We start from the raw sequence: 62,328 nt of genomic DNA on the forward strand, positions 1-62,328 counted from the left end.
AAAAAGTGTGGGAGAGCTATAGTGATAGGGGATTCTATTGTAAGGGGAATAGATAGGTGTTTCTGCGGCCGCAAACGAGACTCCAGGATGGTATGTTGCCTCCCTGGTGCAAGGGTCAAGGATGTCTCGGAGCGGCTACAGAGCATTTTGGAAGAGGAGGGTGAACAGCCAGTTGTCGTGGTGCATATAGGTACCAACGACATACGTAAAAACTGGGATGAGGTCTAAAAGCTGAATATACGGAGTTAGGAGGCAAATTTAAAAATAGGACCTCAAACGTAGTAATCTCAGGATTGCTACTAGTGCCACGTGCTAGTCAGAGTAGAAATAGAAGGATATTTCAGATGAATACGTGGCTAGAGGAATGGTGCAAGGGGGAGGGATTCAAATTCCTGGGACATTGGAACCGGTTGTGGGGGAGGTGGGACCAGTACAAACTGGACGGTTTGCACCTGGGCAGAACCGGGACCGATGTCCTAGAGGGAGTGTTTGCTAGTGCTCTGGGGGAGGGTTTATACTAAAATAGCAGGGGGTTGGGAACCTGTGCAGGGAGACAGAGGAAAGGGAAACAAGGATAGAAGCAAAAGACAGGAAGGAGAAAAGCAAAAGTGGCAGTCAGAGAAATCAACGGTTTAAATCAAACATGGCCACAGTAAATAATAATTCTAAAAGGTCTAAGAATGTTAAAAAAAAAAAGCCTGAAGGCTTTGTGTCTTAATGCGAGGAGCATTCATAATAAGGTGGATGAATTAGCTGCACAAATAGATGTAAACGGATATGATATGATTGGGATTACGGAAACATGGCTGCAGGGTGACCAAGGCTGGGAACTCAACATCCAGGGGTATTCAATATTCAGGAAAGACAGGCAAAAAGGAAAAGGAGGTGGGGTAGCATTGCTGGTTAAAGAGATTAACACAATTGTAAGGAAGGATATTAGCTCTGATGATCTGGAATCTGTATGGGTAGAGTTGAGAAATACCATGGGGCAGAAAACGTTAGTGGGAGTTGTATACAGACCCCCAAACAGTAATGCGGAGGTTGGGGACGGCATTAAACGGGAAATTAGAGACGCGTGCAATAAAGGCACAGCAGTTATCATGGGTGACTTTATTCTACATATAGATTGGGCTAACCAAATTAGTAACAATACTGTGGAGGAGGAATTCCTGGAGTGTATACGGGATGGTTTCCTGGACCAATATTTCGAGGAACCAACTAGAGATCAGGCCATCTTAGACTGGGTATTATGTAATGAGAAAGGAATAATTAGCAATCTTGTTGTGCGAGGCCCCTTGGGGCGGAGCGATCATAATATGCTCGAATTCTTCATTAAGACGCAGAGTGAAGTAGTTGACTCAGAGACTCGGGTCCTGAATTTAAATAAAGGAAACTACGATGGTATGAGGTGTGAGTTGGGTAGGATTGACTGGGGAATGTTACTCAACGGGTTGACGGTGGATAGGCAATGGCAAACATTTAATGATTGCATAGATGAACTACAGAATTTGTTCATCCCTTTTTGGCATAAAAATAAAAAAAAGGTAACTCAACCGTGGCTAACAAGGGAAATTAGGGCTAGCAAAAGATCCAAGGAGAGGACATATAAATTGGCCAGAAAAAGCAGTAAACCTGAGAATTGGGAGCAGTTTAGGATTCAGCAAAGGAGGACAAAGGGATTAATTAAGAGTGGGAAAACAGAGTATGAGAGTAATCTTGCAGGCAACATAAAAACTGACAGTAAAAGCTTCTAAAAATATGTGAAGAGAAAAAGATTGGTGAAGTCAAGCGTAGGTCCCTTGCAGTCAAAATCAGGGGAATTTATAATGGGGAACAAAGAAATGGCAGACCAATTAAATACATACTTTGGTTCTGTCTTCACAAAGGAGGACACAAATAACCTCCCAGAGATGTCAGGGAACATAGGGTCTAATGAGAGGGAGGAACTGAAAGAAATCAGTATTTGTAGGGAAATGGTGTTAGGGAAATTGACGGGATTGAAGGCCGATAAATCCCCAGGGCCTGATAATCTACATCCTAGGGTACTTAAGGAAGTGGCCCTAGAAATAGTAGATGCATTGCTGGTCATCTTCCAAAATTCTATAGATTCTAGCAGTTCCCATGGATTGGAGGGTAGCTAATGTTACCCCACTATTCAAAAAAGGTGGTAGAGAGAAAATGGGGAATTATAGACCAGTAAGCCTGACATCGGCAGTGGGGAAAATGCTAGAGTCCATTATAAAAGATGTAATAGCAGAGCACTTGGAAAACAGTGACAGGATCGGACAAAGTCAACATGGATTTACAAAAGGTAAATTGTACTCGACTAATCTACTGGAATTTTTTGAGGATGTAACTGGTAAAATAGATAAGGGAGAACCAGTGGATGTGGTGTATTTGGACTTTCAGAAGGCTTTCGATAAGGTCCCGCATAAGAGATTAGCATGTAAAGTTAAGGCACATGGGATTGGGGGCAAGGTACTGACTTGGAGAACTAGTTGGTAGACAGGAAGCAAAGAGTTGGAATAAACGGGTCTTTTTCCGAGTGGCAGGCAGTGACTAGTGGGGTACCGCAATGATCGGTCCTAGGACCCCAGCTATTCACAAAATATATTAATGATCTAGATGAAGGAATTAGATGTAATATCTCCAAGTTTGCAGATGACACAAAGCTGGGTGGGCGTGTGTGCTGTGAGGAGGATGCTGAGAAACTCCAGTATGATTTGGACAGGTTGGGTGATTGGGCAGATGCATGGCAGATGCAGTATAATGTGGATAAATGCGAGGTTATCAACTTTGGTGGCAAAAAAAGGAAGGCAGATTATCTGAATGGCAATAGATTGGGAGAAGGGGAAGTGCAGCGAGACCTGGGTGTCCTTGTGCACCAGTCGCTGAAGGTAAGCATGCAGGTGCAGCAGGCGGTTAAGAATGCAAATGGTATGTTGGCTTTCGTAGCGAGAGGGTTCAAGTACAGGAACAAGGATGTCTTGCTGCAGTTGTACAGGGCCTTGGTGAGACCACATCTTGAGTATTGTGTGCAGTTTTGGTCACCTTATCTGAGGAAGGATGTTCTTGCCACGGAGGGAGTGCTGCGAAGATTCACCGGACTGATACCTGGGATGGCAGGATATGAGGAGAGATTGGGTCGATTGGGCTTATACTTGCTGGAGTTTAGGGCTTATACTTGCTGGAGTTTAGAAGAATGAGAGGGGATCTCATTGAAACGTATAAAATTCCAACAGGACTAGACAGACTAGATGCAGGAAGGATGTTCCCGATGGTGGGGGAGTCCAGAACCAGGGGTCACAGTCTAAGGATAAGGGGTAAGCCATTTAGGACAGAGATGAGAAGGAATTTCTTCACCCAGAGAGTGGTGAACCTGTGAATTCTCTACCACGGAAGGCAGTTGAGGCCAATTCATTAAATATATTCAAGAAGGAGTTAGATATATTTCTTAAGGCTAAAGGGATCAAGGGAAATGGGGAGAAGGCAGGGACAGGGTATTGAGTTTGGATGTTCAGCCATGATCTCATTGAATGGCGGAGCAGGCTCGAGGGGCCGACTGGCCTACTCTGCTCCTATCTTCTATGTTTCCTGCTTTCTGTCTCCCTCGTTCTCCAATATCATGGCCAATTGTCATCCCTCAACCAACATTCACCAAAAATAGATTAACTGGTCCTTTACCTCATTACTCTTTGTGGGATCTTGCTGTGTGCAGATTGGTTAGCATGTTTTCCTACGTAACATCAGTGACTACGCTTCAAAAGTAATTAATTGGCTGTGAAGCACTTTGAGAATGTGAAAGGCGCAATATATCTTTCTTTTACACCTGACCTGGAAGTTAGTATTCTAACACTGGGTGCTAAAAATTGGATTGTGTTTCATTCCCCCGCACTAACTTGATGAGCACAGCATTCATAGAGGAAAAAAAATCACAGTTTCTGAGCAGCTGAACAGAGTTAGGAAGGCCCAGTCCTCAGTTAGGACTTATGGATAACTCAAAAAGCCTTACTATTTGACATAGTGATTTTAAATCAGTTGACTGATTTGGGTTTCAAGTAATTGGAAGGAGGAACTAGTTGTCCTTTTATTACACAGGTCATCACTCTGTGAAGATGTGTTGCGCATGCTGAAAAAAAAAGTGACAATTTTGGATAGTCCCTTACATAGAAACATAGACCAGTTAGCCTAACATCTGTCGTTGGGAAAAGGGAGAACCAGTGGATGTGGTGTATTTGGACTTTCAGAAGGATTTCGATAAGGTCCCACATAAGAGATTAGCGTGCAAAATTAAGGCACATGGGATTGGGGGCAAGGTATTGACTTGGATAGAGAACTGGTTGGCAGACAGAAAGCAAAGAGTTGGAATAAACGGGTCGTTTTCCGAGTGGCAGGCAGTGACTAGTGGGGTACCGCAAGGATCGGTCCTAGGACCTCAGCTGTTCACAATATATATTAATGATCTGGACGAGGGAATTGGATGTAATATCTCCAAGTTTGCAGATGACACAAAGCTGGGTGGGAGGGTAAGCTGCGAGGAGGATGTCGGGAAACTCCAGTACGATTTGGACAGGTTGGGTGATTGGGCAGAAACATGGCAAATGCACTATAATGTGGATAAATGTGAGGTTATCCACTTTGGTGGCAAAAACAGGAAGGCAGATTATTATTTGAATGTCAATAGATTGGGAGAAGGGGAAGTGCAACGAGACCTGGGTGTTCTTGTGCACCAGTCGCTGAAGGTAAGCATGCAGGTGCAGCAGGCGGTTAAGGCGGCAAATGGTATGTTGGCCTTCGTGGCAAGAGGGTTCGAGTACAGGAACAAGGATGTCTTGCTACAGTTGTACAGGGCCTTGGTGAGACCACACCTTGAGTATTGTGTGCAGTTTTGGTCACCTTACCTGAGGAAGGACATTCTTGCCATGGAGGGAGTGCAGCTAAGATTCACCAAGCTGATACCTGGGATGGCAGGAATGACGTATGAGGAGAGATTGTGTCGATTGGGCTTATACTCACTGGAGTTTAGAAGATTGAGAGGGGATCTCATCGAAACCTATAAAATTCTGTCAGGTCTGGACAGACTAGATGCAGGAAGGATGTTCCCGATGGCGGGGGAGTCCAGAACCAGGGGACATAGTCTAAGGATAAGGGGTAAGCCATTTAGGACTGAAATGAGGAGGAATTTCTTCACCCAGAGAGTGGTGAACCTGTGGAATTCTCTGCCACAGAGGGCGGTGGAGGCCAGTTCATTAAATATATTCAAGAAAGAGTTGGATATATTTCTTGAGGCTAAAGGGATCAAGGGATATGGGGAGAAGGCAGGGACAGGGTACTGAATTTGGATGATCAGCCATGATCTCATTGAATGGCGGAGCAGGCTCGAGGGGCCGAATGGCCTACTCCTGCTCCTATCTTCTATGTTTCTATAAGGAAGCAGTAGCAGGGCATTTGGAAAATCATAATGCAGTCAAGCAGAGTCAGCATGGTTTTATGAAAGGGAAATCATGTTTAACAAATTTGAGGATGTCATGAGCAGGGTAGATAATGGTGAGCCAGTGGATGTGGTCTATTTAGATTTTCAGAAGACATTCGATAAGGTGCCACATAAAAGGTTACTGCATAAGATAAGAGCTCACGGATAGAGAATTGGCTAACTAACAGAAAGCAAAGAGTCGGGATAAATGGGTCATTTTCCAGTTAGCAAACGGTAACTAGTGGGATGCCACAGGGATCGGTGCTGGGGCCTCAACTATTTACAATCTACATTAATGACTTGGATGAAGGGACCGAGTGTAATGTAGTCAAGTTTGCAGATGATACAAAGGTGGGTGGGAAAGCAAGTTGTGCAGAGGACTCAAACAATCTGCAAAGGGATATAGACAGGCTAAGTGAGTGGGCAAACATTTGGCAGATGGAGTATAATGTGGGAAAATGCGAGGTTATCCACTTTGGCAGGAAAAATAAAAAAGCAAATTATTATTTAAATGGAGAGAGATTACAAAATGCTACAGTACAGAGGGAATGGGGGTCCTTCTGCATGAAACACAAAAAGTTAGCATGCAGGTACAGCAAGTAATCAAAAAGGCAAATGGAATGGTGGCCTTTATTGCAAGGGAGTTGGAGTATAAAAGCAGGGAAGTCCTGCTACAACTGTACAGGGTATTGGTGAGACCACACCTTGGTCTACAGTTTTGGTCTCCTTATTTAAGGAAGGATATACTTGCATTGGAGGCAGTTCAGAGATAATTCACTAGGTTGATTCCAGAGATGAGGGGGTTGACTTATGAAGAAAGGTTGAGCAGGTTGGGCCTATACTCATTGGAATTTAGAAGAATGAGAGGTGATCTTATTGAAACATAAGATACTGAGGGGGCTCGACAAGGTAGATGCTGAGAGGATGTTTCCCCTTGTGGGGAAATCTAGAACTCGGGGGCATAGTTTCAGAATAAAGGGTCGCCCTTTTAGAACTGAGATGAGGAGGAATTTACAGGTTGTAAATCTGTGGAATTCTCTGCCACAGAGAGCTGTGGAGGCTGGGTCATTAAATACATTTAAGGTGGAGATAGACAGATTTTTGCAAGATAAGGGAATGAAGGGTTATGGGGAGTGGGCAAGGAAGTGGCTTTGAGCCCAAGATCAGCCATGATCTTATTGAATGGCGGAGCAGGCTCGAGGGGCCAAGTGGCCTATTCCTGCTCCTATTTCTTATGTGTTTATGTTAACTCTCGGGATCTTTTGCATCCAACAAGCATACAGAGCCTTAATTTAACATCCCATCCTAAAGGTGAATGTAGCATGTGTAAATGCAGTGTTAATCTCCCCATCTCTGCCCAACAATATGCTTAGAAACTGTGATTTGAATGTAACTTAGAGTGAAGAAATGAACAAAACAAAAACAGCCTCAGAAACATGGTTTGTTCTTAAACAAAATAGGATACATCAAGTTACAGAAACTGTATTAATGATCACAAAATTGAGATTCACCACCCATCCTGCCATTGTGTTAGGAATGTATAGCACCCCCCCCCAACAAATTATAGACTGCTGTACTCACCTGACAGAAGTAGAACCTCTGATCCTACATGGTACTTTTGACTCCAGAATAAAAGCATAATACTGTGGAAGCTGGAAATCTGAAATAAAAACAGAAAATACTAGAAACACTCCACAGGTCGGGCAGCATCTGCGGAGTAATAGATTTAACATTTCAGGTCGAGGGCCTTTCATCAGAACTGGAAGATGTTAGAAATGAACAGCTTTTAAGCAAGTGGAAACCCAGAGTGGGGGGGGGGGGGGGGCGGTGCAGGAAAATAATAAAAGGGAGCGGTCTGTGATAGGATGAAAGTGATTAAATGACATCTTTCAGTTCTGATGAAAGGTCATCGACCTGAAACGTTAACTCTGCTTCTCTCTCCACAGATGCTGCCTGACCAGCTTAGTGTTTCCAGCATTTTCTGTTTTATTGCTACTTTGACTGCTAGTCTTGTACAGCACTACTTTTGGAGAGACGTATAAAAAGACAGTAATATATGTTGAAGTTAAAATTATTTTAGGTTGGGAGGGTTGAATCAAGAGCACTCTTCGTATTATTTTGAACATTTGGGCTGGCTCCTTAAAATACAGAACTTATTCTTGAATATACATTGACATTTCTCGAGTTTGCTATAAGACATGATCATGGACCTGATCTCAAATAATTTTGGACACTTAGTACAAAGCAGAAGCTGTAAGAATATTGTAGTCATGGTATTACTGTAAACACTATTTTAATGTCAGAAAATGGGTATAAAAGTGCTGCCTTTAGTGAAAGACAAAAAATGGTCAATCACCAGTCTACATGGAGGCTTCAGCCTGAGCTAAGGAAAGTCAATTATTATGCACTGCTTTTTCATATTTTCCTTGTTTGTATTTGGTTAAAGTATACTTTTTTGGTTTTGTGTTACTGCTGTTCCCTTTTGATTTGTAAATTTGGAATGAAGCAATGAAAAGAAAGTTATGCCTTTACCTTATTGCTGACTAATCCAATGGGTATCCTGAAAGCTGCCTGATGTCTTTGAAGGGCGCTGCAATTTGAGGATACTCATCCATGACAGCTTATAACTCCCACCACTTAACATCCTCTACAGCATTGATAATGGTGTAGACCCCTACACATGCAGGACAGAAACTCAAAAGTGCATGTACACAGTTAAATCCTGTTTAGTCTGAATTACTGTTGCATGACAAACTTATGACAGACAAGATCAATAGCTTTTTTTTATATCCACCTATGACCATCAGATCAGCAACTGGAATCCTGAAATATTATGAAATTAGAATCTGGAACTATCTTCATTAATACCAAATTCCTGCCCATCAACATCTATTTCTCACACATTCCACCAGAGGGAGCTTCATACCTGATTACTGACAAAATTAAATCAAAAGTATAACACCAGAGGGAGCAGATGCACACACCTCATAAACAAAGCCACGAATCTGCTGTCCCACCAGAGGGAATGCCACAGCAAGCACAGTTCATTCCTTTTCATTATTAATTTACAGTTTTCTCCGTAAACTTGAGCTCATCCAAAACTCTACTGACCATATCCTAACTCGCACCAAGTCCCATTCACCCATCACCCCTGTGCTCGCTGACTAACCCAGCCCAGCAATGACTCAATTTTAAAATTCTCATCCTTGTTTTCAAATCCCTCCATGGCCTCGCCCCGCCCCATCTCTGTAATCTCCTCCAGCCCTACAACTCTCTGAGTTCTCTGGGCTCCTTAAATGCTGGCCTCTTGTGTATCCACGATTTTAATCACTCCACCATTGGCAGCATGCCTTCAGCTGCCTAGGCCCTAAGCACTAGAATTCCCTCCCTAAACCTCTCCGCCTCTCTCTCTTCCTTTAAGACACTCCTTAAAATCTACCTCTTTGACCACCTGTCCTAATATCACCTTATGTGGCTCGGTGGCAAATTTTGTTTGATAAGGTTCCTGTGAAGTGCCTTGGGGCCAAAGTTCCCGTTAAACTGCGTGGCCACGTTGCCGCGCAACTGTCTGGAGGTCCCGCGCAGATCGCTTGCCGACTTAACACTGGGGAAAACCATGCATGTGTGGAAAATTGAAGGAGCCACACACCCCAAAAAAATGAGTGGGAACATTGCTTGGGACATTTTACTACATTAAAAGAGCTATATAAATACAAGTTGTTGATGTTTCAAAAAATTTAACAATTCTGAAAATACTGTTATTGTCTCAAGATCAGTAAAGTACTAACATTGTTAACGACAATTACGTCAGAAAATGAATTTCTAAAACCAACAAAATCCAGTTCCTCTAATGGTTCAATTGTGAAAATGAGCCATTCTAAGTCAGGAAGGTGCCAAATTCAATCCTGTTAACTATTTTCAACAGTAGCAGTAGTAGTTTGGGTGTACAATTTGACTTAGCATCTTTAGGTTAGGGGTGGGGGAATCAGCCAGGATTTCTACTCCTAATTGCCCTGTAGTGAGTGATGCCCAGACAGCTTTGCATGAAGCCAGTGTTGTACTGTATCATTTTTAAAATTCCTTCCCCCTAATAATTTAACAGGAAACACTCTTCATACTTAATTAATTTTCACAAGTGCCAAAGGCAGCTAACCAGTAGAGGGAGTGAGATCTTTGTGTGTATGCATTTTCTGGCATGCATTGCTCAAGTCGTGACTCAACTGGGTGAGCTATGAACATGTGGGGGAGGGTGTACCTGAGACCCGGGATGTTCACGAGCCTTGACAGGGTGTGTCAGGGTGTGTAAGGAAAAAGCATTGGAGCAATTGGAAAAACAGGATGCGTGCGGCTGTGATTTTTTTCTCTACTGTTGAATATTTTTTAGATGTATTAGGTGATAAATTTTATTTATAGGTGAATACAGCGAGGTGGATAAGGAACTGACATGTTTGGTCTATCACAGGGATTGAGATGAATTTTTTGTTGTAATCTGACTGGGAAGGGTTTTTTTGGTGGAATGTGATGAGAATTTTTTGGAGCAGAGAAGTTTTTTTGTGCAGTATGATTGGTGAGGTAACAGAAGTTGAAAATTAGAAAACAGAAAACCATAATTAATTGATGAAGTAGAAATTTGACAAATCTTTCTGAAACAAAGCTGGAATAATTAAAAAAAAACAAGAATATTGATCCCTTAATCTCGCTGCACCTCATCAGTTAGAATACATTTTGGTTCGGTTTTGTTAGACAGGAAGCGTGCGCAGCCATAAGTTTTTTAATACATTACTAGTTGTACACAGGGACTCAAAACCAAGTATAGTTTTCAGGGGAATGGTGTTGAAAGGCGGGGGTAATTAGACCAGACATGCTGATGTAATTCAGTTACCATTTTAAAGTCATAAATTCTGTCCTTATTTTTATACTTCCAATATCAATTCTTATGTCCACATTTAAAATGGAAACTAATTACAATGAATCTATATCTGTATATAGATAGACAGATATTACATTTAAGTTAAGTTGTGGTCTCAAGGAGTCAGATTCGCAGAACAGCCACAGCGGTCTGCACAGAGCGGGATTAAACGGAGTGGACTTGAACAGAGTGCTTTGTTTGGGAATTTGGAAAGAGTGGGAATTCGGAGAAGAGGGGGAAGGAGTTGTTGCTTTTTGCCTACGCTACTTGTAGTGCTTTGTGTTACATAGAAACATAGAAGATTGGAGCAGGAGTAGGCCATTCGGCCCTTCGAGCCTGCTCCGCCATTCAATGAGATCATGGCTGATCATCCAAATTCAGTACCCTGTCCCTGCCTTCTCCCCATATCCCTTGATCCCTTTAGCCTCAAGATTTACTTAATTTCAGTACCCATAACCTAATCTAGATCAAGTAAGTAGTCAAGAAACTACACTGTAAACTAAGTTATCTAATTACAAATTTAATTACATTAAATTAAATAAAACAAAGTCATATAGGGATGGCAGTGCAGGCAATGTGCCACACCTGCAGCATGTGGGAGTTTGTGGAGAGCATTGTGATCCCAGACAATCACGTTTGCAGTAAGTGCCTGCATCTTGAGGAACTTCAGCTCAGAGTTGTTGAGCTGGGGTCTGAGGTGCAGACATTGCAGGGCATCAGGGAGAGGGAGAGTTACCTGGACACTTTGATCCAGGAGGCAGTCACACCCCTTAGGTTAGGTAGTGGTACAGGTCTGGTTAGTGGTCAGGGACAGGAGGGTATGACTGCAACTCAGGCAGGTAAGGGGACCCCAGGTGCAGTGCTGGAGGAGCCTCAGCCTTTGCCCTTGTCCAACAGGTATGAGGTTTTTGCTGCCTGTGTGGATGAAGGAAAAGCCTGTAGGATGGATAAGCATGCTAACCATGGCACCATGGTGCAGGAGGCCATTCAAGTGGGGGGACTGAAAGGGAGTGTAGTTGTGGTAGGGGACAGTATAGTCAGGGGTATAGATACTGTTCTCTGTAGCCGTGACCGAGAGTTCCGAAGGTTGTGTTGCCTGCCAGGGTTAAAGACATCTCCTCGCGGCTGGAGAGAACTTGAGTGGGAGGGGGAGGATCCAGTTGTCGTGGTCCATATAGGAACCAACAACATAGTTAGAACTAGGCAGGAGGTTCTGCTGAGGGAGTTTGAGGAACCAGGATCAAAATTAAAAAGCAGGACCTCAAAGGTAATAATCTCTGGATTGTTACCTGAGCCACGCGCAAATTGGCATAGGAACAAACAGATTAGAGGTTTAAATGCGTGGCTCAAAGAGTGGTGTGGGAGGAAGGAGTTTCAGTTCATGGGGCACTGGCACCAGTACTGGGGAAAGAGAGAGCTGTTCCGTTGGGACGGGCTCCACTTAAACCAGGCTGGGACCAGTGTCCTGGCGAACCGAATAACTAGGGCAGTAGACAGGACTTTAAACTAATGAAGGGGGGGGGGGCGGGAGGATTCAGGAAAGAGTAAATTTAAAAGCAGTGAGAGAAATGTCATGGCTCTAGAGCAGAGCAGAGTTTTGGGTAAAAATAAGCAGAGTGGGTCAGGAAGGGAGAGAGGGAGTAACAAAGGTAACAGGGCATCAGTGACTAAGGTGACATCAGGGAAAAAGAGAAATATTTCAAAGCTAAGGGCACTATATCTGAATGTGCAAAGCATTCGCAACAAAATAGATGAATTAATAGCGCAGATAAAAATTAATAGGTTTGGTCTAATAGCCATAACAGAGAAGTGGTTGCAAAATGGCCACGGTTGGAAACTAAATATTCCAGGATACTTAACTTTTGGAAGGGATAGGCAAAAATGGAACCGGGGGAGGGGTAGCCCTGATAATAAAGAGTGGGATAAAGACAGTAGAGAGAAAGGATCTTAGCTCTGAAAATCAAGAAGTAGAATCAGTTTGGGTGGAGCTAAGAAACAGCAAGGGGCAGAAAACATTGGTGGGAGTTGTTCATAGGCCCCCAAACAGTAGTTGTAATGTAGGGCAGAGTATAAATCAGGAAATTAGAGGCGCATGTAACAAGGGTAATACAGTAATCATGGGGGACTTTAATCTACATACAGACTGGACAAACCAAATTTGCAGTAATAGTGTGGAGGACAAATTCATGGAATGTATACAAGATAGTTTTCTCAATCAGTATGTTGAGGAACAAACTAGGGAACAGGCTATGTTAGATCTAGTATTGTGCAACGAGAAAGGGTTAATTAATATTCTTGTAGTACAGGGGCCTTTAGGGAAGAGTGACCATAATATGAATTTTATATTGAGTTTGAAAGTGACATAGTTAAATCCGAAACTAGGGTCTTAAATCTAAACAAAGCAAACTATGTAGGTATGAGGGGCGAGTTAGCTAAGGTAGATTGGGAAACTACATTAAAAGGTATGACAGTGGACAAGCAATGGCTAGCATTTAAAGAATTAATACATAACTTGCAACAAATATACATTCCTTTAAGGCACAAAAACCCCACAGGAAAAGTGGTCCAACCGTGGCTAACAAGAGAAGTTAAAGATAGTATTAGATCAAAGAGGCTTATAATGCTGCCAAAAGAGTAGCAAGCCTGAGGATTGGGAGGATTTTAGAATTCAGCAAAGGAGGACCAAGAATTTGATAAAGAAAGGGAAAACAGAATATGAGCGTAAACTAGCGAGAGACATAAAAAGGCTGTAAAAGCTTCTATAGATATGTAAAAAGTAAAAAATTAGCGAAAGTAAATGTGGGTCCCTTACAGGCTGAGACAGGAGAAGTTATAATGGGGATTAAGGAAATGGCAGAAAAATTAAACAAATACTTCGGCCGAAATTTTGCCGGCGCTCAGCGGGCGGGTTTGAAGAAGGGTCCGCTGTCAAAATAGCAAAGATTGACACCGGGTAGGAAACCCGCTGTCAACCCGCCTCCATGCGAGTCTCAGATGTCGGGTCTGTCTGCGCAGAACTGACCCAACACCAAGCAGCGGGGGAGACAATTGAGCTCATTAAATGGCTTGTTAAGAACCAATTTAATGGTATTTTGAGGCTTCTTTTCAATTTGTCGTGCTCCCCCACGGATTACCCGCTGCTCGGGGAACACACCAGCTCACCCTGGGGTGTGTTGAGTCTGCTCTGATGTATCTGATAAGCTGCCAGCTGCAGAAGTGGTGTAAAGGATGCCATGCTGCAAATGGTCAGTTTCAGAGCGCAGAAACTGTTGGTTACTGTATTTGTAATAAATATAGAGATTTCTTTAGCTTGCAAGTGTATAGAGGCAACCGTATGTCCAGTGGCACCTCTTTGGAACAACCTCTCTCACCATTGACAGATCGCTTCTGTCATCTCACCTGCAGCTGCCATCTATTGCAGCAACATCGGTGGCCTTGAAAAAAATCAGAGCTTGGTCCTCTGACTCCTTCCATGATCAGCACCAACATCAATATCACCAGGCACACCAACATCACCAACAACATCACCAACCTTCTCCGCCATCACCTGATGCTGCACAGGACACAGGGCTTCAGCCCCCGACAACATTGCTGCCCGGTAGGCTATCGATGGCATCATCATGGCCAGATTTATTTCACTTGACCCTGTAAACCCTGGCTGCCACATGATGCGCCAGGTTGACACCATCCCACACCAGCACTGTTAAGCATCTCTTTAATGTCCAAGCCATTCCATGCACACTCATCACTATAACGGGGGGTGGGGGGGGGGAGTTATGTCTCAACATTTACTGGAACTCAGTAAGACACTTCTCAAGGTGCACACAAATCTGTCCAAAAAGGGGCAGTGTTGAAAATATAGATTTCACTGTATGACAACACATTACCAGAAACTTCACATGGACATTGACTAAACCTCTGAAGTGCCTACACTTGTGTGTTGTTAGTTGGTATGCTTGCAGTAGGATGAGGGCGAGTGTGAGGGGTGGCAAGTGAGATGGGGAAGTGATAATGTAGACAGAGAGGGTTGGGTGGAGGTGTAAGGTAAGTTGGTGTGAGTATGGAAGGCAGAGTGATAGGGATGTGTTGCATAGCACAGCAGGGTGAGTTTGAGTGTGGCTTTGCAGTAACGTTTTGTAATCCACTGAGATCATTGAAAGGTTGGCGCCACTGCAGCCAGAGACCCCTGACGATATCCCTGCGTTTGCCCTCCTGTGCAATGTGCAACCAGGCTGCGTTGGTGTCCTGGGGAGGTCTCTTCCACCCTTGGAAGGGAAGAGAACCTCTCTGCGTGCTGTGACTCACTCCATAAGCATATGGAGGGAGTCATTGGAGAGCCTGGGTGCAAGCATCCAACTTTGTGTGGTGCGTGTCAGTGTTTGCAGCACCTCAATGCTGTCAAACACTGACAGAACAACTGTCAAACTCAATGTGGCCATGGTCCCTTTAAGGAAACCAGCTGATGATGCTTCATCAAATGACGTCATCAGACCCGCTTCCTGTTAATTGGCCGCGAAGCCCGCAGGGCAGGCTTAACAAGGCCAATCAAGGGAAAGTCCCTTTGACAGAGCGACTGCAGCTGGGATCGGGGCTGGAAACCAGCTCTCACGCCACCATCCCGACACCGCTGAGAAAATCGTGGCCTCTGTGTCCGTCTTCACGCAAGAAGACGCAAAAAACTTGCCGGAAATAGTGGACAACCAAGGGTGTAGTGAGAATGAGGAACTGAAAGATATTAGTATTAGTAAAAAAGTAGTACTGAAGAAATTAATGGGACTGAAAGCCGATAGATTCCCTGGACCTCATGGCCTATATCCTAGGGTTTTGAAAGAAACATAGAAGATAGGAGCAGGAGTAGGCCATTCGGCCCCTCGAGCCTGCTCTGCCATTTAATGAGATCATGGCTGATCATCCAAACCCTAGCACCCGGTCCCTACACCGACAGCCATCCCACCCAAGCCCTATCCCCGTAACCCCACGTATTTAATCCCCCCTAACACTAAGGGCCAATTTTGATCATGGTCAATCAACCTAACCCGCACATCTTTGGACTGTGGGAGGAAACCGGAGCACCCGGAGGAAACCCACTCAAACACAGGGAGAATGTGCAAACTCCACACAGACAGTCACCCGAGGCCGGATTTGAACCCGGGTCCCTGGCGCTGTGAGGCAACAGTGCTAACCACTAGAGCTGGCTATAGAGATAATGGATTCATTGGTTGTCATTTTCCAAAATTCCATAGATTCTAGAACGTTTCCCACGGATTGGAAGGTAGCAAATGTAAGCCTACTATTTAAGAAAGGAGGGAGAGAGAAAACAGGGAACTACAGACCAGTTAGCCTGACATCAGTAGTAGGGAAAATGCTAGAATCTATTTTTAAGAACGTGGTAACAGGGCACTTAGAAAATAATAATAGGATTGGGCAGAGTCAACACGGATTTATGAAAGGGAGATCGTGCTTGACAAATCTATTAGAGTTTTTTGAGGTTGTAACTAGCAGAATAGATGAGGGGGAACCAGTGGATGTGGTATATTTGGATTTTCAGAAGGCATTCGATAAGGTGCCACACAAGAGGCTATTAAACAAAATTAGGGCTCATGGAATTGGAGGTAATATACTAGTATGGATTGAGGATTGGTTAACGGACAAAAACAGTGAGTAGGAATAAACGGGTCATTTTCAGGCTGTAACTAGTGGGGTACCACAAGGATCAGTGCTTGGGCCTCAGCTATTCACAATCTATATCAATGATTTGGATGAGGGGGACCAAATGTAATATATCCAAGTTTGCAGATGATACAAAGCTGGGTGGGAATGTAAGTTGTGAGGAGGATGCAAGGAAGCTTCAAGGGGATATAGACAGGCTAAGTGAGTGGGTAAGAACATGGCAAATGGAATATAATGTGAAGAAATATGAAGTTATCCACTTTGGTAGGAAAAATAGAAAAGCAGGGTATTTTTTAAATGGTAAGAGATTGGGAAATGTTGGTGTTCAGAGGGACCTGGTTGTCCTTGTACACGAATCACTGAAAGTTAACATGCAGGTACAGCAAGCAATTAGGAAAGCAAATGGTATGTTGGCCTTTATTACAAGAGGATTTGAGTATAAGAGTAAAGCTGTCTTACTGCAATTATATAGGGCCCTGGTGAGACCACACCTGGAGTATTGTGTACAGTTTTGGTCTCCTTACCTAAGGAAGTAATAGTAATACTTGTATTAATACAAGTAATACTTGCCATAGAGGGAGTGCAACGAAGGTTCACCAGACTGGTTCCTGGGATGGGGGATTGTCCTACAAGGACAGATTGAGTAGACTAGACCTATATTCTCTCGAGTTTAGAAGGATGAGAGGTGATCTCATTGAAACAAACAAAATTCTTACAGGGCTTGACAGGGTAGATGCAGGGAGGATGTTTCCCCTGGCTGGGGAGTCTAGAACCAGGGGTCACAGTCTCAGAATAAGGGGCGGCCATTTAGGACCGAGATGAGGAGAAATTTCTTCACTCAGAGGGCGTTGAACCTTTGGAATTCTCTACCCCAGAGGGCTGTGGAGGCTCAGTTGTTGAGTATATTCAAGACAGAGATCGATAGATTTTTGAATATTAAGGGAATCAAGGGATATGGAGATTGTTCAGGAAAGTGGAGATGAGGTAGAAGATCAACCATGATTGTATTCAATGGTGGAGCAGGCTCGAAGGGGCAAATGGCCTACTCCTGCTCCTATTTCTTACGTTCTTATGCTGGGAATGTGGATCATTAAGTCACCAAAGTGTCTATCTAGAATGCCTGAGACAATAAAGGTTTGTAACAATATCCCAGTAAACATTCACACATTAGGGATTGGAATGTCTTATCCTTTTGAGCTCACAGGAGCTAGTTTCAAGGAGCCCACAGCTGAGCATGGGTGATAGCTGGTTTAATTGGCAGCTCCACTGACCAATCACTGGACAGTAAAGAGGTCCAATGTCACTCTTTCAATTTCAGTGATTGAAAAAAGAATGGGGAAACACGAGGGAGTTCAGTTGGTAAGTTTTGCTGAGAGAGTAAGATAAGGGCCTAGTTCAGTCTCCCTCAAGAAGAGAGCCCATAATAAGCCTGTCAATGGATAGGGCTAACCAAAAACAAGTGATACCTAGGCCACTAACAAAGACAGTGTGGCAAGGTTCATGATTTTCTTTATTACAAGGAGGCACTGAGATTAAGTTAAAGTAAGGTGAGATATGCTACCCGTTACTCTTTTTTCACTTACTGACTGTAAAATAAAGCAACTTAATGACTCAAATCTTGTCTTGCCGCACTAAAGTTTTAGTAAGTCCGCCTCCCAGAAGATTGGAGAAGTGAACTACGAATATCCAGTTGATATAACAAGGAGAGCTTATTGTTATTATCCCTGAGTCACACCATTGCAAGACTCTATACTAGACAGTACAAGTGAACTTCCCATCTTAAGGGATAAAACTACCATTTACAGGAAGAACCAGTGACGCTGAACCTTAGAATATGTCTAAGACAGACTTAAAATTTGTAACACCCATATTCACTGGAACACAAAATGAGCATTATTTCCAATCCAATCTGGGAGCAGGTGTTTTAGAAGCTAGAATGCTATATGTATTGTTAAAAGAGCAATGTTATGTTGAAAAACAGAAATTGCATAGGGCCATACTAGAAGTATCAAATGTGACAACACTTACGAAGTGCACCAACATTTCCATTCTTTTTTTCCAAAACAATTTCAACCATATATAGCAAAATTATCACTCCCTGATAATTAAAACCAAACAGCAGAGGAACTAAAAGTATAGGACTGTAGCTGATCCAACATGTTATTCTGATTTTCATGGATTTGCACATTTCACATAGCCTATTTTATCTTTCAGCTCTAACGTAGCCACGATCTGGAGTCTGAGCGCACTAGACTCAGATGAACTACCATTACTGAGCCATGGTTCACTTAGTTGCTCTCAATATCTTTTTCAAGAGACCTTATCCTAGACTTAAGTGAAAAAGGTTGTCGATTTAATTTTGACCAACAGGCGGAAGTACAACACCAAGTACATTGCATCAGTTGCATAGATATTAACCTGCAGTTACACAAGACAAGTGTTGTATAAATTAAGACAATATTACAGCACAATAATATAAGCCAACTATGTGTAAACATTTTTGACTGAATTAAAATTTGACAAGATTGCATCCAAAAGGTTTTCTGACATAACAAAAACAGAAAATACTGGAAATACACAACAGGTCAATCAGCACCTGCAGCGAGAAAATATAAGTTACGTTTTTTGGCAGAACCTTACTTCAGAACTGAAAACTGAAGGATAAACAAGAATTTTAGTAGAATTGGAAAAAAAGAATGGGGTAAAACAACAAATACACTAATCACTGAGAGTTAATTTTAACAATCATTATCTATTCATAATTATATAAGATAGACTCACCTAATTTGTAAATGATGACATAAATTAGAGTCCAAACTGTTCCAGGCACTCGAAGTACTTCTCCCAATATTTCACGGGGATTCAGCACAGGCAACCTAGTTTCTGTTTCAGAGGTTCTTTCAAGTTCAGGAGTGAAACAGGTACAAATTATAGCTACAACATAGACAGTAGAGAACATTATAAAAAGCATTTCCCAGCCTATCTGGTCCATCACTATCAAAAGCCCTGCTCCTGAAACAAGAGAGCCCACTTTATAACCCACAACCTGGATTGTGTTGCCGTAGCCAACTTCCTCATTGCTGAGCAATCGAACTGCTATGCCATCAACAGCAATATCTTGAACTGAAGCGAAGACATTCATTAGCAGCAAGATGATGGCCATAGCTAGGAAATCCGTCTTTGGAGGCAGTCCAGACATTATTAAACAACATAAAAACAGTCCAAACATGCTAGCCAGCAGCCACTTCTGCTTTGTCCCATATTGATCCACCAATGGAGCCCAGAGTATCTTGAGTAGCCATGGAAAATACAATAATTTGGTCAAACTAATTTTGGTAAATGAAAGTCCAACAGTTCTGAGGTAAATTGGTAATAAACTGGACTGTAATCCATAGGGCATTCCCTGTACAAAGTACAACAAGCCAAATAATTTCAGTTTGAAGGGCGCCATTCCAATTGGGTGTCATCTAGGGTAAAACAAACCCTTCCATGTAAATCAGTGATGAATTCACTATCTGCAACAAAAAAAGACATTGATTCTTTAAAAACAGCACTAATATTTTTATATTGTACTCTAAAGTAGCAGTATTTTTATACAAAAGTGTTTTTAGGTGTTAATTTTAGTGGTGTGGGGTTAATATTACAGTAATAAAACAGCCTAGTAATCAGGTAGATTTATTACTGTAATATTGGTATTCATCCTGTGTCATTATGTGTGAACTGTAAAACAACTAGTCAAGTCAGAAAGACCAGTCTCCTTAAACCTGCAGTAGCCTAAGAGTTAACTAAGTAACCTTTCCAGTCAATACCATTGTTCATGTAGATTACATTTTACTAATGAAAATATAATTCCAAGATCCAAATGTGAACTCTTTTTACAATGCAGACTAGGTTAACCAACACCACCAAAACTGGTTAACTGGTCCTTTATCTTATTTGCTGTTTGTGGGACCATACTGTATGAAAATCAGCTGTAATTATAGAGGCAAACACAGCAGTAACTACACTTCAAAAGTAATTAATTTGCTGTGAAGCACTTTGGGTGACATGAAAGGCACTAAATTAATACAAGTTCTTCTCTTTATTCTTTCCTACATATTCACTGTGAGAGTTAAATGTAATACTTGTGAAAGCTGTCAACTTTGGATTTGAGATGTGATCTAAAAAGTGAAAGGTTGAAAGTCATTTAAAGTCCCATTCACTTTTCATTATAATGAAATATATTAAAATAGGTTACATTTGGAAATCAAAAAGAGATTTGACAGATCTGGATTTCATCCCACCCCCACCTCCAGCAATTATACCTACAAACTCAATTTTTTTTTTTTCTGGATTCCCTCCCTCCCAAGTTCTTATTGAGGAACAACAGTCAAATAAATAGACTCCGAGCCAAGGGTAGATTAGGATTATTAAGGCTTAGTTGACGAGATGTGTTTGGATAAAGTTTATAAGATGTTAAGAGAAGTGGAGGGATTTAGAGAGTTCCAAAGATTAGGACCAAGATGCCTTAAAATGCCCCCATCAATGGTTGCACAGAAGACCAGGTGTCAGAGAAACAGAGCATTTGTGTGGGGGTTATTGAGTTGAAGGAGATTGCAAAGATAGGGTGAAGTGAAGGGATGTGTAGACAAGGACAAGGATTTTCAATGTAAAGTTTTGGGGAATGGGGCCACATCGCAGCCAATGTCGGAGCAGTGAATGACTGACAGCAACTTCAGGATTTCCGCGTCAGCATGCGCATGCGCTAGATCCTGAAAGTGCGGTCAGTTTCAAGCAGGTAATAACATTTTACCCACCGCAAATTCCGGCGGAGGTGCCTCCACAAGGCTGTTAACGTAAATCGATGGTCCCCTTTTAACCTGAACAGCAGCTCTTCATTGTACACCCCCGTGAACACGTGCTCCACTCTTTGTCCGTTATTGCTTGGTCTTTTTAAAAACTTTCAAAGCATTCTCTGCAGCGATAACTGAAATACGCAAGACTGCTCTGCTCTGCCCTGCCCGTACTGACTTGTTCAACGATTCCAGAGAGGGTGAAGTTGCTGTGCAGCGCCTCTGTAAGAGTCTGGCTTTTATTTCATCTTTCAGTGTAGTTGCATAAACAAGAGGAGCCGCCGGCTTCCGGTACACACTGGAACGCGCCCCGGGAATGGACAATTGCAGAACATCCCGGGACAATGAAAGGGAAACATTGCAACAATGCTGGCCGGAGAGCGGCCTGTACTGCACACACAGCCGGGAGCCGCTCACAACCCGCCTCCCTTTACCTTGCAGGATGCCGGCCACACTCGCCCTCAGATTGTTACAGTCGTCCGGCTGCCACTCAAACCCGCGCGCGATTATGAGTCACCAAACAGAGCCTTTGAGTCACAACATGGGCGTCACCTGCAAACTGGGAAGTGAAAGCTGTTGCTGGCAGAATGCTCCCGGAGATTGGGGGAAATGTTTTTACATCAAAGTTACAACAGGAAAATTCGGCCCAACCAAGTCGCGCGCTTACCCACCACCTGGGCCCAACCACCTTTACCCGCCCTGTTCCCATATTTCTTCATCCCCTTTTTGAATGAATTGTTCTTCTCCACTTATCAGCTCTCGCCCTTGAGGTCACAGCTGGTACAGTAACTCAGCTGCAGGGATAAGCAGCACATCCAACTCTTTCTCGGGGATAGAGGATTGTGAGGACAGGGTATTCCAATCGTCGGTTTCCCCTCAGGCCATAAGTCTTTATGAAACTCTCCCAGTCTGTGATATCTCACCATAGCCTCAGTGTGGACAGGAGTTGGTTTGCACCTATAGGGTTACTCAGACATGGAGTGTGTTCTGCCTCGTTCTACTGCCCCTACGAAGTGCACTGCCTTGAAAAGGCAAATGCTTTCCTTGGAAAGGCTACATCCACTTTGTGGTAACTGTGCCTCAGTTAGTAGCACTCTTGCCTCGGAGTCAGAAGGTGATGGGTTTCAAGTCCCACTCCAGAGACTGGAGCACAAAAACCTAGGCTGGCACTCCAGTGCAGTACTTAGGGAAGTGCTGCACTGGCAGAGGTGCGCCATCTTTCAGGAGACATTAAACCTGTGAAGGAATAAGCCATATTTCAGAAAAATACACCATCATATGAACAGAATTCTGATTTTATTAATACATGTTATACTGGGTTTAAAAATCTAAAGTCTCAACGACAGAAGCTGTGCAAACAGGCTCCTGAGATGGGATGGTTTGATAACACAAAAGTTGTAAACACCACAAGCTTTTGAAATGGGAATTGGTTAAAAATACTAAAACAATGGCCCTATTGAAATAGCAGTTTGGCACTTCCAGAAGGCCTGGAGTTTAGGAGAAACACAATGGAATGACCCAAGTAAAGTGTTTGAACAGGAACACAGAATTTAAAAAAAACATGTGCCTTTGTAAAAGTAACATCAAATGAAACAGGAAACACAATATAATATGTAAGAAGTCACACAACACCAGGTTATAGTCCAACAGCTTTATTTGAAATCACAAGCTTTCGGAGCGCTGCTCCTTCTTCAGGTGAAGTGGAGAAATGCATAAAGACACAGCTTATATAGTCAGAGAATCATGTCAGATGTTTACAGGTAACCTTTCCAACTGCCATTTATCACACCTCGGCAGAGAGATAATCACAGCAGTCAAAGGTGTGAATGGTGTCCAAACAGGTCAGTCAGGGAAACATTACATCAAAGAACAATGAGGTGAGGTCACAAGGGGTCAAATATTGCAGATGCTGGGGTCTGTATGAAAAACAAAAAGACAAAAAACATTTTTTTTTTTTGGCTGGAAATCAATGTTTTTTGTCTGTTTTTTTGTTTTTCATACAGACCCCAGCATCTGCAATATTTGACCCCTTGTGACCCCACCTCATTGTTCTTTGATGTAATGTTTCCCTGCCTGACCTGTTTGGACACCATTCACTGCTGTGATTATCTCTCTGCCGAGGTGTGATAAATGGCAGTTGGAAAGGTTACCTGTAAACATCTGACATGATTCTCTGACTATATAAGCTGTGTCTTTATGCATTTCTCCACTTCACCTGAAGAAGGAGCAGCGCTCCGAAAGCTTGTGATTTCAAATAAAGCTGTTGGACTATAACCTGGTGTTGTGTGACTTCTTACATTTGTCCACCCCAGTCCAACTCCGGCATCTCCACACCACAATATAATATAACCAACTAAGATGGCTAGGAAAACAAACACCCTAGTTGAAGTGTCTTTAATTTACATGTTGTAAATATGATACCAACAGAACACTTTGAAGTTATGACTTCAATAGGTGACACCAAGCAATCAGATTGTGTTTGTGTTGAACTTGGAACACATAGAAGTCACAATGTCTGCTAATAACCAGTTAAGCCAATATTTAGAATTGACTGGAAGGCCTTTGACAAGAATGGCATCAAATAAATACTACTGTCATATTGTGTTTTATATGTTTTTGAAACACCTAAACAACACAGAAGTCTGCAAGCTAACAGTTGAATTGGCAGTAAGTATAGAGAAAAGTCAACAGGATGATGACTAGAGATAATTAGCTTACATCAGCAGAAAACTTCAAAGGATAAACCACTAAAAAAAGGGATAAAAATAGAGCTTTTCAGATAGACAGTCAGAAGTCGCTGGAAAGGGGCAAAATGATTCTCAACTTCAGAGGCATGCTCTAAGTTTTTAAACTCAGTCTCAGGGATCAAGGTACTTTTAATTTGATTTTGGTGGATATTCTGGATTAGAATTAAGAATAAGAAATGTAAAAAATGTACGAAGATAAAATTTGAGAATAAGGATCTCTGAGAAAAATAAATGCAAGCTATTTGTATTTTGAACTGTTAAAGTTGCGATTGACTCAAGCTGTTAACTGTATGTCGGCTCTTAAATAAATCTATATATTTTTAGAATTGTCAAGAGTATTTCTGTATCAAACTCGCAAACTTAATTTCTGTACACTCTTTTGTAAGGAGTTGCAGAATTCTGGGGGGGGGGGGGGCGCGTTGCCAGACCCTCATAACAGCCAGAAGGTTACAGTCTAGTTAAACTTATTAAAAGTGCTATCCAAAGGACGGTAACATCTTCATGTTGTTCCTTTCCTTTAGGTAGAGATAGTCTGAACCTTTAGACCCATTTAAGCATCTTATAGAATTTGGCTATCTTTAACTTTAGTTGAAGGTGAACATCTGGGGAATACACCTGATCTAGGGTAGCCCAAAAAGGGCTAGGACTAGTAATTATCCCTTCGAAACAGAGGCCCTGTGCTCTCAGGTGGACATAAAAGATCCCATGGCACTATTTCAAAGAGGAGCAGGGGAGTTATGTCCGGTGTCCTGGTCAATATTTATCCCTCAACCAACATCACTAAACAGATTATCTGGCCATTATCACATTGCTGTTTGTGGGAACTTGGTGTGTAAATTGGCTGCTGCGTTTCCTACATTACAACAGTGACTCCACTTCAAAAAATGTACTTCATTGGCTGTAAAGCGCTTTGGGGCATCTGGTGGTCATGAAAGGCACTATATAAATGCAAGTTTTTCCTTTGGAGATTTTCATCGTTCCACCATTGGCAACTATGCCATTAGCTGCCTAGGCCCCCCAAGCTCTGGAATTCCCTCCTCAAGCCTCCGCACCTCTTTCCTCCTTAAAACTTACCTCACCTGTCCTAATATCGCTATGTGGCTCAATGTCAAATTTGGTCAGTTAACGCTCGTGTGAAGCACCTGGAGATGTTTTACATTTATGTAGAGCCTTTAACATAGTAAGTTGTTGAGAGGTAGACATCCACTTTGGACAGATCGGTGGATAGAGGCTTTCAAGGAGTCATTCATCTTCTGCACTCCCGCAGATCAGTGGAAGTAATAAGCCCCAGCCCCATGGAAGTCCTGTAAGCCAGCTGGGCCAGTCTATCCTGGCAGAACCACAGCAGGCTGCAACAGGCCATCTCGGGCTAGAGAACCCAGGAGCCACTGGCCAGTGTCAAGGATTTACGTTGATATGCTATGGAGGCAATATGAATCCACCTGAGCGTACAAATTGTATGAAAGAAAAGAGAACTTGCATTTATATAGTACCTTCTACAACCTCAGGACTTCCCAAAGCACGTTACAGCTAAAAGTACTTTAAAGTGTAGTCACGGTTGTTTTGGAAACGCAGCAGCTTTGGAGTGTCAGTCTGGATTTTCAATTCAAATCTCCTGGAATCGGGTTTGAACCCACAACTTCTGACTCAGGCGAGTGTGCTACAGACTGAGCCACAGTGGAGGGATTTTGCAGCTTTCACAGAAGTTTAGCTACAATTTTTGTTAATTGTACTAAATATTGAAACATGACTAGAGTTGTGCAGTCCAATTTATTCTTCTGCACTTGTATGGCTTTCATGCTGAAACAAAACATTCACTGGCTGTTTGTTTGCAACTGTCTCTGCAGGTCTTCCCTCATTGTAGAGGCACACGTTGGCCTGTAATACTGCTGTTTATTACTTCAGACCCAAGACCCTGCCTTCACAAAATGGTAATCTTGACAGACATTATCAAATTTCATTTCACTCAAATTAATGGCCATTGAGTTTATACCACATATTTTAAGTGCCTTTGATTTGACAATGTCATACATGATTAAGGATTCATGTTGGGGCTGTCACAAGGTTAAGTGCTGCCCCATTGTGAACAATTAGTCATGTCATTTTCACAGTATCATTGGATCTGAGACTACTCACTTCTTTTAAATACACTAAATTTTGCATAGGATGAGGGTTACCAACAGCAGAAAGCCAAAATATCAGTGTTTTGCACATGTTTAGCCAACTGCCTCATCTGAAGGGGTCAACTATTACTGGGGTATGATTTCACAGGCACCAGCAGCTGTCCCGTACCATTGTTCACACGAGCCTATTAGTTGGGACAGAGGGCAAAAGACAATACAGTCAAGTTGAAACAAATGCTTATCAAACATCTAGTCACCTGCATTTTCCCAGCAGAAACCACTCCTACCGCCACCCCCACCCCCCCCAAACCACAGTGAGGCAAATTTTAGCACTCAATTATTAACCCTACTGAGATCAGCTGACTAGAGTAGGAACAGCATCCTTCCAAGAATCAATGAGAAACAAAACTTCATTCTCCACCACACTGCCTTCATTGGCCATCTGTTACTGTTCATGTTCCTGCCTCCACGTTGCATCAGAGAAAGTCTAACCACCTCTCCTTGACATTAAATGGCACTACCATCTTTGAATCACATCAACATCCTGGGTTGGCATTGACCAGAAACCTCAATTGGACCAGCCACATAATGGTGCGCCTACCAGAACAGGTCAGAGGCTGGGTATTGTGGTGGGTGGCAACAATGTTCTAATTTTTTGTGCGCCATGCACCCCCCTGAAGGGGGATGCACAGGCCATTCAAAATACTGTGCATGTGCAGTTTTTACATTGAAAAGCCAGCTGCACAGGATCCCAAAGGAATGTTGGGTGGCACACCTCTTCACTTACACCTACAAAAGCAGTCAGGAGTGATTGAATACACTCCACTTCCCTGGGTGGGTGCAGCTGCAGCAACACCAAGAAACTCATCCAGGACAAAGCAGTCCACTTGATCGGCAGCCCATTCACCACCTTAAAACATCCACTCCCAGCACAGTGATGCAGTATACACTAGCTACAGTTTGCACTGCAGCAACTGACCAATGCTCAAGAGCACCTCCCAAATTCATGATTTCATACTGTATAGAAGGACAAGGCAACAGATGCATGGGACTACCACCTCAGTCACACATCATCCAGACTTATTGCCATTCCTTCAGTCACTGGGTCAAAATCCTGGAACACCGACAAACAATAGAGTACCTTCACTATATGGACTGCAGCTGTTAGACAAGGTGGCTCACCTACACCTTAAAAAAAGGACAACTAGGGATGGGCAATAAATGCTGTCCTTGCTAGTGATACCCACATCCCCAAAATTTGTTTTAAATCACAGCACCCACCAGTATGCCAACAAGCCAGTTCTGCATGTTTGCCACCACCCTTGACTCCATGAGATTGCTTGCTCGGCCTGCTCTGCTAGATTACACTGCACATCGAGTGAGGAATTTCCGACATCCTCAACTCAAAAATCATCTGGCTGGTCTCAAAAAAAAAATCTAATTTTCCTTCTTGGCCAAATCAGATGGTGCAGCCTCAGGAGAGCTTAAAATCTCACCATCAAGGCAAATTACTTTCAACTCATCCTGCCTTCTATCCTTCCCCGTCACTACCCTTCCTTCACTCCACTGAAACCCTGAACTATGCTCAGTTATCAGTCTCAATTTTTTTCAAAGCCAAGAAGGCTTCCCAAGCTCCCACGTACACAATCTCCAACTCATCTGAAGTTTTGCTGCTCACAATGCAACCTCCTACAAGCTCCCATCCCACATGCAAATTCAAAATCCTACAGGCTCCCCATACTGCAACCTCCTCCAATCAGATGTTGGCATCCTGTCCAGTCCTCTCTCCCTCCATGAGTGAGGGCCTACAGGTATTTCTCCATGCCCCCTTCCTAAACACATCTACTGCTCAGTATCAGGTTCTCAAGCACTTAATCATGCCATGATAAATACATTGGCCTGCATTTTCCAATCCCTATGGGTGTACACACACTTGTAGGGACCTCAAATGCTGGTTTTAGGCATGCACTGAAAACCAGTATTTCTGCCCTGGAAAAGGGCCTCTGCGGGTGGGGAGGTCACTTTACAGAACCTCTGCCCGCTGAAAACCTTTAAAAATCTTACGCCTGGTAAAAAGCAGGCGCAAGGCCTGCTTTTGCTAGCATAAAAATTTGAATAAGTGAAACAAAATTCTCCACTCAAAAATTTAGCCCCATATAATTTCAATAAGTGTAATTTAAAAAAAATGTAATGTTCTGATGTGTTTTTTCCATTGATCCACACTTTTGACAGGTCTAAGCCAAGAGACTTTTCAAAAGTATGAAGGGGGATTCCCTTCTCCCATGGCCCACATGATCCCAGGGATGCTTGTGAACTGCATGAGTCCCTGGGATATGTGGGCTCTGTGCATAGTTGTGGAGGCCCAGGGAGTGGAAATGGCCAGACTTCTGGAGCACTCAGGCAAGGGCGTAGATTTTTTTCCAGATCGGAGCCCTCTGCACTCAGGAAGCCTCGGATTGGAAAATACTGGCCAATATATAACAAAGTTATGTACTGAACAGAACTAGGACATTTACAAGTGGTTTATAACAGGAATAACATGGTTAACTTTCATTTCTGAAAGACAGTGAACAGAAAAAGAAATTCAGATCAACATTTTATTTGCACTAGTATGAACTGGATATTCAGTGTTGCACCAATAATTTCATCATGACAGCTTTAAATTTAGCTTCATTGCATTATCATCTTTACATCTTCACTGCAAGTGAACATGCCTACAGACACTTTGGATCAGCAGCATGTGTTAATTACTCCTTGCTTCCACATAGAGCCAGCAGGATTTTCTCATAGTCTCCTTTGGTGTCATCCTGTGTGGAAAGATAAGGAAAAACTAAGTTTGGTGCTAGATGAGTTTTGCTTTTGAATACAGGCTGGACTAAGCTTTGAATAATTTTCCAGCTCATTTAGGAAGCTAGATTTTATTCTTTGTCTCAAATGGACTGATATAGTATTATGGCTAGTGATACTCTTCATTTAAAGAAGTGATTTGTACATAAAAGTTTAAAGGCCTGGCCATGGTTATAGCACTTATTGGCATTGGTTTCAAATCTAGTCAGGATAGTGTAAAACACTGCAAATCTGAAAACAGAAAATGCTGGATACACTCTGCAGGTCAGGCAGCATCTGTGGAGAGGGGATGGGCAGGTTAATGTTTCTGGTCAATGACTGGAAACATGGGGTCTGATGAAGTGGCAGAGGCTCTGACCAGCATTTTCCAATCCTCTGGCTACAGGTGTGGTGGTGCTGGAAGACTGCCAACATTGTACCATTGTTTAAAAAGGGAGAAAGGGATAGATGGAGTAATTGCAGGCCAGTCAGTCTAACCTCAGTGGTGGGTAAGTTATTGGAAAAAATTCTGAGGGACAATATTATCATTTAGAAAGGCACAAAATCAATCAAGGACAGTCAGCATGGATTTGTTAAGGGAAGGTCATGTCTGACTAACTTGGAGGTAACAAGGAGGGTTGATGAGGATAGTACATTTGATGTAGTCTACATGGATTTTAGCAAGACTTTTGACAAGGTCCCACATGGCAGACTAGTCAGAAAAGTAAAAGCCCATGGGAAAGTAGCAAGGAGGGGGAAAATTAAAAAATGTAAATAGATTTTAATGGCAAGACTTAGATACTAGGGAATGCTCAATAAAAAAATTGCCTTCACTTAGTAAATCAGAACTAGACTTGAGTACTCCAAATAAAAGGCATTCTTACCTTGATAGCTTTGTAAAGGGTTGTTCCATATTTAGCTTTGTATTCTATTTCGATGTCCTTCAAATCCACTTCAGAGCGGGAAACTATAATTCTGATCAATATCTTATCTTTGGTACCAAGGCCCTGTTCAAATGTACAAATTAGGGTTTAACAGCTAATTTGAGAGAGGATAAGTCTGAAGCTAGCTGAATTAATATTCATGAATTCTTGCAATAGTTCAGTAAAAAAGATGCATTCCAAGGGTACAGTACTAGTGACCAAGGTTTCAAGTTCAAGACAGAAAACTAATAAGCTGCCACAAACAGTGAAAGCTATTGCATGGTCATAAAAACCCCATTGGTTGACATTGTCAAAGGAACGACACCAGTTAGCCCAACCCACAAGTTCCACATTAAATAGTGGACTGTCATTTGAAGCGACTGGCTAGGCCAGTTATTAAGACATCTCCCCAGCCTGACATCAGAACAGAAGGGAGCTATTTGGCCCATTGAGTCGACGCTGGCTCTTTCAAAGAGCAATCCAGTTAGCCCCATTCCTTACTCATAGTCCAGAAATGTTTTTCTCCAAGTAAATATCCAATTCCCTTTTCAAGGCTACTATTGAATCTGTATCCACCACCCCATCAGGCAGTGTATGTCAAATCCTAACCAACATTTCTCTTCCCCCCCCCCCCCATGTAGTGTAGTTCTTTGGCCAATCACCTTAATCTGTGCCCTCTGGTTATTGACCAGTCAGCCATTATTTACCCTATCTAAACCCTTCTGCGGGCTCTGTGCGTACCAGCAGCTAAGTGTCTTTTGCTGCTTGGTGCGCTCGGCTCGTTAAGGAAAAAGCATTTCACTGACTGGATTTCACTTGTACAGGTAGACTATCCTTTATCCGAAAACCTCGGGACCAGCCGTGTTTCGGTTTTAGGAAAATTTCGGATTTCGGAAGGTGCGCGAAAACACTTCGGTTTTCAGAGGTAATTTGGTTTTCGGGAGTGCGGATAAAGGATACACTATCCCTTATCCGAAAGGGTGGGATAAATAACGACTATAAATACTGTAGTTACAGGGATAAATACTGTAGTACAGTTTATTTGTAAGGAAAACTGTCAGTAAAACTTCAAACATGTACAGGTACAAACTAAGCTAAATACCTGTACATAAACATGCAATAAAGGTACATTACATCTGGCTTGAGGATCTTGGAGAAGATGGTACATCAGTGTTGTCATCATTGTCATCAGGTTGGAGTTGGACATCTGAAGATGGGCCAGGAACAGGATTCTCAAGTGATGAAGCATGACTACGACAGACGGCCTTTTTAAAGACTTCTTCCAGTGTCATCTGTCTCATTAACATTGGTTTCTGTCTAAGCAGTCTCTCTTTAATTGAGTAAACTTGCATAATCTCTTGCTCACTGATAAATGCATGTTTTTCAAGGCCAGCAATTAACTGATCACACATTGTCACCATATCGTCTATGTGAACACAGGTGAAAAAATCCCCAATGTCATCATCATCATCACTACTGTCCTCATGCTTGTCTTTATTTAACACCATTTCAGCAATTTCCCCATCACTCAATGAATTCACAACAGGTGCATCATTGTCAATGTTCAGCACTTCTTCGATGTCAGCTTCCTCTAACGTATTTACACTTTCGGATGATAAACCTTTGGCGTAAGTGAGGAGGTTTGATATCATCATCTTCTCCTGACTGACAGGAAATCCTTCAAACTAGTCATCTGCAGGTCCATCTTCATGAAACATCGTTGAAGGCCAAAGTCTGTGCCAAGCATTTGTTAATGTTGGTTTGTCAACATCGCTCCAAGCATTAGCAACTGCATAAATGGCATCCTTAACATTGAATTCTTTCAGGAAGCTTTGGATTCCTTCGCCTCTGTTGATTGCATCAAGCATAGAGTTCAAAAAAACATCTTTATACTTGCTCTTCATGGAGCGTAAAATTCCTTGGTCACAAGGCTGTATTAAAGATGTCACATTAGGGGGAAAGTTAATGCCGAAAACATAACTTTTCACAAGAAGTTCAGGAGGGGGATGTGCGGAGCAGTTGTCCAGGAACAATAAAATTTTGCAGTTTTCTTCCAGTCCAACTTGCCTGCAATGAGCTCGTGTCGCTGGTACGAAGTGGTTATTGAACCAGTGAGAAAATATTCCTCTGGTTACCCATGCTTTCCTGCTCGCATAATAATGCGCAGGTAAATTGCATACACCTTTCAAACATCTCGGATGTTGGCTTTTTCCAATCACTACCAACTTTAACTTGTGTGTGCCTGCAGCATTGGCACACCCAAGAACAGTCAACCTGTCCTTAGCATCCTTAAAACCTGCTGGTGCACTCTCAGCCGTTGCTAATGTTTTTCTAGGAATGTAGCGCCAGAACAGAGCTGTTTCATCAGCATTGTAAATTTGTTCAGGACCGAGGTTTTCATCAGATATTATTTTTGCAAACTCATCTATGTAATTTTCAGCTGCTTCATGATCAGCAGAAGCTTTTTCACCACAGATTTTCAGATATTTTATACCATGACGCTTCTTAAATTTATGCAGCCAACCTTCTGAATATTCACACTCAACTTCAATGTTCAGTTCTTCATGGTATATTCTAGCTTGCTTCATGACCATCAAACCAGTCAGTGGCACATGTTCACCTCTGCGTTGTCGAATCCACTCAATCAGCACACGGTCAAGATCTTCATTTTTTGCCCTATGCAATGTTTTCCTAATTTTCATTAGTTTATGGTCATCACTCAGTGTAAAATTTCAACAACTTGTCTTTCTGTTTCTTTAAGTCATATACGGTGGTACTTCCTGTGATGAAATCTTCCATTCATCACTGCCTGTGACTGAGATCGGTTTCAGTGTCATTTCCCTTCCCCCAGACCTCATTGTATTGTGTACTGGAATGTGCTGTGTGTAGGGCTCCGCCCATACCTGGCCCTGTTTGTAAGCTAACTCAGTCTGGCCTCAGTCTCCAGAAGGAAGACATCTCTCTCTCTTACGTGTTACGTTCTAAGTTAATAAAAGCCTTGTTTTTGTTCTGCTAACTTCGAGTCTCGGAATTATTGAGGCACATCAATTTTATTAACTTATTTTTCAACACTATGGATCAACTCCTGAAACCCGAACGTTTGGATTTGGATCAACATGCTCCGGACGCATCAGCACGCTTCGGACACTGGTTTGAGTGTATGGAATTCTTCCTGGACAATTCCGCAGCCGTCAAAGACGCTACGGACGCTGCGAGGATGAGACTCGGAATTCTGCGGAATTGGGTAAGCCACCGGGTTTACCCCCTCATCCAAGACGCCGAGACGTACCTGGCAGCCTGCGACATCTTAGGGCGCATTACCAGCAGCCTACGAATGAGGTGTATGCTAGGCACCTGCTCGCTACCCGCGCACAGCGACCTGGGGAATCGGTGGAGGAGTTCCTAAGCACCCTGAAAATGCTTGGCAAAGACTGCAAGTGCCGAGATGTAAAAGCCGCAGTGTACACTGACGAGCTTGTTCGCGATGCCTTCATCACAGGCCTCAGCTCCACTTACATCTGGCAGAGACTGCTGGAAAAAATGGGATTGGACCTGAAACAGGCTGCGGACACCGCGCGATCCCTGGATGTGGCCCAGAGAAACTCGAACGCCTACTCTTCAGCCCGCGCCGTCCACGCCACCATGTGTGCACCGAGGGCGCCGCCATCTTGGAAGGCATCTTCCCCGCCTGACAGCCCGACACCGGCTGGGCCCCGCTCTCCCCCCAGAAGCCCTACGACAGCCGCGACGCGTCAGGGACCCAACTGCTACTTCTGCGGGCAGCCAAAGCACACCAGAAACCTGTGCCCGGCAAAAGGCACCACCTGCTTTAAGTGTGGTAAGAAGGGGCACTTCGGGAAGGTGTGCAGAGGGAACCCCGCCAGAAAACCAACCGCCGGAAAACCCGCCACCGCCGTGTGTGCGCCGTGGGAGCGGCCATCTTGGACGCCATCTTGCCCGACCTCGTGGGGTCCGCCATCTTGTATCGATCAGGGCCCTACAGTGGCATCGGTCACAGTGGACCAGACCAGGCCGCACCCGCTATCCAGATCAATGGTGGACATCGAGGTAAACGGGTGCTGGGTTAAATGCTTAATTGACAGTGGAAGCACGGAGAGCTTTATCCACCCAGAACTGGCACAACAACTCTCCCTAAAGGTGGTCCCTACTCAGGGTACCATCTCTATGGCTGATAAAACCCAGACATCGACCATTCTGGGTTACTGCACGGTACAATTGTGCGTTAACGGAACTGTATATGATAATTTTAAAGTATTAATCATGAAGAACCTATGTGCGAGCGTGATCTTGGGCCTGGATTTCCAGTGCAACCACCAAAGCATCACGCTCAAGTACGGTGGGTCCCAGCCGCCCCTCAGTGTGCGGTCTGGCTACCCTGAAGGTAAAGCCGCCTTCGCTATTTGCGAACCTTACCCCTAACTGCCGGCCAATAGCGACCAAAAGCAGGAGGTACAGCTGGGAGGACAGGCGGTTTATCGCGACCGAGGTAGACAGGCTCCTGAAAGAGCGCATTATTGAACGCAGCAACAGCCCGTGGCGCGCCCAAGTGGTAGTGGTAAGGGGTAGCGAGAAGAAATGGATGGTGATCGACTATAGTCAAACGATCAACAGGTACACCCAACTAGACGCCTACCCGCTACCCCGCATATCAGAAATGGTGAACCAAATCGCCCAATACCGGGTATTCTCCACCATCGACCTCAAGTCAGCGTACCACCAGCTCCCTATCAGACCAGAGGACCGCCCGTACACCGCCTTCGAGGTGAACGGACGCCTCCACCAATTCCTCAGAGTCCCCTTTGGGGTGACGAATGGGGTCTCGGTCTTCCAGAGGGAGATGGACCGCATGGTCGATGACCACCACTTGCAGGCAACCTTCCCCTACCTCGACAACGTCACCATCTGCGGTCACAACCAGCAGGATCACGACTCGAACCTCGAGAGGTTCCTGAAAACCGCACAAAAACTCAACCTCACCTACAACGAGGACAAGTGCGTTTACAACACCACGCGCCTCTGCATACTAGGCAGCGTGGAGAATGGGGAAATCGGACCAGACCCCGACCGATTGCGCCCCCTACGGGAGCTGCCCCTGCCCAACACTCGCAAAGCCCTGAAAAGGTGCCTGGGGTTATTTTCTTATTATTCCCAATGGGTCCCCAACTACTCCAACAAAGCCCGCCCCCTCTTGAAAGCATCCTCTTTCCCGCTCTCTGCTGAGGCCCACGCCGCCTTCAAAAGCATTAAGCAGGATATTGAGCGGGCCACGCTACAGGCAGTGGACGAGAACACTCCATTTCAAGTGGAAAGTGATGCGTCTGACTTCGCCTTGGCGGCCACCCTCAACCAGGCGGGGCGGCCCGTAGCTTTCCTCAAGGACCCTCCAAGGGCCCGAGATCAGACACTCCTCCGTGGAAAAGGAGGCCCAAGCCATCGTGGAGGCAGTGCGCCACTACCTAGCCGGCAAACGCTTCACCCTACTTACCGACCAGCGGTCGGTAGCGTTTATGTTCAATAATAAAGAGGGGGAAGATTAAAAATGATAAGATTCTTAGGTGGCGGATCGAGCTCTCCACCTTCGAGTACGACATCATTTACCGGCCAGGGGCCCTTACCGAATCCCCTGACGCCCTCTCACGAGGGATGTGTGCCAGCACCACCGGGGATCGGCTACAGACCCTCCACAACGACCTCTGCCACCCAGGGGTCACGCGGCTGTTCCACTTCATAAAGTCCCGTAACTTACCCTACTCGATTGAGGAAGTTCGGTCCCTGACCAGGAACTGCCGCACTTGCGCTGAGTGCAAGCCTCGGTGATAGAGCCCACTTAATCAAAGCTACACGGCCCTTTGAGTGGCTCAGCTTAGATTTCAAGGGCCCCCTCCCGTCCGTCGACCGCAATGTTTACTTCCTGAACATTGTGGACGAATACTCCCGGTTCCCATTCGCCTTCCCCTGCCCAGACATGACCAGCGCCACGGTCATTAAATGCCTCAACAGCCTGTTCGGTATGCCGAGCTACATCCATACAGATAGGGGGGCGTCCTTCATGAGTGAAGAGCTACGCCAGTACATGCTGTCCAGGGGGATCGCCACGAGCCGTACCACCAGCTACAACCCCCGGGGTAACGGCCAAGTGGAGCGAGAGAACGGGACAGTATGGAAAGCAGTCACTCTAGCTCTAAGGACCAAGGGCCTCCCTATCTCCCGCTGGCAGGAAGTCCTCTCGGATGTGCTCCATTCGATACGGTCGCTATTGTGTACGGCCACTAATACCACGCCTCATGAACGAATGTTTGTCTTTCCCCGGAAATCCACCTCAGGCATATCCATGCCGTCATGGCTCTCCACCCCAGGTCCGGTACTCGTGCGAAGGCATGTGAGGGGCCACAAGACGGACCCTCTCGTGGAGCCAGTACACCTACTCCACGCCAACCCCCAATACGCATATGTCCGGCACGCCGACGGAAGGGAGGACACCGTGTCCATAAAAGACGTCGCCCCAGCCGGCATCGACAACAACCACGGCAATAGCGGCAACGACGATCACAGCAACTCTTACCCACCCACTACTCTTTCATCACCCCCGGAAGGACACCGACCAACGGCACCCCCACCAACTACCCCTTCAACAACCCTGGCGGCACCCCCGGCAGAGACCCAGGAGGCTACTGGGGACACCCAGCCGACACCCACGGCACCGCAACAGCCACGTTGGTCACAGAGGACTATCAAACCCCCGAACAGACTAAATCTATAGAAGGGGTGAATGTGATGAAATCTTCCATTCATCACTGCCTGTGACTGAGATCGGTTTCAGTGTCATTTCCCTTCCCCCAGACCTCATTGTATTGTGTACTGGAATGTGCTGTATTGTATACTGGAATGTGCTGTGTGTAGGGCTCCGCCCATACCTGGCCCCGTTTGTAAGCTAACTCAGTCTGGCCTCAGTCTCCAGAAGGAAGACATCTCTCTCTCTTACGTGTTACGTTCTAAGTTAATAAAAGCCTTGTTTTTGTTCTGCTAACTTCGAGTCTCGGAATTATTGAGGCACATTACTTCCCACACCATATTCTTCAGTAAGATGTCGCACAGACACACCACGATCAAGCTTCTGCAATAACTCCACTTTCTGCGATATCGATAATGAGCGATGCTTCCTTCTCTGCTTCTCACTGTTACCCATTGGGGTATCTGCAGCTCTTTTTAGCATTTTCACAAATTGTAGAGAGCAGCAAATATCTAAGAGCAGCATAACACCTGCGTGGGTCAAGCATCGGCAGCGTCGGGTCATGCTTTGCGCCACTTTCGGCTTTCAGAGGTTTTCTGGTTTCGGATGTGCGGATAAAGGCTGGTACATATCTCTTATCCGAAATGGGGTGGGGGTCGGCGGGGGTGGGGTACGGCGGGGGGGTCGGGGGTCGGGTTCGGCCGGGGGGGGGGGGTGGGGGGGGGGGGTCGGGGTCGTGCGCATTTCGGTTTTCAGAAGTCATGCTTTGCTCCACTTTCGGCTTTCAGAGGTTTTCTGGTTTCGGATGTGTGGATAAAGGCTGGTACACTTACGCTGAGCGATTTCGGTTTTCAGAAGTGCGGAAAAATGCTACACTATCCCTTATCCGGCTAGGCCTGTAAGTCGTGCGCCACTCTGGTCATGTCGTGCGCACGACTTACGCTGACCGAAAAAACCTTCGGTTTTTAGAGGGTTTCGGTTTTCGGAAGTCCGGATAAAGGGTAGTCTACCTGTATTTGGTTATGTGACAAATAAAATTGAAATTGAATTGATGATTTTAAAACACCCATCAAATCTCAGAGCAACTCCAGCTTCTCCAGTCTATCCATGCAACTGTAATCATTCTAGGAAATCTCTTCTGTACCTTCTCCAAAGTCTTCACGTCCTTCCTAAAGTGTAGTGCCTAAAATTGGACAATACTCTAGCTGGGGCCAAACCAGTATGTTCGATTTAGCATACTCCATCTATCCATGGCTTTTGTATTCTGTGCCTCTATTTGGAAAGCCCAGGATTCCAAATGTTTTATTAACCTGTCCTGCCACCTGCAAAGATTTGTGCAGAAGCAACCCCAGGTCACCTTTAAAATTGTACCATTTAGCATGCATGGCCTCCTCATTCTTCCTACGAAATGTACCTCACTTCTGCGTTGAATTTCATCTGCCATGTATCTGCCCCATTTCACCAGCCTGTCTATGTCCTCTTGGAAGTCTTTACTATCTTCCTCATTGCTTAGTACACTGCCAAGTTGAGTTATTTGCAAATTGAAATTGTGCCCTGCAAACCCCCACCCAGTCCATGTCATTAACATAGATCAAAAACAGTAGTGGTCCTAGTACTGAACCTTGGGAACTCTACTGTATACCTCCCTCCAGTCTGAAAACAAGACAGACATTCACCACAACTCCAGATTAGCCAAATTTGAATCCATGCTGCTACTGCCCCTTTTATCCCATGGGCTTTCGATTTTGCCAACAGCCCAATACAACACCAAAATAACTACTGTGGTACCTATTGCTTCCTCCGTCACATATTCACTGCCTAAGTTTTACCCTGGACAACCACTGCTTTAAGTTTGTGCATCAGCTTCCGAAAGTCTAGGTTGGCAATATAGGACTTACCAATAGACACTTGCTATGGCACTTCTTTTTATATAAAAAAAAAAAAAAAAAAGCACCCCATCCCTCCATGGTCAAACCAGATCATCCCTTCTAAATTAGTCAAATTATGTACAATACACTCACCTTCATTGAATTATACAGCTTCTCAGCAAAGTAGGCTGGTTTGTTTCCTATGCATTTTACTGTGTGCCAAAAGAAAAAAGTAATGAACAGAGTGAAAGAGTTCACTGTAGAATTTCTTAATAAGAGTTGGCAGAATTCTGCTACAGAACAGGAGTGCAAGCCTTCAAGAGGAGTAGTGGTGTTTTGTACCATTTGAGTTCCCAAGTTTACTAATTTAATAGAAACAAATATATGGGAGAGTTGCAGCACAAAAGCTAAAATGGGATCTGGATAAGGTCTCAAATTGGTGAGCAAACCTAGATATTATGCATGTTCTAGTAGGTTTACATAAGATTTTTTGAAATTTGTTGAAACTACATTACTGCATGATGCAATGTGGCAAAATGAGAAAGAATTGGACCCAGAGCAATTCCAAAACAGTCTAAAGTTTTATGTTCTCACATGGATAATAGCACAAAGAATGCCATCAGTTAGAGGGGGAAAAAATGTGCAATTGATTTGTTGCCAGTTTCCAAAACATTTTCCATAAGGTTGTAAAGTAAGCAACAGGAATGTTGTGGAGACTAGTTCATACCACTGACTTTTAGACAACTATTTGTGGTCTAAACTTTTTCCAACAACAGCAGTGCAGTTATAAAGTAAAATATAGCCCAAATCCAGAGTCAGGGCCCAGCTAGTCAATGACACTCCATTTCAGAGCAAGTTCATGCCATGACAATAGGTTAACAGTCCCACTTAGTACTTGTGCAAAGTAATTGGACTTTAAACCCACACTAAACAGTTTGCTCTTTGGATGTGAGCAATGCTGGAAAGGTCACATTTATTGCCCATTCCTAGGTGCGAGCCATTTCAATGAATTGTTGCAGTCATTGTGGGAATGCAGTTCATAGGATCATTTATAGCACAGGAGGAGGCTCTGTAGCCCATTGTGTCTGCTGGCTGAAAAAGCTATCCAGACTAATCCCACTTTCCAGCTCTTGGTCCATAGCTCTGTAGGTTACCATACAGCAAGTGCCTATCCAAGTACTTTTTAAATGCGATGACAGTTTCTGCCTCTACCACCCTTTCAGACAGTGAGTGCCAGACCCCCACCACCCTCTGGGAGAGAATTTCTCAACTCCCCTCTAATCCTTCTACCAATTACTTTAAATCTATGCCCCTGGTTATTGGCCTCCAAGGGGGGAAAAAAATGGTCCTTCATATCCAGGCCCCTCAATTAAATTTCCCCTCAGCAGCCTCTGTTGCAAAGAAAATAACCCTAGCCTATCCAATCTTTCCTCAGCTAAAATTCCAGTCCTGGCAACATCCTTGTTAATTTCCTTTGTACCCTCTCCTTTCCTGTAATGTGATTAATCAGTGCCTTTCTAAATGATTAATGCTGTCCTTCAGAATTTTTTCCAATAATTTGCCCACCACTGAGGTTAGGCTGACTGGCCTGTAAACAGTCCAATGTTAGCAGTCCTCTGGCACCACACCTGTAGCCAGAGAGGATTGGAAAATGGTCATAACCACAACTATTTCCTCTCTTGCTTCTCAACAGCCTGGGATACATTTCATCCAGGCCTGCCGATTTATCTGTCAGAGATGCTAAACCCCTTAATACTGCCTCACTAGGTTGCTCATCTAATATTTTGCACTTGTCCTCAACTACAATGTCTGCATCAGCCCTCTTGAAGACAGATGCAAAGTATTTATTAAGAACCATACCCATGTCTTCTGCCTCAGGTTACCATCGAATAGGCCCCACTTCTTTAGTTATCCGCTTGCTCTCCATGAATTTAACATCTTTGGGTTTTCCATACCAATATTTTCTCATGCCTTTTGCATTCCTAATTTCTTTTAATTTCACTCCTGCACTTTACACTAGGGTTTTTGCAGTATATAGTGCTTGGTATCTGATACAAGCTTCCTTTTTTGCCTCATCCTACCCTGTCTGCTCAACATTCAGGGGGCTCTAGATTTTGGGGTTCCACCCTTTTTCTTTGTGGGAACATTTGCTCTGAACACTCCATCTCCTTGAATGCCTCCCATTGATTTACCTTCAAGTAGCTGTTTCCAGTCAACTTTTGCTAAATCACATCTCAGCTTAGTAAAGTTAGCCTTTCCCCAATTGAGAACTTTTACTCCTGGTCTATTTTTGGTCCTTTTCCAAAACTACACTAAATCTAACTGAATTTTGATCACCACCAAAATGCTTTCCACTTGCCCAGCTTCATTCCCTAAAAATGAAGTCCAGAACCAGTCTCCCCCTTGTTGGGCTTGCTATGTATTGGCTAAAAAGTTCTCCTGAATGCATTTAAGAATTCTGCACCCTCTATACCTTGAACACTGATTCTAACCTAGTTATTTGGGTAGTTGAAATCCCCTATTGTTTTCGCACCTCAGAAATTTACCTACATATTTACTCTTCCATCTCCCTCTGGCTATTTTGAGGGGGGGGGGGGGGGGGGGGGGGGGGGGGAGGGGAGATCTATAGTACACACCCAGCAGAGATTGCCCCCCCCCACCCTTTTTTGTTGTTCAGATCAACCCACATGGCCTCATATGATCCTTCTAATAGCATCCCTCACAGCTGTAATTGTTTCTTGAACCAATACTTTGAAAGAAAAAAGTAAACTTTAAGCACTAATTGAGGGTTGCTTCATTACACTACCTTGATACTACATGTTCTTGATGCATAGCATTCACTTCCATTGATCATGTAAACAAATTGGACAATTTTAAATATGTAAAAACACTATTGAAATATGATAAATCTTCTGGCCACAGATTCTCCTCTTCCCCCTTGAAACCCAGATTGAATTTGTGCTTTCACATGTTCAATTACCAGCAGGCTTAGCTCATACTTCTGGGCATGATCCATTCCAGATTGGCACCTGGCTTCCATAGAGACTAATACCATCTGTGTTTAGCTATAGAGCAAATGGGCAGCTTTGCTACTATAGTGTCAATCTCAGGAACTAGGTGATGGTTTAGGGGAACTAACTGACCAACCCTGCTCTACAGAGATGAGGCATCACCACTATACCAATGTGTTATTTTGTACTTGGATTATCAAAGCTCCTGGATAATATTTCACATACCCAAAGATATTAGAACATTTTCTATGTCCCCACTCAGTTCAAGATCCAAGGCCTTGTTCACATCATGATTACTGTACTTGGTGTACCTCTCAAACACTAGAAAAGAATACAGGGCAATCAATTAGTGACCATGAATCAAAATGACACCAACTAGAAGAGCATACTTAATGATTTAAATTTAGTTTAATTCCAATAGCAGGAAGATTTTTTCTATGTTTATTTTTTGTAAGGTATATTACAAACCCTCAACTAATTTTCAAATTGGGTGTAAAAAACCTCAATCTGGTTTGGATATGTTGGAGAAAGGAGCAGGGTGTTCAGATGACTTTACTTTTAAACACTGTCAGATAGCAACGACGACTTACATGCTCCCTATTGTAATGTTAAAAGTAGAGGTGTACATCACTCATTCTGGACTTACCGGGGGGGGTGGGGGGGGGGGGGGGGGTCCAGTAAAATAGTTACAATTAATTAATTAGTTAGCCAAGCAACTACTTATTTAATCAGTTAAGTTAAAGCTAGGAAATTGAGAAACAGGAAGCAGCAGTTTCCTCCCCCACAACCCCAGAAACAAAAAACCACTTGCTCTTGGTTTCTCTCACTTCACATGTGCTCTAATCTCCTTTCAACAGTCTTGAGCCCATTTATGATATGTTATCCAATAGTCTTTGATTCATTACCTTGTGAAATACTTCTGCCTGGAATTTAACTTTTCTTCCTTCTTCTTCCCCGCCCCCCCCCTTGCTTTTTGTCTTATGATGCAGTCACTCAAGGGCAATATTTCCTTTGTATGGCACAATCACAAGTTATGCTGCTTCAATGATTTTGCATCACAATAATAGTATGTTGCATGACAATTCCTAACCAATAAAAATTAAACTCTGATTTAATGTCTGAAAGCACCCTCAGCTCAGCAAGGTGGCTGTGCTTGTAGCTCCACTGCAAGATACAGTACAGGACTCAAGAGTGCTGCATTATTGGAGAGAGTCATCCTGCAGATAAGGATAAGGGGTAAGCCATTTAGGACTGAGATGAGGAGGAATTCCTTACCATACAAGGCAGTTGAGGCCAATTCAATGGCCCAGAAATTTGGGTCTCCACAGGTGAGTACGCACAGGGTACTCACCCGGAGGCCCAATGGAAGTGCCGGTTTCCTGCATGCGCGGGAAACCGGCACTTCCGTTCCTCTGAACAAAGGGGTTCAGAGGTCAAACGCGTGCACGGGAGGCGCTGCGCGTGCGCATCGAACTTAGTTTCCCCCCCCAGGTTTTCCCGTGAGGGTAAGCCTGCAGAAGTTACAAATGTAGCAGGCGCAAGGCCTGCTTTTTACAAGGTAAGTGGTGAATTAATTAAAATATTTTTTCCACAGGTTTATTATTTTTAGATACTTTAAAGCAAGGTAAGTTTATTTTTAGCCCAGTTAGAATTTAAATTGTTTAAAAGTTATTTCATGTAATTTATAGTATTTAAAAAATGTGATTTTTAAAAAAAAATTGAAGATTGCACTATTTTGGGGCCATAGTATTTATAATCTTGGCAGCACTTCCTGTCAGACTTATGAATGGAGCATTCCCTGCTCCGATTGGCTCCCCATGGCCCACATGATCCCAGGGGACGCATCGAACTAACTGCGCCCCTGGGATATGCAAGCACTGCACGCCGGCAGCTGGACCAGGCCCCGGATCGGAATTCCACAGGGGCCCGGAGCTCAACAGCCGGTGCGCAGATTGGGGGCTTGCACCTGCGGGAAGCCCCCGACCAGAATTTCTGGGCCAATATATTCAAGAAGGAGTTAGATATATTTAAGGCAATCAAGGAATATGGGGAGAAAGCAGGGACATGGTACTGAATTTGGATGATCAGCCATGATCATTAAATGGCAGAACAGGCTAGAGGGGCTGAAAGGCCTACGCCTGCTCCTATCTTCTAGGTTTCTATGACAGTCAAGGCCTAGTGTTTTATTTTTGTGTTAATTAGTCTCAATACTACATATTAGAGAGACATCTTCTCTTTCAAGAGAAGGTTTCCCAACAAGGTTAGAGGAATAGAGTGCAAGATTGCTTGGATAAAGTAGGAATTAGTTTGTCTGAAGATAGAGGACACTCAAATGATAATCATAACCTATAGTTGGATGGATCACTTGACTGACAGCACTTATCTATAGTAAGCAAGGCGGATTTCATACTAAGCAAGGTGGATTTTATACTATGAGCCATATTGATAGGCAACTGAATTCTACACCTAAATTGTTACTGTTGACACTTACAACTAGATTTAAAAGTATTGATATGAAGAATTAGGTTACTTAATCAATTAAGATGCAAAGTGTCAACAGTAGAACTTGGCCATCAGATCATGCAGTTCAGTCAGAAGCATTGGAGTTTTCACACTGCCAGAGTATTTTGATGATTTGGTGAACTCTTACCTGTCTGCAGGTGTACAAAGTTTCTGTTTGTAAGAACATTCATGAAAGAGTCAACATCAGTCCCTTTTCTTTTTTCGCCAGCTTCATACAAAGCCTAGATTAAATACACAAGTGTGGTTGTGCAATTACCAATATGCTTTTTTGCTGAGAATGCACAGGAGCTGAGAACAGTAAAACTCACCCTTGCATCATCATCAGCAAGATCATAATCCACTGTACAACCTTCATCTCTGGATGCCTAGGAATGTACAAGAGGTTTAATATGATGTTCAAGTCATGTTTGAACATTAAGTGGTTCTTGAATGGCACAAACATAATTTACAGTCTAAATGCAGCCCCCCTTCCTGGTTGCCATTATCTACATTACTTAAGTGAAGATAAAAATTGATGACAAGGATTATTTTTAAATATTCCAGGAATAAAGTTAGAAACAAATCTCAATATTCCTTTCACCAACCTTGAGTGCAGCAATGTGCACTGGGGAGCACAGTCAGTTCTAAGGATGCAAGCAACCCTTCAATAGCTAGGTCAAAGCAATGTTGTCATGTTATTTGGTACAAGGCGTGGCAGCCAAGCCAGATTCTACTCATCTGATATAATGCAAGTCCTTTCCCCCCCGCCCTAAAAAAAAAAGGGAAATTTCCTCACACTATTCTATCCTTTATACCTTTTAAGGTTGGCTCCAATTACTGTAGAATACCAATACTTGAGCACACACTGGTCTACCAAAGGGAACTATTTCCCAGAAGCAGTCATTGCAGTGTTTAAGCATGCTTCATCGGCATACCAGGTAAAGTGGTCCTTCAGTAGCAAGTCAGGGAGGCCCTCAGCCTAGTGTGGGGAGTGAAAAAGTTCAATCACTATAAAAAAATGTTGCTGTTGTGAAAATGTAGTTTAGTGTTGCTAAACCACTATACCTTAAGCAGTGCAATTAAAGCTTTTTGGAATGCCCCAGATGTATCAGACTTGATCTGTTCCTCCAGGTCACTGTTGAATTCTACAAAAAAAGAAGTATTTAATAATCTGAGTTGAGTGGTGAACAGTGTGCTTTTCCACAATCCCTTAATAGATTAATACAGATCATGAATGCATTACCTTCTTTGTAAGCTTTAATAATCTCCTTTATTTCTTTGTTGCTCCTAGATACTAGTATCTCTACCAGACAGTCTTCATCTGTACCTAAACCCTATCGATATAAAAAGTTGAAAATTAATACAATAACCTATATTATACATCAGTCCAAATGAACAATTATGCAGACATGTTGGGTGGGGAATCTATAGAAACTGGAATCTAGGGCATACTATATGCATGGTGTGTGATTCCATCCCCCCTACTATTTCTGGCTGAACCAGACAGTTTGCAACCTCTGTCCTATTTGACCCCATAGCCTCACCATCAAAGATCACCTAGTTCCACTGCCAACAGCGCCAGTCTCCACAACCCTCAGCCATGCTTCAGTTACCTCCAGACTAACGATTCCAATACTCACCTGGCTGGCCTCCCATCTTCCACCTTCTGAACTGGAGCTCACTCAAACTCTGCCGCCAGTATCAAATTCAAACCAAGTCCCAGTCATTCATCACCCATGCTGACATACATTTAGCCCCAAAACTTTAAAATTCTTATCCTGGTGTTCATAATCCCACCTCGTCGCCAACCTGCTCCAGCTTGAGGACTCGCTGTTCCTCCAACTGCAGCCTCCACTTCCTTTGCCCCACCAGGAGGCTGTGTCTTCAGCTGTCTAGGCCTCAAAGCTTGGAATTCCCTCCATCTCTCCCCTCCTTCAAACCTCTTTGACCAAGCTTTTAGACAGATACCAATATCTCCTCCTTTGGCAGTCAATTTTTGTCAGAGATGCCTGGGAGGTTTTACTTCATTAAAAAAAGTGCTATTTAAATGCAAGTTGTTTTGCAAGCATAGCATTGATTGCAAGAACTTTGGACCCATGGACAAAGCATTCAGTTCAGATATCAGTGATGATAGAATGGATAGATTAGAGGTTGGAAATGCAAAAACAGATGAGTCAGTCACTTACTCCATAGGACACTTGTCATTACAACCTCTTGCCAGGGGTGACACTAGCACCTCAGCCAGTAGAAGAGAAACCTCTATGCTGCCAGCAATCTTACTGCCCAAATATCTGAAAGTTTTGTTGACTATTAAATTCAGACTGAATTACAGTTGCGCACCCTGGTCTAATTATCTCCTGTTCTTTTGCTTGAAGACCAAATTTAGTTAACCTCTGGCATTGCACACGGAGTGAAAAACTAGCTCAAGAATGGAGAAATAAATAGGAACAATTGAAAAAAAAAAAAAGAGAACGTCAACTCAGATACAGAAATAATGAGGAGAGAGCAAGAGGAAACAATTTTAATTTAAATCTCAGAACAATTCACTACCTGAAGGAATGAGACTCAGTTTAAATTGTTCACTTTCTTGAAGGGCAATTGCACTATGAATTACTAGACTTACTTTGTGGCAAGTTTAATGGGCAATTAATGTGCAAATCCCACAAAATCTCAAAACAGGGTGGTTAAGGGGGAGATACCGTTTGTGCAAAGCAAATAGTGGAATCGCCCAAAGCAACCAGCCAGTTCTGGAAAGTCTCAACTCATGGCTCTAGACTCAAATAGTTTCCATGGATTGGAGGGTAGCTAATGTAACCCCACTATTTGAAAAAAGGTGGTAGAGAAAAAAACAGGGAATTATAGACTGGTAAGCCTGACATCAGTAGTAGGGAAAATAGAGTCCATTATAAAAGATGTAATAGCAGAGCACTTGGAAAACAGTGACAGGATCGGACAAAGCCAACATGGATTTACAAAAAGGTAAATCATGCTTGACTAATCTACTGGAATTTTGAGGATGTAACTAGTAGAATAGATAAGTGAGAACCAATGGATGTGGTGTATTGAATTTTCAGAAGGCTTTTGATAAGGTCCTGCAAGAGATTGGCGTGCAAAGTTAAAGCACATGGGATTGGAGGTAAGGTACTGACTTGGATAGAGAACTGGTTGGCAGACAGGAAGCAAAGAGTTGGAATAAACAAGTCTTTTTCCAAGTGGCAGGCAGTGACTAGTGGGGTACCGCAGGGATCGGTGCTAGGACTCCAGCTATTCACTATATATTAGAGCAAGGTAGCAGTGGGGGAAATTAAAAACCAGAGCGTGTCAGGAAGGGACAGAATGTATAATGATAAAAGGTAAAGTAGTAAAAGGGGTAAAAGCAGGAATAAATTGTCAGAAAACATATTTGAAAGTTCTTTATCTGAATGCACGCAGCATTCGTAACAAAATTGACAAGTTGATGGTACAAATAACTACACATGGGTATGATCTGGTGGCCATTACGGAAACGTGGCTGCAAGATAATCATGATTGGGAACTAAACGTGCAAGGGTATTTGACAATTAGGAAGGACAGACAGGAAGGAAAGGGAGGTGGGGTTGCTATGTTAATAAAGGATGGAATCACTGCAATAGTCAGAAATGATATTGGGTCAAAGGATCAGGATAGTGAAATAGTTTGGGTGGAGATAAGGAATAAGGGGAAAAAGTCACTAGTGGGCATAGACTATAGGCCTCCTAACAGTTGCAACTCTGTTGGTCGGAGTATAAATCAGGAAATAGTTGGGGCTTGTAATAAGGGAAGAGCTATAATCATGGGGGATTTTAACTTTCATATTGACTGGACTAATCAAATTGGGCATGGCAGCCTTGAGGAAGAGTTCAGAGTGTATTAGGGATGGGTTCCTTGAGCAGTATGTAACTGAACCAACCAGGGGGCAGGCAATCTTAGATCTGGTCCTGTGTAATGAAACAGGGTTAAATAAAAATGTCCCAGTAAAGGATCCCCTTGGAATGAGTGACCATAATATGGTTGAATTCCAAATTCAGTTTGTGGGTGAGAGTTGGATCTCAAACCAGCATACTGAGCTTAAATAAGAGACTATGAAGGTATGAGAGTAGAACTGACTAAAGTGGACTGGGAAAACAGATTGTGTAAGACGGTACAAGAGCAGTGGTCTACATTCAAGGAGATATTTCACATCTTTCAAGATAAATATATTCCACTGAGGAAAAAGGGGAGTAAAAGAAAAAGACAGCCATCCGTGGCTTAGTAAAGTAATAAAGGATAGTATCCGACTGAAAACAAGGGCATATAAAGTAGCCAAATCTAGTGGGAGGATAGAAGATTGGGAAGCATTTAAAAGCCAGCAAACAATAACTGAAAGATTAATTAAGAAAGGGAAGATAGGTTATGAAAGTAAACTAGCAAAAAATATAAAAACAGATAGCAAGAGTTTCTACAGCTATATAAAAAGAAAAAGGGTGGCTAAAGTGAACATTGGTCCCTTAGAGGATGGGACCGGGAAACTAGTGGTGGGGAACATGGAGATGGCAAAGACGCTGAACAAATATTTTGTATCAGTCTTTACAGTAGAGGGCACTAAAAATAACCCAACACTGAACAGGGGGTAATGGGGGGGGGGGGGGGGGGAAGAAAGAGAAGCGAAACACAATTAAAATCACTAAGGAGATGGTACTCAGTAAAATAAATGGGACTCAAGGCGGATAAATCCCCTGGACCTGATGGCCTACATCCTAGGGTCTTGAGAGAAGTGGCGGTAGGGATTGTGGATGCATTGGTGATCATTTGTCAGAATTCCCTGGACTCAGGAAAGGTCCCGGCAGATTGGAAAACTGCTAATGTAACATCCTTATTTAAGAAGGGAAGTAGACAAAAAGCTGGAAACTATAGACCAGTTAGCCAAACATCTGTGGTTGGCAAAATGTTGGAGTCCATTATTAAGGAAACAGTAACAGAGCATTTGGATAAACATAATTTAATAGGACAGAGTCAGCATGGTTTTATGAAGGGGAAGTCATGTTTGACAAATTTGCTCGAATTCTTTGAGGATGTAACATACAGGGTTGATAAAGGGGAACCAGTGGATGTAGTGTATTTGGACTTCCAAAAGGTTCCACACAAAAGATTACTGATCAAGATAAGAAATCACAGGATTGGGGGTAATATACTGGCATGGGTGGAAGATTGGCTATCTAACAGAAAACAGAGTTGGGATAAATGGTTCATTCTCGGGCTGGCAATCAGTAACTAGTGGTGTTCCGCAGGGGTCAGTGCTGGGACCCCAACTCTTTACAATCTATATTAACGATTTGGAGGAAGGGACCGAGTGCAACATATCCAAGTTTGCCGACGATACAAAAGGGAAAGCAATGAGTGAGGAGGACATAAAAAACCTGCAAAAGGACATAGACAGGCTAAGTGAGTGGGCAGAGATTTGGCAGATGCAATATAATGTTGGAAAGTGTGAGGTTATGCACTTTGGCAGAAAAAATCAAAGAGCAAGTTATTATCTAAATGGAGAGAAACTGCAAAGTGCTACAGTACAAAGGGATCTGGGGGTCCTGGTGCATGAAACACAAAGTTAGTATGCAGGTGATCAGGAAGGCCAATGGAATCTTGGCTTTTATTGCAAGGGGGATGGAGTATAAAAACAGGGAAGTCTTGCTGCAGTTATACAGGGTATTGGTGAGGCCACACCTGGAATACTGCGTGCAGTTTTGGTTTCCATATTTAAGATATACTTGCTCGTAAGGCAGTTCAGAGAAGGTTCACTCGGTTGATTCCGGAGATGAGGGGGTTGACGTATGAGGGAAGGTTGAGTAGGTTGGGCCTCTACTCATTGGAGTTCAGAAGAATGAGGGGCGATCTTATCGAAACATACAAGATTGTGAGGGGGCTTGATCGGGTGGATGCGGTGAGGATGTTTCCACTGATGGGTGAGACTAGAACTAGGGGGCATAATCTAAGAATAAGGGGCTGCGCTTTCAAAACTGAGATGAGGAGAAACTTCTTCACTCAGGGTAGTAAATCTATGGAATTTGCTACCCCAGAGAGCTGTGGAAGCTGCAACATTAAATAAATTTAAAATGGAGATACAGTTTCCTAGCAGATAAGGGAATTAGGGGTTACGGGGAGAGGGCAGGGAAGTGGACGTGAGTCTAGATTCGGATCAGCCATGATCCTATTGAATGGCGGAGCAGGCCCGAGGGGCCGTATGGCCTACTCCTGCTTATATTAATGATCTAGATGAGGGAACTAGATGTAATATCGCCAAGTTTTCAGATTACACAAAGCTTGGTGGGCATGTGTGCTGTGAGGAGGATGCCGAGAAACTCCAGTATGATTTGGACAGGTTGGGTGATGGGTAGGGGCAGATGCAGTATAATGTGGATAAATGCGAGGTTATTCACTTGTGGCAAAAACAGGAAGACAGATTATCTGAACGGCAATAGATTGGGAAAAGGGGAAGTGCAACGAGACCTGGTGTACTTGTGCAACAGTCGCTGAAGGTAAGCATGCAGGTGGTTAAGGCGGCAAACGGCATGTTGGCCTTCAGTGAGAGGATGAGAGTACAGGAACAAGGATGTCTTGCTGCAGTTGTACAGGGCCTTTGAGACCACACCTTGAGTATTGTGTGCAGTTTGTCACCTTATCTGAGGAAGGATATTCTTGCCATGGAGGGAGTGCAGTGAAACATAGAATATTGGAGCCTGCTCCACCATTCAATGCAATCATGGCTGATCATCCAAGTTCAGTACCTGGTCCCTGCTTTCTCCCCATACCCCTAAGAAATATATCCAACTCCTTCTTGAATATATTTAATGAATTGGCCTCTACTGCCTTCTGTGGTAGAGAATTCCACAGGTTCACCACTCTGGGTGAAGAAATTCCTCCTCATTTCTGTCCTAAAAGGCCTACCCCTTATCCTTAGACTGTGACCCCTGGTTCTGGATTCCCCAACCATGAGGAACATCTTCCCTGCATCTGGTCTGTCCAGTCCTGCCAGAATTTTAAAAGTTTCAATGAGATCCCCTCATTCTTCTAAACTCCAGCGAGTACAAGCCCAATCTCTCCTCATACATCATTCCTGCCATCCCAGGTATCAGCCTGGTGAATCTTCTCTGAACTCCTTCCAAGGCAAGAATATCCTTCCTCAGATAAGGTGACCAAAACTGCACACAATACTCAAGATGTGGTCTCACCAAGGCCCTGTACAACTGCAGCAAGACATCCTTGTTCCGGTACTAAATCCTCTCGCTACGAAGGCCAACATACCATTTGCCTTAACCACCTGCTGCACCTGCATGCTTACCTTCAGCGACTGGTGCACAAAGACACCCAGGTCTCGTTGCACTTCCCCATCCCCCAATCTATTGCCATTCAGATAATAATCTGCCTTCCTGTTTTTGACACCAAAGTGGATAACCTCACATTTATCCACATTATATTGCATCTGCCATGCTTCTGCTCAATCACCCAACCTGTCCAAATCATACTGGAGTTTCTCAGCATCCTCCTCACAGCACACACGCCCACCCAGCTTTGTGTCGTCTGCAAATTTGGAGATATTACATCTAGTTCCCTTGTCTAGATCTGGGTTTATAATATTACATACTGTGAATAGCTGGGGTCCAATGACCGATCCCTGCAGTACCCCACTAGTCACTGCCTGCCACTCTGAAAAAGACCAGTTTATTCCAACTCTTTGCTTCCTGTCTGCCAACCAGCTCTCTATCCAAGTCAATACCTTATCCCCAATCCCATGTGCTTTAACTTTGCACGCTAATCTCTTATGGGACCTTATCGAAAGCCTTCTGAAAGTCCAAATACACCACATCCACTGGTTCTCCCTTATCTATTTCACTAGTTACATCCTCAAAAAATTCCAGTAGATTAGTCAAGCACGATTTACCTTTTGTAAATCCATGTTGACTTTGTCTGATCCTGTCACTGTTTTCCAAGTGCTGTGCTATTACAATGGACTCTAGCATTTTCCCCACTACTGATGTCAGGCTTACTGGTCTGTAATTCCCTGTTTTCTCTCTACCACCTTTTTTGAATAATGGGGTAACATTAGCTACCCTCCAATCCATGGGTACTGTTCCAGATTCCATCAAATGTTGAAAGCTGATCAGCAATGCATCTACTATTTCTAGGGCTGCTTCCTTAAGTACCCTAGGATGTAGATTATCAGCCTTCAATTTCCCCAACACCATTTCCCTACAAATACTGATTTCTTTCAGTTCCTCCCTTTCATCAGACCCTATGTTCTGACATTTCTGGGAGGTTATTTGTGTCCTCCTTTGTGAAGACAGAACCAAAATATGTATTTAATTGGTCTGCCATTTCTTTGTTCCCCATTCTAAATTCCCCTGATTCTAACTGCAAGGGACCTATGCTTGACTTCAATCTTTTTCTCTTCACATATCTATAAAAGCTTTTACAGTCAGTTTTTATGTTCCCTGCAAGCGTACTCATTCTATTTTCCCTTTCTTAATTATTCCCTTTCTTAATTAATCCCTTTCTCCTCCTTTGTTGAATCCTAAACTGCTCCCAATCCTCTGGATTACTGCTTTTTCTGGTGAAGATTCACCAGACTGATAGCTGGATGGCAGGAATGATGTATGAAGAGAGATTGGGTCAATTAGGCTTATATTCACTAGAGACAAGAATGAGAGGGGATCTCATTGAAACTTATAAAATTCTAACAGGACTAGACAGGCTAGATGCAGAAAGGATGTTCCCGATGGCAGGGGGAGTCCAGAACCAGGGGTCACAGTCTAAGGATAAGGGGTAAGCCATTTATGACAGAGGAGGAGGAATTTCTTCACCCAGAGAGTGGTGAACCTGTGGAATTCTCTACCACAGAAGGCAGTAGAGGCCAATTTATTAAATATATAGGAGTTAGATATATTTAAGGCTAAAGGGATCAAGAGATATGGGGAGAAAGCAGGGACAGGGTACTGAATTTGGATGATCAGCCAGGATCTCATTAAATGGCAGAACAGGCTCGAGGGGCCGAATGGCCTACTCCTATCTAAGTTTCTATGGCACATATCAATCCCTTGAACTTGCTGGCTGCTGCACAGCAAGTGTGCATTGTTCATATGGTGTTAATTTTTCACCAACTTCTGGCCCATGATGTTTACTGCTTCAACAATTGAACAACATGTACTGTAAAGGGTATAAAACTACCTAGTGTTCTCTAGGTTGCTAGCTTTTATTCCCTGCCCCCCCACCCAGTTACTGTCCCACTAGTTATTGGAAGTATCAATGCAGCAAATACCATTTATTGTTAATGCATAAGTGAGTATCAAAGAGCAGTGGTTGTACAAACTTGATTACCTTTGTAGCATCATGCAGCTCATGTGCATCAAACTGGGCTGGAGTTTGCAGCAGGCCGAGGGCCACAGTCTCCAGTTTACTAGACAGTTTGCTCTTCAAGACATCTTTCAGTTGCTGGCAGAGAAATAAAGTATTCAATAAGCAAGGCAAATTGCATGTTGGCCTTTACGGCAAGGGGGTTGGAGTACAAGAGTAAGGAAGTCTTGCGACAATTGTATAGGGCCCTTGGTGAGACCACACCCGAGTTTGTCTCCTTATCCAAGGAAGGATATACTTGCCTTAGAGGTGGTGCAATGAAGGTCCACTAGATTGATTCCTGGGATGAGGGCGGCCCTATGATGAGAGATTGTGTAGAATGGGCCTATACTCTGGAGTTTCAATGAATGAGAAGTGATCTCATTGAAACATACAAGATTCTGAAGGGGATTGACAGGGTAGTTGTGGAAAGGTTGTTTCCCCTGGCTGGAGTGTCTAGAGCTAGGGGGCAGAGTCTCAGGATAAGGGGTCGGCCATTTAAGACCGAGATGAGGAGGAATTTCTTCAAAGGGCTGTGAATGCTGAGTCTGAGTCTAGTCAAGGCAGAGATAGATTTTTGGACTCTAGGGGAATCAAGGGATAAGGAGATCAGGCAGTAAAGTGAGTTGAGGTCAGTGATCAGCCATGATCATTGAATGGCAGAGCAGGCTCGAGGGGCTTTCATGTTCAAATAAATAGCATTTGTTTTTAAATCTTCATAAACAAGTTTAAATGCTTAATGTCCTCTGAATGTTACATAATTTAGCAATTTTCAATTAAGAATTTTTCCTATGGTTATGAGTTAGCTTCAACAAAACCCCAGCTTAACAAACATTTCCAACTGTAGATTGACGGAAATTGCTCCAATCGAAACAGTAGCCCGACCTTTCCTGCACTCTGTTGGTAATCAGCTGCTATTTGTTGCCGCTGTCCATTGGTCCGTGTTGTCAAAATGCTAATGACAGTTTCTTCATCCACACCTGTTAAAAAACCAAACCATCTATAGCCATTAGGATAAAACATTGGATGGGCATGCCACAGATATAGATCACAAAAGGAAATAGTCAGTCAAAGTGGTTGATGGTACTATAGGGTCAACATTTCCAAGATCCCACACCACCAGCAGGGTTTACCCCAGTTCTATTTTTGGAAAGAGTTAAATGCAAACATTACGAGTGGCTTCATGAAATATTGCAGTTTCCCTAAATTTTCAGTCAGTCAATCATTTCTGTACTAAAAATACTCCTGGTTCAAACCAACTAGGTTTTTAGGTATAAAAGCTACTCTACTAAACAAGATACATCACCAAATATCAAAACCACCACAATAGCAGTCAAACTACAATCAGACCAACTCATGACACCAATATATTTGTTTAAACTTCAAAACACACATGTATTAATTAATCCACCCAACAGAATTTTCTGCTCACCTTTTGCATGGAGTGCTTTATTTATTGTAGCAGCATCTACACTTGCATCAAAGTTAGGAAATGGAGTAACTGTTGGTCCACTGGGGGAAGGGTGCTAAAAAAGGGGGGCAAGGAGGAGAAAGAAGGAACATCTTTTAGTATCAGAACATTTAATTGGATAGATATCCACACACACTAACTTTTTTGGGAAGCAATAAATAAAATTTAGAGATATCTTCAGCTCATCAAGCACAGCAATAGTTAAAGCAGATTGTTGGGCTTGTACATCTTAATTGGTCTAAAATTTCAGAAGCTGTTCCAGAAGATCCAATTATAGGGAGCAATTTGATATTCCAGATTCACAAAGCTCACGCCATGGTTTTGTTTTTAAATCCTTTCACATGAATGGTAGCTTAAAAATCAATGACGTAACCTTTTGTAAGTGCCTATGGCAGTCAATAAAAGATGGATAGGCACAGCTACAAAGTTAGGTAAGCAAGAAGGACATCAGGGGAAATTCCAAGATGTGCAGCAAGGGATACTGGGGAAAATGTAGGCCAGAGAAAACAGGCCTTCTTGTGGCTCATTTTCCTGTCTAGTGCAGCCAGATTAGACTCAAGTGCAATTTTAGGATGAGGATCAAAGTCCAAGGAATATAAAAAGTCAGATAAAGTCTTACCCACAGTTTTCCCTCTTAGCTCTCCACAATGTTTGGTTAATTGGTTGTCATAGTTTTAAAGGGAAGATATTCATTGCTCCTTATCTGAAGGCAGTATGATTATGTAATCTACCAAGCAATTAACTAAAACTTGTGTTAGTGGCAATAATGTGAAGCATACAAGTGATTATACATGGCAGATGTGGCATTACAGTGGTGTCACTATGGCAGGTTTGTGGGGAGCAGCCACTTGAGAAAAAACCCCACTTGTGGCTCTCACTAAAATGGTGAATTTTATACTCTGCAATTTCTCTTCTTATGTTTAGGGAAATATTACAACCACATGTATTGTTAAAACGTTTATGGACTAGGGTACTAGAAGCAAAAAAAAATGCAAGCCTTTAGCACCTACCTTGCAACCAACACCACCCCCCCCCCCCCCAACTCCCATAACACCAAAGGTCACCCCACAAACTCCAAATGAAACATATACAGAAATCTTGCTGTCATTGATACTACTACTTATAGTATCCTTTGTGCAAGAGTCTGCAAATTATAAAGCTTACATTTGAGATCTGCATGGCTTGCTGCAGGAATGCACTGGCAAGATTAGATGCCATTTTGAATGGTGCTGCTCTGTTGAGAAAAAAAAAAGATTTAAGTCATCTCATCTGTAAAACTGTCCAAGCAGCCATTTTCTTGTGTAGGACAATGACAATAAAGAGGACTTGGTGGATTTATAAAAACTACAACTCCACGAGACAATGTCCCTTAATTGTTGGAGAGTCTCTGCTTGCTCATTCGCTAAAAAGGCACATGTCCACAATGTCAATTTATTAACTTGCTTAAACATTCACTCATCCTCACATGATGGCAGTGACTCTTGCTGGAGTACAGTCCCAACAGATGAATGTTTAAACAGGTACCTGCCATTATCTCACCCAAGTGCAGACAAGCCATCTCATTTGTAGTCCAGGAGTGAAGGCAATTATAATCCCCCTACTGCCACCCCAGACCAGAAGTCAGGCCTTTTGTTCCTGCTAGATGGCTTTGTTGGTTGAGTCATAATGAAGAGCAAACATGTCCTAATGTTAATTACTGTGTTGTAATCAAGTGCACCAGAGTTTTAGGAAAGGCTACTGCCAAACCAAAGTACAATTGTATTTTTGAAGAAAAAATGCCAATAAAGCAGATTAAGAAAATGATTTTTGTAATATGCCAAAGACTAGGGATAACAAGAGGTAGCACCCCAGAAATCAAGCTGCCAGCTAATTGTGAAATTCACAACCTGCCCATCCTTGCTTAACCAAGCAAAAATTAATAGTTTCTTCAATACCCATGTAGTGTTTTAATTAATTTCTAATCTTTATCTTTGGATTTTAAGTTTATGAAGTTTAGAACAGTCAACATTTGATTGCTTAGCAATCTAACCAGAAAGATCATAGATGTTGACCAAAGTTAGTTAAAAAAACAGCATTTGAAAAGTGTATTTTTTTTTTATAAAAAGAGCCAAGATTCCTTCATTGAGACATCATGGTCTTCTCTTTTTGCTGAGAATTTTGAGGAAACAGAATTTAATCTGTGCAATGTTAACTCGTCTGGAGTCTCAATTTAATTGATTGCAATTAAGTCCCCCCTGTTTGCTTGCGACTTTTAGCACTGTTCCAAAGCGTGATTTTTCTCCAAATTTCCCCCCATTGCAGACACCAAAATAGAAAAAAAATTAAAAAAGCAGAAAAACTTTAATGACCCATACTCATTGAGAAAGGGTATAAACACCACCTTGACAGGCCAAATGGCCCATTATTGCACTGCAACATTTAGATGCTGAATTATGCCAAGGATCATACAAGAAAAATGTGTTCATTACCCGTAGTATACTGCCGCCAAGGACTTAAGGAAAATTGATTTACTTGGAACAGCCATCATAGTTTACTGTGCAGTTTTAACATTTGCAGCAGCAAGCATTTATAGCACACTCCTGGTTTAGAAGTGGCAAGATATCTTAAACAGGATACACAGCCAGGCAGAAGTGCCTTTATAAAGTAAATATACAAAGCATTGTAAAAGTCTATAAAAAACATCACTGCAGTGCTGGAGTTGTTCACATCAGTAATTGCTAATGGAGTGTAGCGATACAAATTCAAACTTTAAAATGCATTTGTAAATTTCTATAATCCTATGTTTCTATGACACTACCTTGATTTTGAAATGTAGTTTGAACCATTGTAGACTTCTAAATCATATATAGGCCCATTGTACTCAAGTTTATAAATGTAATGCACACAAGTCACTTTCCTTCATTGTAGCAATAGCACACTCAACCAGAGGGTCAGATTTTAGTGGCTGCCAGGAACAAGTAAAAATGCAGCAAACCCAGATTGTAATACCTATTGCAGACAATTCCACAAGACAGCATGAGGACACTCAAACCAGATGAGGATAGGCTGCTGAGATTCCAGAGGAATGGATTTGTCATTTGAATCTTGGTGTTTGATTTACATTTTGGAACTTACTGAAAGCTCAATTCAAAAATAGATAGGAATGTCTAGATTAAAGCCAAACAAGCAGCAATTGAATTGGACAATAACTTAGTTGTTTTAACATGCATGAATCTTCTATGTACTGACATTCCCCTCAATCCTACAGACAGCATGGGCGTCAGATTAACATATTGTGCCTGATGTTAAGTATTCATAACACAAAATTCTTCTGTCTACCATTTGAATACAAGCATAATACTGTAGATAGTGTTTAAACCATATGCCACCACTAGACAGGAATTTCTTGTTTTATTTAATTCATTCTCAGGATGTGGGCATTGCAAAGACAGCATTTATTGTCTATTCCTAGCTTCCCCAAGATAGTGGTGAGCCTTTCTTGAACTAGCCATCAACTCCATCCCTCTCCATGGCAACTGTCTGAGGCTGAACCAGACCGTTTGCAACCTTGGTGTCATATTTGACCCAAAGATGAGCTTCGGACCACATAGCCACACCATCACCAAGAACCCCTAGTTCCACTTCAAACATCACCCAGCTCCACTCATCTGCTGCTGAAACCCTCATCCATGCTTTTGTTGTTTCTAGACTTGACTACCCCAATGCACTCCTGGCCGACCTCCCACATTCTACCTGCCATAAACTTGGTCATCCAAAACTGTGCTGACACCAAGTCCCATTTACCCCTCACCCCTGTGCTCACTAACCTACACTGGCTCCCAGTTAAGCAACGTCTCAATTTTAAAATTCTCATCTTGTTTTCAAATCCCTCTATGGCCTCACCCCTCCCCATCTCTGCCAGCCCTACAACCCTCGGAGATATCTGCACTCCTCCAATTCTGATCGAGCATTCCGGATATTGCTCAATCATTGGTGGCCGTGCCTTCAGCTGCCAAGACCTCAAGTTCTGGAAGACCCTCCATAAACCTCACCGCTGCACTTAGTGGACAGTTAAGAAGCAACCATGTTGTTAGGTGTGGGACTGAAGTCACATATGCCAGACCAGGTATGGACAGCAGGTTTCCTTCTGTAAACAAGACAGCTTCATGGTCACGTTTCAATACCAACTTCTTTTTAAATTATAAACCAAATTCCAAATTCTCAAACTGCCCTAGATGATACTTAAATTTATTCTCTCTGGATTACTAGTCCAGTAATAACTAGTATACATATGCATTAAAACATTCATTTTATATTCTAGGCTGCAATGGTGAGAAGGGAAAAGATAGATTCAAGGCAGAATTAGGTTTTAAAGCCTAGATATCATGATTTCTTAATTCAGTCTCAGATGTGGGAGTCACAGGCAAGGTCAGCATTTATTACCCATCCCTGTTGTCCTTGAAGGTGGTAGTGGGCCTTCCTGAACCACTGCAGTCTGCACTGCACAATGTGGTCAGATAGAAGTTCCTTCATTGTCATTGGGTCAAAATCCTGGAACAGTGATGCATGTCCAAGTCAGGATGGTGTGCAACATGAGGTGATAACATTAGAAACTCATTGAATTAAGCAACCACTCAACAGAATAAACATTAAGCCATTTCTGCTAAGAAATTGTTATTTTGGCTGCTCTTGAATTAAGAATTTGGGCGTAGGGTGGGACAAGGGGAAATTGGAAACTATAAACAGCTTTCAGATTTAGGGTTAAACCCAACAGTTATTCCACCTCCCAAAAAAAAAATATATATATATATTTTTTTTTTTTTTTAATTGGAAGATTAAACTTGATAAAAGCTAGCTCACCAGCAACATACTACAGTCCTGGTACAAGGTTCACAACAGCTTTCCTCAGCTGGTGCAGAGAGCATGCCATCTTCTCCTTGCACCAACATTGAAACAGAATATGCCTTCAATTACTGGTCACATTTGACAACTGAAATGACATTCCATAGGGAAGGAGGGACATTTTAGCACAACACACAAGGCAGTTGTAAGTGTTTACTCCAATAAATTATTTTGCTGATTCAACAAGTGTTCTGCTTACAATTTTTAGCCCAATTACAAAGAATGTTCACAGCTACTGAGAGTGTAAAAATGAGAGCAAATGATTAACAGGACTGCAAAGCATGGTCCAGCAAGGGTAAATGTTGTACTAGACAATCTTCCTGCCAATAATCTTGTCAAACAACATTCCTAATTTCCCCCCCCCGCTAGTTATTGTCATCATGCTGTTCCCCACAAAACAGTAGTTTTGACTAGGGATTTCAAACAGCCTCAAACAACCAGTGATTTACTTCACTGGAATAAACTTCAAATCAAGTGAGCATACAGAAATAGAGTATACTAGATTCTTGAAATAGACTAGTTTACAAAAGAGTCAGGCGGATTAGCTTCAAACTTAACTCAGACAATAATGTAGTCACAAACAAAAGCAAATCAAAGTATTGCATAGCAAGAGTCTGTACCCTTCAAGCATTTTAATCCTTAATAGCACTAGGTAGAAATCAATCAAGACAGAGCTGCAACATTAAAACTGGAACTTACCAACTGCTTATTTAAAGCCGATGGCCAACTACTTACACCTTCACAAAACTGAAGAAAATCGCAACTACAGCTAGCAAGCTGTTTGAGGTTGCATTTATACTGTTGCCACTCCCAATGAGGTCATTTATGACTGCCTTCCATCTGATTGACTGAACACTGCAGGCTATGATAAGCCAATCAACTACCAGATGTTACAAGCCATGCAAAAACTGTAGCCAGCTGCAGTGAACTAGCTGACGGTCTGTACAGAGACAGGAAATAACTTTCAGGTCACTACGCAACCTTTTGCAAACATAAATCACATGGGAATTAGATCAGCCCAACCCTCTGTTTCAATGTCAAATGTATGACTTCTCAGCATGAGGGAGGGGGATAAGGATGAGGGATGGTGTGAGGGAGGGGGGTGAGGGAGATGCGGGAGGGGGATAGGGATGAGGGGGGAGGGGGATGAGGGGGATAGAGATGAGGGGGGATAGGGATGAGAGTAAAAGCCAAATTGGATTCCTGCCAAACTATAGAACATCAGATCATATCTTCACCCTACAGACCCTAATTGACAAACACGTTCATCAAAACAAATGCAAAATCTACGCATGCTTTATAGATTTCCAGAAGGCTTTTGATTCCATCTGGCACGACGGTTTATTCCTGAAACTTATCGAAAGCAGGGTAGGGGGAAAAACATATGATGTAATTAAATCAATGTATACAAACAACAAATGTGCAGTTAAAATTGGAGACAAACAAACAAAATACTTCCCACAGGGGCGGGGGGTGACGCAGGGCTCGCCAATCTCACCGACACTCTTTAATATTTACATAAATGAATTGGCAAAACTACTTGAACAATCTACAGCGCCCGGCCTCACCCTATATGAATCCAAGGTTAAATTCCTCCTCTATGCAGATGACCTGGTTCTGCTGTCACCAACTAAGGAGGGTCTACAGCAGAACCTGGATCTGCTGGAGTCGTACTGCCAGACATGGGCCCTGACAATAAATCCCCAAAAAACCAAAGTCCTTGTGTTCCAGCAAAGATCCAGACATCAGGGACCCAAAATAAATTTCACACTAGGAACAACCAAAATTGAACAAACCACTAACTACACATACTTGGGCTTAAAAATCAGTTCGACGGGAAACTTCAAACTGGCTGTGAATGAACTGAAAGAGAAAGCAAGAAGGGCTTTCTATGCCATTAAAAAATCAATCCAAATAGAAATCCCAATTAGCATTTGGCTCAAAATTTTCAAATCAGTAATTGAACCAATTGCACTCTATGGCAGTGAGGTGTGGGGACCGCTAACACAACAAGAATTTGCAAAATGGGACAAACACCCAATTGAGATCCTACATGCAGAATTCTGTAAAAGTATCCTCCGGACTCAAAGGAAAACCATAAACAATGCATGTAGGGCAGAACTAGGCCAATATCCATTAATAATCACTATCCAAAAAAGAGCCACCAAATTTTGGAAACACCTAGAAATGAGCAACCCCCAATGCTATCATTACGAAGCCCTGAAATGCCAAGAGAGGACCATAAAGAAGAATACCCTCAGTCAACTAGTCCTGGGACTCAGTGAAGTAACTACTAACACTACTAACAATAACCAGACCCAGGACAGTGACAGCGCAACACAAAGAATTCGACCCAACACAATCGTCGCTAAGCAAAAGGAAAAATATCTGTCATATTGGGCAGAAACAACAAAAACCCAAAGCAAACTCAATTGCTACTTGGCCCTAAACAGACAATACAACATGGCTGATTACCTGACCATGGTAAAGGATAGCAAACTTAGAAAAACTTTGACAATGTACAGACTTAGTGAACATAGCCTGGCGATCAAAAAAGGTAGACACAGGCAGACCCGGCTACCAAGAGAGGACAGGATATGCTCTCACTGCAGTCAGGGAGTGGTGGAGACAGAGATGCACTTCCTCACAGCTTGTAGAAAATATCAGGGCATAAGGGAGAATTTCTACCCAAAATTCACAAAAATATGCCCGGAATTCAGAAATTTGAATGACGACCAAAAACTCCCATACCTACTAGGGGAAGAGAGAAATTGTGTAACACTAGCGGCACACTATGTTACAGCTTGCCATAAACAGAGGGACAACCACTAAATATAAGAAAAGAGTATATATAAATTATATGAATGTATATTTATACACTCAGGGATATATCTGTTTATACACTGTATGGATAGATCTGTATTTTTGTGTACAAACATGAATGTTTTTCGATGCTTTGG

General features: G+C 43.0%; 2 protein-coding genes across 5 annotated transcripts in view; both read right to left on the reverse strand.

Annotated features, from left to right (window-relative positions):
- The window catches only part of slc33a2 (solute carrier family 33 member 2), a 123,947-nt gene extending 101,380 nt beyond the window's left edge, over positions 1-22,567 (reverse strand). For 2 of the 3 annotated variants that reach the window (XR_015078186.1, XM_085986256.1), the window contains exons 1-2: positions 20,849-22,567; positions 18,834-19,567 (exon numbers count right to left, since the gene is read on the reverse strand). Coding sequence is in view for 2 of the 3 variants with exons in the window: in XM_085986256.1 (XP_085842382.1) it covers positions 18,834-19,503 (670 nt within the window). In the remaining variant the exon portion in view is untranslated. The remainder of the gene's footprint in view (positions 1-18,833; positions 19,568-20,848) is intronic. The other variant, XM_085986267.1, reaches the window with a different exon arrangement.
- A 5,770-nt stretch (positions 22,568-28,337) lies between these two features.
- On the reverse strand, positions 28,338-60,174 carry anxa1a (annexin A1a). 2 transcript variants are annotated; one of them, XM_085986282.1, is made up of 13 exons: positions 60,068-60,174; positions 55,652-55,721; positions 54,449-54,542; positions 53,902-53,996; positions 53,002-53,115; positions 44,879-44,969; positions 44,701-44,780; positions 43,965-44,021; positions 43,784-43,877; positions 41,359-41,454; positions 38,276-38,334; positions 29,465-29,587; positions 28,338-28,561 (listed from the first exon to the last, which is right to left on the reverse strand). In XM_085986282.1, the coding sequence occupies exons 2-13, from the start codon at positions 55,703-55,705 to the stop codon at positions 28,502-28,504; spliced, it is 1,017 nt and encodes a 338-aa protein (XP_085842408.1). In that variant the 5' UTR covers positions 55,706-55,721; positions 60,068-60,174; the 3' UTR covers positions 28,338-28,501. The 2 variants fall into 2 exon arrangements, with proteins under 2 accessions (XP_085842408.1, XP_085842416.1); XM_085986290.1 differs by lacking the exon at positions 60,068-60,174 and adding an exon at positions 59,327-59,448.
- Positions 60,175-62,328: the final 2,154 nt, after the last annotated feature.

Source organism: Somniosus microcephalus, chromosome 1, assembly GCF_052327205.1.
Source record: "Somniosus microcephalus isolate GS21.2 chromosome 1, FLI_Smic_1.0, whole genome shotgun sequence".
NCBI lineage: Eukaryota > Metazoa > Chordata > Chondrichthyes > Squaliformes > Somniosidae > Somniosus > Somniosus microcephalus.

Bases quoted from the DNA above. Each gene is read 5' to 3' on its own strand.
- anxa1a (XM_085986282.1), bottom strand. From the start codon at position 55,705: ATGGCATCTAATCTTGCCAGTGCATTCCTGCAGCAAGCCATGCAGATC. The intron at 38,335-41,358 runs GTATGTGAAATA...TTTGGCACACAG, and splicing joins AAATGTTCTAATATCTTTGG to TAAAATGCATAGGAAACAAA. The intron at 29,588-38,275 runs GTGAGTGTATTG...ACATTTGAACAG, and splicing joins AGCTGTATAATTCAATGAAG to GGCCTTGGTACCAAAGATAA.